Here is a 69,113-nt window from a genome sequence, read left to right on the forward strand (position 1 = left end):
AATACAGATGATGATTCAGATGATGATTCTGTGAAAAGGAGACCATGCAGCCTCTCAGGTCTGTCTCCCCCATTCAATTATATCAGCACGAGTCTGGCTCTTCATTTCATATCTTTGCCTTAGTTCCATATCGCATCATATTCTCAACTTATAAACTCAACAAAACAGTTTTGAAATGTTCTATTGACTTTCAGAATGTTGTGGGAGATAATGTAATTTGTGTGAAAAAATCATCAACATGATTAACATAGCTCTGATTTGAAATTATTCTCCCTTTTCTACGATTATTTTACCACAGGAAATATTTTTTCTCTAACAGTACAATTAGATCTATCCAAAGCGCCTGAATAATATTCATCCTTGAGTCTTCCACGCTCTTGCAAGGACAAGACTAGTCGATGGAAACTACACTCATAATGTAACCCCCAGCTTGGAGCTGAGATAATGCTGGTGAATCTCCGCTAACCTCCTTCAGAAACCCTATCAGAACTAAACACTGTGTTCCAAATGTGGTCTAATGAGAATTCTACACGTTGGAATATAACATGTCTGTGACAAAACCGAACATGCTCTGGTCTTTTTAATTAGGCTTTAATATCCAAGCACTGTCACAGGGTTATGACAGTACCGAGGGTGGCCGTTCAGCCCATTGTATCAGTACCAGTTCACTGAGCATTTCACCAATTGTCATTCTCCTGCACTGTCCCTGTAACCTCCATGTTCTTCTCTTTCAGATCTCAGTCTAATTCCCTTTTGAATGCTTTGATTGAACCTGCCTCCAACACACTCTCAGGCCATACATTTCAGACCCTCACTAATCGATGTGTTAAGGTTTTTTTTCTCACATCACTTCAGCTTCTTTTGCCAATTACTTTAAACCCGCACTGTCTTATTCCTGACCCTTTCCCAAACAGGAACATTGTCCTCTATTTGTTCTGTCTGGATCCCCTGTGAAATTGAAAAGCTCTTAGCCCTTTGTTCTCCAGGGAGAACAACGCCAGCTTCTCCTGTCTATCCTCACAACTGAAATTCCTCAAACCCGGAAGCATTCCAGTAAACCCCTTCCACTCTCTCTCCAAAACAATCACCTCTTTCCTCAAGTATGATGTCCAGAACTAGACACAATACTCCTTTTGAGGTCAAACTTAAGCAAGTTCAGCACAACCTCTTTGCTCTGGTGCTCTATGCCCCTATTAATAAAGCTCAAGCACAGTGTGCTTCATTTACCACTCAACCGGTCTTTGCACCATTAACGACTATGCACATATGCACCATCCAAGTTCACCCACTCCTGTGCCCACTTTAGAGCTGCACCTTTTATTTTATATTGGCTCTTCATGTGCTTCCTGCCATTTTTTTCTGCATTGAACATCATCTGCTATTCCCTTGCTCGTTCCACCAAGTTGTCTACGTCCTTTTGAAAGTTCACACTATGCTGCTTCCACAAAGTGTCTTATCACATACAAATTCTGAAATTGTGCCCTTTATATCAAGGTCTAACTCATTAATTTGGACTGGAAAAAACATGGCTCCCACCTGGAAGCTGTGGAGCTCCATTACAAACCTTCCCCCCAAGTCCAAAGAACATCCATTAGCCATTACATTCTGTTTCCAGTCACTCAGCCAACTCCATATCCACGTCACTGTGCTGCCTTTTATTCCAGGAGCTTTAACATTGTTCACAAGAGTATCATGTGGCATGGTATCAAATGTCTTTTGGAGGTCCACGTAGCCCACACTGACAGCAACCCTCTTGGTTAGCTCTTCAAAAAACTCCTGCAAATTAGTGAAATGTGGTGTTCCTTTATGAGATCCATGCCAGATCTCCTCAAATGATCTGCATTTGTCCATGTGACTATTATGCAATTTTCTACTCCCATCTACAGTGCTTACTGTCACTCACCCCACAGCATCACTCTCAAAAGGGGATAGGGACTCTACTCCTTCATCGATCCCATTTAGTAATGGAATGAGAAACCTGATGCTGTAGGACAGTCCAGCTAGAAGTTATAGCCCGGTCTCAGAATTCATAACTCACTGCCCCATTACTCCCCAAACTCAAAACTATTTCTCAAACAGATTTAAATGCTCTTCCCCCCGCTCCAAATAAAACTTGTGGATTATGCTGATGTTGGGTTTCTAGTCGAGCAAAGCCAATGCTTTGCTTTCAGACCTTCACAATATTGGAGCTGAACAAGTTTGTAACTAGGACCTTGCCTTCGGAGCGTAATCCATTCCACATTCCCATGGTGTAGTCCCTGGCTGAGAGCACAGCTTTAAAACTAAATTGGAAAAGTCACCTGCATGGGAGCCAGATGGAAGTAGGAAACAGAACAAGAGGGTGAAACGCTTTGAGCCTAACTTCACTTCTTTTGTTGTTCGCATGCTAAGTCTTATTCCCAAGAAATCCTCAGATTACAGATAGGACCTAGTTTGAGTTCCCTCTGCAAACTGAGTCTGAAAGCAAGACCTTTAGTCTGATGCCGTAAGTGTTTTCACTGCTATTTCACAGATGTTGCCCGAGAAGGTGTAATGGTGGATGGAAGGAGATCTGAACAATTGATGGCTTGTCATTGTCAACTAAAAGACAAGAGCACACGTCAGTATTTGGTTGTAAGGTCGGAAAAGGAAAACAAAATGTAGCTAAGTGTCTAAATTCTTCTGGAAAAGAAAGTGGATAACATGCCACAGAATACAAAAGGTAAAGAACTAGAGGACTAACATAACATGAAGTTTTTATTAATATAACCAAAACTTCACTGAGAAATCCCTTTGCAGGAACAAATGATGCAACTTTTCCCATGGAATTGAATCAATGCACACAGAAACCATTTCAACAACTAGCCTGAGCAGGTGTTGAAGTGAGTAGAATTTATACTGTTGATATTTTCCAGTTATGTTTCCCTGGTTGGCCAGTACTCAAATCATACAAAAAAGAGATTAAAGCCAGTTCCACACATTTTATTTCCATGTAGTATGACAGTATAAATCAAAGCATTCACCAGAATTGGGTCATTATATGGAACAGTTTGTTCAATAACCCTAGTCAGTTCAGGGTGAGCCTGTCAAACAGGTACTCTCCCAGGCCATTCTCAGGGGCTCCCAGTCTGTTCAGGTTGGTGATGTGATCTCCCAGCTTCTTGATCAGCTTCACTTGCTCATCCAAGTAGTGCCTCTCCAGGAAGTCACACAGCTGGAATATGAAAGTGAGGAGCTTGTTAATGTGAAGGAGAATCTCCATGGAGTAGAATTTAAAAGAGAGACTTCCCTCAACTGTGATTCTGGAAAGCAATGACAGGGATTGATATTTGAAGCCTCACAGCACTGGGATTTACCAAACGACAAGTCACTAATTTCCCAATTAAGATTTACAAAGTACAAGAAAACAAACTGTTCTGAGGCTGCCTACTGTATATTGAAAGCCACTTGCAGGTTTGTATTTGTTACAAGCCTGCAGTAGTGTCCACTGCCACCACAACATCCCCCAATTGACCTCATCTACATCTTAGCATCAATCAATTGCCCTTGGGAAGAGAGGGCAAGACCTGATGGAGGCCAAATTAATGTGTCCTAAAGCCACAGGTTTGCCACCATTGATGCTGGCCTTGGTTTCAGAATGTGCAAGAGGAACAGTTAGATTCTCAAATTAAAAAGTGTTGGCACAGCTGGGAAAATGGGACTTCGAGTTGACTTTGTTCAGGATCAGCAGAAAGAACCGAGCTAAAAGCAACACAAACATTCACCTCACAGCTCAGCAAGTTGGCATTTCCTAATCAACAAGTGTCAAGCCATGAAAACTTGCTTTCAATGGGATCTAAAGTCTAGAGAGATTGTACATTCAGACAAGATAGAGAGCCCATGGTGTTGGGGTAGTACATTAACAGAGAGAAGATAGTCATCTATTATTTCGCCAGGGTGCAGATAAGGGGAACATTCAGAGCATCGTCACTGGCATGTGACCCTGGGGATAGGTGAATAGTGTGAAGGGAAGAGGTCAAGCCTGTACTCGGCATACAAGAAAGGCGACCTCACTAAAACCCAGGATTCTTTTGGGGATATCACAGGGTATATGTGGTATTGGGATTTCTCCTTGAAAGTGAGTGAGCGAGCGTCCAGGACCTGAAGGCATGATCTCAGATCAGAGGTTAGACAGGAAACCCTTGGGAGTGAATCTATGGAATTCTTGGCTTCAGAGGTTGTTGTGGTTGGGTCATTAATATTAAAAAAAACACAAAGGGAATCAAGATTTAGGGGGACAGAGGCTGGAAAATAAAGTTGAGGTTTCAGATCGGCCATGATTGGCAAAGTCAGACCAGATTTGATGGGTTGAGTGGCCTACTTCTTTCTTAGAGAAGTATCGAGAAGGTGAAGCACCATTCTCAGGTAAAAGATTTGGCCTAAAGGTTGAAATGCTCAGTTGGAGATACAATTCTTGTTATTAAGATTCAAACTGAGTAATTTTCATACAACTTCAATCACATGGATAAAGCCAGCAGGAGGAACTCACATGAGGGTCCGTGTGGTCAGAGGAGAGTTTGTGCAGATCCAGCAGACTCTGGTTCACATCCTTCTCCATCTGCAGAGCTCTCTGCATTGCCTCCAGACCATTGCCCCACTCATCCTGCTCTGGCTTCTGGAGGAAGGGAAAAACATGGTGGTCACTTTCTTACAAGTGGTGTCCAATCCAGTAAAATTGGTCACGAGAAAGAGGGGCTAACAAGTATAAACTTGCCATAAACCAACAGGGTTACATTACTTCAAATCCATATGGATGGAAGTTGATTTTAAATGAATTAGATGAGACACTAAATTAATCCAACCTTGACATCCTGCAGGAGGACTCGGCCTCCACGTTTATTCTGGAATGCCATCAGTTTCTCAGCGTGTTCCCGTTCCTCATGGGACTGCTCCTTGAAGAACTCAGCAAAGTGACGCAGGGCAACATCACCCCGGTCAAAGTAAGAGGACTGCAAGTGGAGGAGAGCATCAAACAATTCACATCACATTTAAAATCATAATATGCAATTCTGTTTCAGAAGTTAAGAAAAAAGTTAAAGACTCTTATTTTAAAGTTTGATGGGCAGGTCGCACTTAGACAAGCAAGAGTGTTTACTTTAAGATGTAATTTTAAACTGAAATTATTGTCAGAGTATGCCACCCCTTGTCCTCAGGATGAGGAATTTCTTGCAGCTTCATTGCTGTTCACAGTGGAACTCACTCCAAGAGAACAGACATCGAGGAGACAGTTTACTGTCAGAAACTGACCAGTGTTTCCTCCAGTAGTGGCAGTTGTTACTGATTACTCACATTCTAGTATCATAACTAGAACACGAGAATTACATTAGTCCCTCACATTGCTAATCAATGTGATATCTTCCTGGAGCAAGGCTCACCAGGAATCTCAAAACTGCAGCTAAAAGGTGAAGAATATTAATGAGCACATGTGCAACATTGCACCAGCTATAGTCACCCTATTAGGGACTATTACTTAGATCAACCAGTCAACCTGGTTGTGATGTTGATTACTTACATAGGAAGTAGTTGAGCTAGTCCAGCATTAAACCCCCACAGAAAACAGCTGCTACAAGGAGCAAGCATCGACTCAGTGTTAACTTCAACAAGAAATCCTTCACTACTCAAGTGTTGCTCTCCCAGTAATAGAGTCGAGCTTAAATCCATTCTATTAAACTGGTGAAAACCCAATTTTTCCAAATACAGTGATAAGAAATACAAGCCTCACCATGGAGAGGTAAACATAGGAGGAATAGAGCTCCAGGTTGATCTGCTTGTTAACAGCAGCCTCACAGTCCTTGTGGTAGTTCTGACACACTTGGGAGGCCATCTTCACTATTCCAGCTCACTATCACCTAGACAACTCTAGAACTGAGCCGCTGTCCCACAAGCTTTTGTATTTATCCTCCTGGAACACCCTGCATCCAACCAGGGAGAGGCATCACTGCTGATTGGCTATCGCCCATTGTCAATCAAGAATCACCCATGCATCCAGGCACCCAATGAACAACAGAGAAGGAGCTTAGGGAATGCCAATAACCCAGAGCCTTAGAATTAATCTTGAGGAGGTCATTGTTATTAGACTAATAGATTCTGACCTAACCCTCAACTTATTGCTGGTTTATGGCTGGATAAGGATGAAGTGATTTAAAAATTAAATCATCTGACCTAAACTGGCCGCATGAACAGAAATGTTTTTGGGTGTTGACACTGTCCTAGTCAATGAGGATTTGAGATACAGGGAATGTCCAGTGGCCACAAGAAGCTTTGTTCAAACTGCTGGACATCACATGGCCACCCAGGTAGACAGTACAGAATGATTATAGGCTGTATCCAACGACAGCAAGTAATAGGCAAGGCAGATGGACTGTTGGCAAGTATCCCACAGGGAATGGAGTATAAAAACAGGAGGCCTTGCTATAACTATTACAATAAGGCTGCTTCTCATTGTCTGCTTGAACTACTTGCAAGTAGTATGTTCACCCAACCTAAGAAACAGTGGGACAACACTACTATTATAGGACAAGCCAAACAGAGAACAGCCAGGGAATTCCTAGAGGCATGGCACTCATCCACAGATTCAATCAATAAGCACATCGACCTGGACTCAATATACCGACCACTGCAACGGACAGCTGGAACTGACAACCGGAAGCGGCAGATTCAAACCACTACAAATGCCGGAGGAAACATCACAGAAGCACTTCACAGAAGGCTCCCAAGCACTGAGGATGTCACCTAGACAGGGGACGAAACGTCTGCAACACAAATTCCCAGCTCGGCGAACAGAACCACAACAACGAGCACCCGAGCTACAAATCTTCTCACAAACTTTGATATTGAGCAGTTTATTTACAGTTATTATATTTCATAGTATAGATCAGGTATGGTCTGTTTTTACATGCAGAACATAGAGTCAGTACAGGTCTCCCAGTAATATAAACATGATAAAGCTTGCTCCATCCAGTCAGTCACTCTCCCCCAGGGTGAGCCTGTCAAACAGGTACTCTCCCAGGCCATTCTCAGAGGCTCCCAGTCTCTTCAGGTTGGTGATGTCATCTCCCAGCTTCTTGATCATCTTCACTTGCTCATCCAAGTAGTGCCTCTCCAGGAAGTCACACAGCTGGGGAAAAAAGTATGAGGGAAACAGTAGTTCACTCAAAATAGCATTGATCTTTGTACTTCAATGGTATCAGTGCTGATATACTGACAGTTTCATTTAACCTCAGACAACACCATGATCACCTTCAGCTGAAAATTTATTCCTTGAGGAACTCACATGAGGGTCCGTGTGGCCAGAGGAGAGTTTGTGCAGATCCAGCAGACTCTGGTTCACATCCTTCTCCATCTGCAGAGCTCTCTGCATTGCCTCCAGACCATTGCCCCACTCATCCTGCTCTGTCTTCTGGAGGGGAAAAACAGGTGGTATTTCACTCAATGTATTAAATAGTACACAAGGATGAATAGGTAACTCTTTCCACAAGCTTAATACACATCTCAGTTCCAGTCTAGGAGGATTAAAATACTAAATAAAAACCCAACCTTGACATCCTGCAGGAGGACTCTGCCTCCACGTTTATTCTGGAATGCCATCAGTTTCTCAGCGTGTTCCCGTTCCTCATGGGACTGCTCCTTGAAGAACTCAGCAAAGTGACGCAGGGCAACATCATCCCGGTCAAAGTAAGAGGACTGCAAGTGGAGATAAAGTGGGAAGCAAATCTCAATCAGGACCTAACCCACTCACCATCTTGATTTCACTTCCAAGAAATGGAAATTGACAGAGGGATGATAGCAGAAAGTTGTGGATTATGGCCCAAATAGCAGGCTGTTTTTAAAAGCAACTTACTGCAGATGCTGGAATCTGCAAACAAAAAGAGAAAATGCTGGAAAATTTGACAAAGGGTCAGTTAAACTCAAAACTTCAGCTCTTTTCTCTCCTTACAGATGCTGCCAGACCTGCTGAGATTTTCCAGCAGCTGTTTTTGCTCTCCCAGAAATTAAGATCAAAAACTAACTGCAATCCCTGGCCTGTATCTTAGGGAGACAGTGTGCTAGTGTGACATGGAGTAGTGAAGGTCCCAGTTGGGACAGCCATTAGACATCCCTGCACTGCAGGTTAGAAACACTTGTTCAGTGCCGGAAGCTAGTCAGGTCATTGCCCAACTAAAATAGAGGACATAAACGTGTTGACTAACAGGAGGCAGAAATCTCAGTCAGCTGCTTCATTACCAACCTCACCCACCTGAATAGCCACACTGTCCTACCATACTCTGCACACAACTAACTGGGCTGTTAAGATAATTCACACTTCAAGTGTGAAAATACAACACATTTAGTCACCTTTCCTCACATTCAGTAGCTAATAAACTCACTCCTCAGGAAGGATCACTGAGCCCAGAATGTGAAATGATTTCTCTGCATAGACACTGCCAGACCAGTGGAAGTTTAACAGCTTCTCATTTCCAGCATTTAGGTTTTTTTTCCCAAAATTTTTTTTTTTAAATATTCACTTGTTCTGATCAGAGGACAACCTGGTTGATTGGGAAACTTATGCAAAAAAAAAGGGACATCTGGATTGGGGAATGTTTCATCATGCAACAGATTTAAAAACCTCAAGACTACCAGTAATAAAACAAAAAGGAGCTGAATTCAGCTCACTCCCTGCAGTCAGTTCAGTCACTCTCCCCCAGGGTGAGCCTGTCAAACAGGTACTCCCCCAGGCCATTCTCAGGGGCTCCCAGTCTCTTCAGGTTGGTGATGCGATCTCCCAGCTTCTTGATCAGCTTCACTTGCTCATCCAAGTAGTGCCTCTCCAGGAAGTCATACAGCTGGAAAGCAAGGAGGGGAACTGATTATATCCAACATCAAATGCAGTTTCCTCAGGCACTTGAATTCCCATCAGTATGTGGAGTGGACAGTTAGGTGATGTCATTGACATTACTAAAAACCCTCCAGAAAGTGCTCAGACCTTGGGAACACCAGGACCTTGGCCCACCCCAATTCAACACCTTCCACAATTTAGAAAGAGATCTTGAGGCTAAAGGGCCAGATGTCTTAACCTTTTCTTTTAAGCCAAAACCCAGATTTAAATACACCAAGAACTGACATGAGGGTCTGTGTGGTCAGAGGAATTACATCCATGTTATTTCCTTTTGCACATTGAGTGAATTCAATGCCCCTATCTACAGGATTTAGTGGGGCAAAGTTCCACAGATATGCCAATCTGGCCACTTTCTTAACTTCGTTCATTTTGGAATGTTGTTGAGAAATTTAGAACCTGTTTCAAATAGTGAAAGCTATAATCAGAGTTTAGAATTGAACCGTGGAACTTCCAATACTGGTCCTCACTGACTGTGTGCAAGGTTAGACATCCTGATGCAGTAATTGTGGAATGGAGAGAGGACCTAGGTCTATCAGCTGTTGCAGGGACTATGACACATTATGTGGATTCTTCAAGCTCTCAGACTGGCACTTTCCTGTAGTTATTGAATTAAATCATGTGTAAGGCTATAAAATGGCACCAGAAATGTCCAACCTTTTAGGTTGGATCCTGATATGACAAGTCAGTATCCTCAACCCTTCAGGCACAGTTTAATGAGTGTGTGTAGATAAGCCTTTATCTTTGCATTCAAAAAGAAAAGCCAGTCAGAGTTTAATACTATCTCTAATCAAACCATGGTTCTCCAAATCCTGTCTCTCAGAATCCTCTCCAATAATTTGCCCACCACAGACGTAAGACTGACTGGTCTGTAATTCCCAGGATTATCCCTATTCCCTTTCTTGAACAAGGGAATAACATTTGCCACCCTCCATCATCTGGTACAACTCCACTGGACAGTGGGGACCCAAAGCTCATCACCAAGGGTGCATTAATCTTTTTCCTTGCTTCCTCTAGCAACCTTGGGTATATCCTGTTTTGTGCAGGGAGCTTATCTATCCTTATGTTTTTCAAACTTTTCAGCACATCCGCCTTCGCAACATCAACCTGTTCTCGCATATCAGTCTGTTTCACGATGTCCTCCGCAACATCAAATTCCCACTCAGTTTTAAATACTGAAACAATGTATTCATTAAGGACATCCCCTACTTCCACTGACTCCAAGTGCAAGTTCCCTCTGCTATCTGATCAGCCTTACCCTCACACTGGCTATCCTCTTGTTCCTCAAGTGTCGAATGCCTTAGGGCTTTTCCTTAATCCTACCCACGAAAGCTTTCTCTTTGCCCCTCCTAGCTCTTCCTTCAGCTCTTTCCTGGCATCCTTGTAGCCCACTAAAACCCTGTCTGATCCTTGCCTCCTCAAACATAAGCTTCCTTCTTCCTCTTGATAAGATGGGGTGGCCCAATGGCTCAGTGGTCAGCACTGCTGCCGCACAGCACCAGGGCTTGATTCCTGCGTGGAGTTTGCATATTCCCTCAGTGTCTGCGTTGGTTTCCTCCCACAGTCCAAAGATGTGCAGGTAGGTGAATTGGTTATGCTAAATTACCCATGGAGTTATATGCATTAGTCAGGAGTAAATTGGGGGAAATAGGTCTGGGTTACTCTTTAGAAGGTTGGTGTGAACTAGTTGGGCTGAAGGGCCTGTTTCCACACTGTAGGGAACTTAGTCTAATCTATTGTCACTAGAGTTTCATTCAATCTACTAAGTGTGAAGTGATTCACTTTGGAAGGTCAAAATTGAATGCAGAATATAGGGTTAAATGCAGGATTCTTGGCAATGTGGAGGGATCAATCAGGTTCATGTCCAAAGATCCCTCAAATTTGCAACCCAAGTCAATAGGGTTATTAAGGCAGCATATGGTATGTTGGCTTTCATGAACAGAGGATTACAGAGGATTGAGTTGAAGAACTTCTTCACTCAGCGAGTCGTTAGTTCATGGAATGCCCTGCCAGTAACAGTGGTGGACTCTCCCTCTTTATGGGCATTTAAGAGGGCATTGGATAGGTATATGGAGGATAGTGGGTTAGTGTAGTTTAGGTGGGCTTGGATCGGCGCAACATCGAGGGCCCAAGGGCCTGTACTGCGCTGTATTCTTCTATGTTCTATGTTCTAACTGTGAGGTTGTGCTGCAACTCTATAGAGCACTGGTTAGACCACACTTGGAATATTGCGTTCAGTTCTGATCTCATTATCAGAAGGCTGTAGAAGCTTTAGAGAGGGTGCAGAGGAGATTTACCAAGATACTGCCTGGACTGGAGGCAGTGAGGGAAGCTAGGGCTTTTCTCAGAGAAAAAGGATGAGAAGTGACTTTATAGAGATGTACAAGATTTAGAGGCACAGACCCCCCCCCAGGTGGAAATGGCTATTGCAGGCTGGATAACATTAAAGGTGTTTGGAAGAAGGATTGGGGTGTTCTTTGTAGGGTGGTAGGTGTATGGAATGCACTGCTATCAGTGATAATATCTCTGATGCTACTAGGAAATTTAATGGAGTCTTGGATAGGCACATAGAAGTTAGTAGAATGAAAGGCCAGCACAACATTGAGGGCTAAATGGCCTGTATGGTTCTATGTTCTAATATTGTGATGTCAGAGCAGAACATTCGTGTGAAGGCTTGCTCTCATTTAGTGATGCAGGGAGTTGAGAAGCTAGTTTTGAATTTGAAGAACCACACCAGCTGATATTTGATCGGTGAGAGCTGGACATGTAGGAAAGCTATTAGAGAACAATGCCACTGGTACGTCCACCTAGGACTACATTTAATCTTTCCCTTGAAGGAAAAGCTTTTGGTAGCTAAGTGTTCAGGTTGTCCAAATGCCTGTACTGCATTATACTGGAGAAAATTTACTTCATAAGCCTAGGTCAGTGTACATAGCATGTGATGTGGGCAGAAGAGTTTGCTGCCAGGGGAAGTAATGGGACCAGATTTAACTAGTGATCTAGATCACTAATGACAGGCATTTCACAACACAGACTAACTCAATCCAAGTGGTTTATTTACAGTTGGTAAATTTCATGATCAATCCAGAACAATTAACTGCTTCCACAACAGTGCTTCACTCTAGATCACATACAAAAAACCAAAATTTTCTCCCTGCAGTCAGTTCAGTCACTCTCCCCCAGGGTGAGCCTGTCAAACAGGTACTCTCCCAGGCCATTCTCAGGGGCTCCCAGTCTCTTCAGGTTGGTGATGTGATCTCCCAGCTTCTTGATCATCTTCACTTGCTCACCCAAGTAGTGCCTCTCCAGGAAGTCACACAGCTGGATGAGAAAAAAATAAGACAGGGTATTGAGGAACTTGTGCACTCCATTTGAAATTAAGTTGGTGCCATCATGTAAAATTTCTACATGAATTGCAGCTTCATGTGCTTCCTAATACATGGATCCATATTCTGACCCCCACCCTCCTGTTAGACAGGTACATTAGTTGTCAGCTTAATTAGATTTGAGCCAGTTTTCCAAAATGTTATTGAAATCAGAGGAACTCACATGAGGGTCAGTGTGACCAGAGGAGAGTTTGTGCAGATCCAGCAGACTCTGGTTCACATCCTTCTCCATCTGCAGAGCTCTCTGCATTGCCTCCAGACCATTGCCCCACTCATCTTGCTCTGGCTTCTGGAAGAGTGAAAGAGACAGATGCTTCTATGAACTAGCATGTCAATAGTTACAGCATTGAACCAATGGAATCAATGGTTTCAAACATTTGTTGCCACAAGATCCAGTGAAGCTGTTTAGAGGTATAACTAAACCCAACCTGGACATCCTGCAGGAGGACTCGGCCTCCACGTTTATTCTGGAATGCCATCAGTTTCTCAGCGTGTTCCCGTTCCTCATGGGCCTGTTCCTTGAAGAACTCAGCAAAGTGACGCAGGGCAACATCATCCCGGTCAAAGTAAGAGGACTGGGGGAAGGGAACAAAACAGGATTCATTATTTCAAATTTCAAGATACAGTTAAAAGATTCAATGCAGTGGAGGCTTTTCCAGAACCCAATATACTTGTTGCTTGAACAGGGAACAGCACCAATTGTTAGGTTCAGTCAGCAAGTTAGTTAACTTAAAATTTCACATCAGAAATAAAATTAGAAAGCAGTGTCTTTAGCACATCCTTAAGCTACATGCTCCTATCCATTTCTCAGGATTATTTTCAGAAGGTAGGTTCCACCATTTTAATTCCAGGTTCTCTACAGTGTAGCCCTAAATATTGATACAGCAGTGAACAGGACCTCAAGCAACAGATCAATCCTTCACCTGCAGTGAGAAGTTACAAGTGACTTGTTAGAAACCCGACTTTTCTTCCTGGAATTTTAGAAAAGGGTTATGAACTAGGTTACTTTTTAGTCTATCAGGCAACAACTGAAGGTAAACAGATCAGACAAGTTTATTCAGGAAGCCAGACTTGAAAGTTTAGGGATGGGTGGTTCTGGTCAAAGTCCTGCAGACATGTACTTGGTGATCACATTGGTTCACTTCTGCAACCTGTTGTAAACAATGACACCAGTACCTAGAAATTGGTTCCAGCAAGTCTGGAAAGACCCATGGTCAAATGCTCATCTTGGTAACTAGGATCTCATGGAAAGGAGCCTGTCAAGGAGGGGGCCGGAGTCAGAATTGGTTTGATAGAAAAGTTTCCTCGAAAAAAAGGTTGCAGCAAAGATTTGAAAACTCCCTGTCTAACTTCCCATGAGCAGTTTTTGGGACACTCAGTATAGAGCAACCAAAGTTACAAGTATTACTGCTTTCAAGTGAATGGAAGCAGATCAAGAAACTATTTAGGCCTATAAACAAATAATCTGGTCAGTTTTGTTACTTTTGTTTTCTTATTGGAAAGTGGTAATTAGGTCTAGAATCAAAAAAACATTTTTGGATGTGATATAGATTAATTTAAATACACTAGTTTTTAGTCTGCTAAAGTTACCTGTACTGTTAGGTAAACTAAGTCTTTGGAGATTAGACTGTCTGGGAACTGCTATTCAAAACATCTGGTTATAAACCACTAGAGTCAATTGAGGGTCTTGCTATGTAACAAATTCCAAGGCAGAAAAGCTGATAAATGAACTAAGTTAGTCTCCAAGGTCATTACAACACCAACATTGTCAGAAGCAAAGCTCAGTCACAACCAGGTTGGGCTTCATCAGCTTTAGTTAGTTCAAAAGGTACTAAATCCAACCAGCCATTCAGAAATGTTATCACATCTCCAGAGCAGATAAGCTTTATACCTTTGAGCCAGAAGGTTTGTATATATTAACACACCTCAACAGCCCTTGTTATTTTAAGCAACCACATGTCCTGGCAGAGTGTGATATTTCAGCCAAGACCTTCTATTCCAGAGGAACAAGCACAACCACTACATCACAAGACTTCCTGCCCAGCTGGTTTGAGATCTCCTAGTCAACTAGTTCATAGGTGACAACAACAAATCCTCTGAAGGATATGGGACATGAACAATTTGAAACCTCCAGTCAGCTGTTACAATATATGCCACTCACTCAACAATTAAGCAGCACTGGAACTGACTAACACTCCATAGGAAAGCCACCTATTCCCAGGATAGAAAACCAATCTAATTTCAGGCCACATCATTAAACTCACAAAGAGCTAACTTTTTTAAAATCAATTCTCAGGAACACTAAACTCACCATGGAGAGGTAAACATAGGAAGAATAGAGCTCCAGGTTGATCTGCTTGTTAACAGCATCCTCACAGTCCTTATGGTAGTTCTGACACACTTGGGATGCCATCTTCACTATTCCTACTCACTATCACCTAGACAACTCTAGAACTGAGCCACTCTCCCACAAGCTCTTGTATTTATCCTCCTGGGTCACCCTGCACCCAACCAGAGAATGACATCACCAATTATGATTGACATTCCCTGATAGCCAATTGAGAATCACCTTTCAATCCAGGCACCAATGACAAGGGAGATGGGGCTATGGGACCGGTGAAGAGACCCAGGGCCAATCAGAGATTGGAATACAGAGAGGTTTGGGAAATTAGTCTTGATGATGCAATTGCTTTTGGAGTGATAAATCCTCAACACACTGCAAACTAAGTAGCTGTTTGGAGTTGGATATATGTGTAGTGGTACTATCTATGCCTATAAGATTAGAAAATGTTGTGTTTGAGTCTTAATGTTCCTAGAACTGGCTGCTCAGTAATATCTGTAGTGGGACAAGAATTGATTGATTTAAAAATGATAACTTTAGTGAAGCACTTTTTCAGCACCTGACACAATCTGGTTCTTTTTGCCTCTGCTGTTTCTCTAATATTCCAAGTGTTCACAACTAGTTTCATTGTAGAAGATTGAAAAGGGACCTAAAGGGCAGTTTTTTCACACAGAGGTGCTGCGAGCATGGAATGAGCTGCCAGAGGAAGTGGTAGAGGTGGATATAATTACAGCATTTAAAAGACATTTGGAGAGGTACATGAATATGAAACGTTTACAAGGTGTGACAATACTATGGCTTTAAAAGGTGTATTTTGGCCTTTTTTTTAAGTGAAGAAAGGTTGAGACAGAGGTGCCAAGCAGTCTACCAGAACCATTAAAATAAGCAGCTTTTTTTTTGATGTTGGAACAATAGAAACAGCCTGAACGAGTTGGGTCAAGCACTCACAGAATCAGAATTTTTAGATTTAATTTTCAGCGGTTGCTGTGGTCTTGAAGCTGAAGGTGGAAATCCGTTTCTTCTCTCTCTGTTACAGTTAAAAGCTACGGTTCTCTTTCTGCTGCTAAAATTGTGTATGAGGCAATCTATTTTACTGAACTTGCCTTTGCTTATTTTGTTTATATTTTAATTGTTGTGTAAAAATCAAGTGTGTTTTACTTAAATGCGGTCATTTGAATTGTATCTAAAATGCAATGCCTTACACTTACACTTAAAATTAACAAAAAATAGGGTCCAGATTACCTCATTAATATATAATATGGTCCATGACAAGGGTTATGGGCCAAATGCAGGAAAATGGGACTAGTTCAGTTTGAGATACCTTGTTGGCATGGATGAGTTGGATCGAAGCATCTGTTTCCGTGCTGTATGACTTTATGTGGTTCAGTCCTGGATTAGGTGATGAGATGTGTTCCCCTGGATTAAACTCTGGGTTAGTTGGGCCAGATTGGGGGTGGGGGTAAGCCTGTGATTGGCAGCAGGAACCACCATCTAGGCACACCCTCCTGGGACACCAATGGGCACGGCTGACCCGCACAAACAGAACATGTATCAGAGATTGACACATGTCCTTGTCAAAATGGATCTGAGATACAGGGAATATCGCAATGGACTTTATCCAAACTGATGGACATCACGCGGTCGCTGAATGCACACCAGAGACTTTGATGAATGACTGTGGTGACTGGCTCTGTGGGAATAGATGCTGTTCCTGGTTTACTCCGTGGCTGTCCATCTAACATAAACCATAGAGAGTCCCCTGTTCTTCTTGAGTCAGATATCTGAAGTTTATTTACAACACTAAACATTTATAACGATACACTGCTATAATATCATGATACAACATTGAAGGCGAGGTTGAGATAATCTTTCTGCCATGTGTCTCTGCAGATAACTCCTGATTGGTGGCAAATATCAGAACATATGGGCAGAAAAAGTTAAAGAAACTGAGAAACCTTTGTAAGTCATTTCTATCTTGTGATGTAGGCATCTTTTGTACATCTTTTATTTTGGCAGGATGAGGTCTAATACCAGCTCAGTAGATTCAACCAACTAAATTGATTTGGCTGAAATTAATTTGACAGTTTGTACTGTTCAAAACAAGGCCATAATTCCTTGCTACTGTCGTGAGTTGATGAAGGTTTGTGTTTTGCTAAAGTCTAGTTCTTCCAAGAATAGTATCTACAAGACATATATCATGACAGGTTCTAAATGATGCGGTCCTTCTATTGGCTGTCCTGGCTGACAAACTGTTCTGGACTTCATTAGCATGGTTTCTTGCTTTGCCCTTCACACACAGTTGGGTTACAACTTGGACTTCTCAGATTTGAGCTCAATCTGCTCACGTAGAACACAACTTGCACATATCTTTTAAAGGATGGGCACTGCTTTGGTGGGTGAGACAAGCCACATCTGATTCAAAGTTTGGTGGAGTTGTTCTACTAGCAGATGTTACTGGCTTGTCAGAATAGCTTTGAACTTGCTACCTTCACCTAGCTGTGCATTAATGGTACATTCTTAATGTTCGCCTAGAAGTGTTCGAAAAGGAGTCGATAGATGTATGGATAATGGCAAATTCCAAAACTCTTGCAACTAAATCAGCTTCAGTGAAATCACTTCTTATAGCTCTCCTTCAAGCTCGAACTACAAACTGGCCCATCAATGCCCCTGGCCAGTGGCAGTATATATCAGAAATGCCAGAGGATGTTATCCTTCCCAACCCTGCAGTACCCAAAGCCAGAACAGGTTTTACTGCATACTATTGTCAGTTAACCACTGATCCAAAATGTAAGATTGATTTTTTCTTATTCCAACAAACTCTGACAGAACGTCAATGGTGTGCCAATCCTTGGTTTATATTGTTGCTTTCCATCCTTTTGATCTTTAGATGGCAGCATATTTTGCTTTCCTGTATTTTTGTTGGCTTTGTTAGGTTTTGCTGCTGATGGCATCTATACCAAAAGTATGATTATATGGTAACAGCTCCTGTTTGCTGTCCCTTCCTTTGTTCTTTGAGAAAGAATGACTATTCTAAAGAGTAAGTGTTTGACTCCACCACAAGCTTGTTTGAATAAGTCTCCTGCTGCTCTGAGTTCCCTCTAAGGCAGAGGAGGGGTATTATATAGCAGACAGACCCTCTGGTCTAACTCATCCATGCTGAGCAGATGTCCCAAGTTAACCTAGTCCCATTTGCCAGTATTTGGCCCATATCCCTTTGGACAATTCCTGCTCATACCAACCCAGCTGCCTTTTAAATGTGGTGATTAACCCAACCTCCACCACTTCCTCTGGCAGCTCATTCCACCCTCTGACAAAGCTGCCCTTAGGTCCCTTTTAGTCTTCCCCCCCACCTTAAACTGATGCTCTAGTTTTGGGCTCTACTACCCTGGGAAATAAGTGACTTGACTATTCATCTTAACCATGCCCTTCATGATTTTGAGAAGAAGGTCACCCCACAGCCTCTGCTCTGGGACATAACTTCAGCCTATTCAGGCTCTCCCTACCATTCAAAACCCTGACAACATTTGTAAAATCTTCTGAACCTCTTAAAGTTTAAAAACACAGTATCTTTCCAACAGCAGGGAGACTAGAATTAAATTATACCACTTTTGGAATACTGCTGTGTCATATCCAACTGCACAGCCCGACTCCTCTGCTCAATGTACTGAGCAATGAAAAGAGGCAATCATCTTCACTGTCTGACTCTTTCAAGGAAGAAACAGCAACTTGCACCCTCTAGGTCTGACTAGATTCTCCAGGGCCCTACCATTAGGTGATACAACTATTGGATTTGTCCAGTTTAATCTCACCCAGATTTAACATTTGCTCTCACCTAAAATGCACACCAATAGCTGGCCTACTTGAATAGGCTTTGCAGCGCACACAGTCATAGCAATCCTATCTCTGGGCTGGGTTCAAGTTCCACCTCCTAGAGCAGGTGGAATAATATCTGCACAAGCTGGTTTGGAAATCAAAAGTGAAAAGCAAAATTTCCAATCCAAAATTCATACTCCAATTCCTGGATTTGGGGACCCAGTTACTTGAATTTTTCCCAGCTTTCCCCAATACCTCAGGTTTCACTGACTTACAATCCCCCCAACTCAATTGGTCCTTTTGAGAATATTTGGTCCACAAGCCATTCCTAACCCTTCACTGAAAAATGTTCCTTCCTTTAGGGCATTGTGGGTCCATCCAAGGTAGATGGTAGAATCCAGCAGCTCACCACCATCCCAAGGGCAACTAGGGACCAGCAATTGTCAGGATGAACAGTGAAACCCACATCCCAGTGTGGCAATGTCTTAGAACAGAATGATCACAAGCTGCTGCACAGCTTCTAGCTAGTGGTAATCCAGAAAATAAGACAAAACCTAGTCCAATATGGAGCAGTTTATTCACACTTAGTACAGGACAGTGAGTTGCTTCTACAGAGCTCCTATTTTATACATATCACAAACAGCTCACTCCCTGCAGTCAGTTCAGTCACTCTCCCCCAGGGTGAGCCTGTCAAACAGGTACTCTCCCAGGCCATTCTCAGGGGCTCCCAGTCTCTTCAGGTTGGTGATGTGATCTCCCAGCTTCTTGATCATCTTCACTTGCTCATCCAAGTAGTGCCTCTCCAGGAAGTCGCACAGCTGAGGAAAAAAGGGAAAGGAGGTTTTTGATAACAGTTTGAGTTATCACTCACTTGGAACAAGAACAGCTTGATATGGATGCTGGTCTAGTGCAGGTGTTATACAATCAGACTGAATCCCAACAGGAATAATTAATTGTTGGTGTTTAGTCAGCCACAACAGCCCTCAAGGGGATGGCTGTCAGATCAAAGCAAGACCTTTCATCAAAAGGCTATTGATGAGCCTCAAGCTGCCACACCAACGTCACCAAAAGCCCACACTGTCAACTCACATGAGGGTCTGTGTGGCCAGAGGAGAGTTTGTGCAGATCCAGCAGACTCTGGTTCACATCCTTCTCCATCTGCAGAGCTCTCTGCATTGCCTCCAGACCATTGCCCCACTCATCCTGCTCTGGCTTCTGGAGGGAAAGGATTGAAACAACATGTAAAGAAACAGGCACAAGGCAATAAAGCCATGTCATCAGGAACCATACAGATTTTAGAATCAAGAACAGGCCAATCAGCCCATTGACCTGGCTGCAGTGGATAGCAGAGCAATCAAGTGGAGCTTAATTCAATTGTAGAACATCCAATAAATAATGGTTCATGGCTTAGTTTCTGAAAAGTAGTAATCAACACAGTATTAAATCTGGTGCTGTTTGGGAGGACTTTCACAGGATCCTGGCCCTCATGTCTTCCTCTGCTCAATCTGAGGGAAGGTTTTAGAAAAAGTAATCTATTTTTAGTCCCTCCCATCAGGGAGGGACACCCTTTCAAATTTTAATCCAGTTAAGTGCACTCATGAACTGAGTAAATACAGTTAACTCAAGTGCTTAGAAAAGACTGGACTCAAACCACACATTCCATCAAACCCAACCTTAACATCCTGCAGGAGGACTCTGCCTCCACGTTTATTCTGGAATGCCATCAGTTTCTCAGCGTGTTCCCGTTCCTCATGGGACTGTTCCTTGAAGAACTCAGCAAAGTGACGCAGGGCAACATCATCCCGGTCAAAGTAAGAGAACTACAGATGGGTGAAAAAGGAAAGAAAGTGAGGTCAGTCATCATCTATTGAGAATTTGATGACAATACTAGTGGGTAACTTAACTATAAATATAGTTTGTTTCCAATTAAGAATGTGTTTTTGCCAAGTAATTGATTCTTTGTCATGTTGGCAATTCTGAAGTACTCAAGCAACCTACAGGATTCAGCTAGGTGGTGAAATGGTAGCCATACTTTAAGTTCAAATGTTTGAAGATTGAGAACATCACTTCAACAGGGAGGCTTGTGTCCTATGGTAAGGTTGGGACCTTTCTCCAATTGGAGTGAAGGAGGTGGGGTGACAGTGCTGGGTGACCTGAGAGGCCAATCAACTCAGTGCAGATAATGGGAATAGTGGCTGTCTTTTCTCATGCCAGTGGAGTCTAAAACAGAGGGCACAAGTTCAAGGTGAGGGGAATGATTTACTAGGGACCTGAGAAGGTAGTGTGTATGTAGAATGAGCTGCCAGTTGAAGCTACATTTAAGAAATTTGGGTAGTTAGATGAATAGGAAAGGTTTACAGGGAAATGGGCAAAATTCAGGCAAATGGGGCTAGTTCAGTTTGGGAAACTGTTGGCATAAACAATTTGGCACATGATCATTGTTTAGATAGAATCTTGTAAAAAGAGCCAAGAACAATCTTATGCTCAACATTAACTGGTTAGCTCATAGCGAGAACAAGACAGGACTTTAAGCATTATTCAGTTAGAAGTGATAAAACCAATCAGAACCAATATCAGTTACAACATTAAAATTGGATTCCTTTCCAGTTGGCTAAGTTTATGACTTGTACTACTTCGGTTATTGGAAGTGTGCTTAGAGGTCAGTTCCTGGGAATTTCTATAAACACCAAGCAGGAATAATATTTAATAATTCCCTGAAAAGTGTTATGGCAATTACCTGAAACCAATTCCTTGACCTAGAGAAAGCCTATTATTTCAACATGGTGTTGCCCATTTATACATTGAAATATTGGGACTGTTCTTCATGGAGATTAGGTAGATTTTCAAAACAAAATCTAGTATGTGCTGGATAGATTAGTGTAGAAGCTGCTCCACTCAAGTGGGCATTAGTTTAAAAGTAATATTCAAAAGAAATAAGGGTTAAGTACAGAAAACCTTAGGTTGTTATGAAATGTACTACCTGCAGGGGTTGGGGGCACGTTCAGGAGGGCATCAGATTATTATTTGGATTAAAAAATCTTGTGCAAGGTGGGTAGGGGGAAAGCAAGAGGTGGAGCTAGGAAATGCTGCTCTGTACTTTAACAGTACAGAAAGGCTCATCAGCCCATGATATTGTGCTCTGAGATTCAATTTCAATGACATTTGCAATTTCCTGTTTCTAGGTACATTTAATGTCAGGAAGCAGGGATATGGTGCTATTCTTTCATAAATAGCATAGACAAGTGGAAGACTGATAGCCCTGCACAGATCCCAGGGTGGGGAAAACATGGGACAAACTCTTTCTGCGAGGTAAGAGTGTACACATTCTTAGATGGGCAGCAAGTCTCAATCTGGAGGAACCTCTGGTGTTGTTGGAATCGGATGATCCACTACATTATGAAAGTGTCATGATGGGCTTGGAGCTTACAAGTGAAAGCAACAAGGGTCAGGTTTGAGTCTGTGGTGTCCAATGATAACAAGCCACAGAGTTGGGAGATTAAAGTGGAAGGTTTTACATCTTCAGTGTAAGCAAACAGTAGAAAAACAGAACTCAAAATTGGCAGCTCACTATACAATCCAATATCCTGCCTTTAAAAGATAATTGATTAGTCTAATGAAGGTGGAGTGCACCAAAAATCTCCTTCCTAAAACACCTTAGCAGGTGAGTAAGTGGCAGAAGAAGAAAACAATGACTTTTGTACTAACAAACTCATTCAGCATTCAATTTACAGCTAACTATCTTTTCCTTAGAGTTAATTAGTGGCAGATGAAGAGTCTCCCAAGTAACTTGGAGTTATCACATCATCGAATGCCTTTTTATATCAGGAAATTTCAGTAGATTTACTACTGGAGTAGGGAATCGGGGGGGGGGGGGGGGGGGGGAGAAGAACATAACAGGAAGTGCATTAAGCTTAAGAAAAACAAAAGCAAAATGGGATCATTCACACTGAAGGCATTGAACTCAACAAGGCAACCATTCAGTGCCTAGTCTGGAGAGGAGGGTAATTCACTGGAGCAGTGCAGGACACTGGTGCTAAAGTGGTTACCTACAGGAAGGTCAAGGGGTTATGCTTGCACACAGACTAAAGAGTCATTGAGTTTCAAAACAAGAGTTTACTCTCCCTCCACAGATACTGCCTGACCCACTGATTTCCAGTACTGATTCTAACATTTGCAATAGTTTGCTCCTCCTTCCAGGGAATGGTTGAACAGGTTTACACATTTAAAAATAACTAGGATGTTAAAAACCTCAACCTAGTTTGAAACTTAAACACTTGAGAACATAGCAATTACAGAGTAGGGGTCTGACTTATCATTTTCACTGTACAGGTTATTCTGCTACACACATTATCAAGTTCACTGTAACAATTCAATTGAGGACACTTTAAGAGTGTTTAGAAAAAAAAATGGCATTTGCATAAGTTACATCATAAACACTAAGCACTGTTTCTAAAAAGCAAGTTTTTAATACAACAGGGTTGCACAAGAATACAACCATCATAGGGGAATAACTTGCATCTAGTCACTACCAAAGGCCACAGAAGCGCACCCTCAACCAAACCATTGGTATAAAGACACTATCTGCTCAGATTAAGGAGTAATCTTCATTTTAAAGTAAAATCCAAACATGCAAGCCTCACCATGGAGAGGTAAACATAGGAGGAAAAGAGCTCCAGGTTGATCTGCTTGTTAACAGCATCCTCACAGTCCTTGTGGTAGTTCTGACACACTTGGGAGGCCATCTTCACTATTCCTACTCACTATCACCTAGACAACTCTAAAACTGAATCGTTCCCCCACAAGCTCTTGTATTTATCCTCCTGGGACATCCTGCACCCAATCAGGGAGAGATATCACCAATGATTGATAATCCCTGATAGCCAATCAGGAATCTCCCATCAATCCAAGCACTAATTTAAGATAGGGAGTATGTAACAGCCTGAGCCAATCAGAGCAGTGAAAAACAAGTAGCCTCCCATAATTTGGACCACAGAAACAGGAAGAGGCCATTCAACCCCTCAAGTCTATTTCACCATTCAATTCGATCTTGGTTGGTTTGTATTTTAACTCTGTGTAACCAATCTTTCTTCCAAATCCCGTTACTCCCTTACTTAACAAATGGTCACCAATGTCAGTTTGAAGTGTTCAATTAAGATTTTGAGAGAGTGATGTCCAGATTCATGGTATTCTGTGTGTGAAGAAGGAAAGGAAACCCCTGTGCTCTACTCCTTCACTAATGTCATTTCTAAACATGACTGTCAGGCCCTTGTACAGATCCTGGGAAAGATTGATATAGTTTTGCTATTTGAAGAGATAGCCATTAGTTCTCCTCTATCTCCTACACCTTGACCAATTCCAAACCATTTCTGAAGGTTTCCTCCAATCCCACATGCTTCACTTTCTTAGAATGAAGTTATGGACTGTGAGAAGTGATTTTGGTTTGAACTTTAAGATGTGCCTGAACCACAGAAAAGACAAAGCTTGTGTTTCCTTTAGAAACCACAGAAAAGACAAAGCTTGTGTTTCCTTTAGAACATTTTATATACTCAAAAGTAGATGTGCAAAGCTTGTGTTTCCTTTAGAACATTTTAACATTTTATATATTTAAAAGTAGAATAGTGTCTAACAATTCAAGCTGCAAAGTAAGAACAAACAGGCCCTTGATTGATGAACACAGACAGGGAAGAATGAGACCTTGGCTGATAAGACTGAGGATAGCGAAACGACTCGAGAAGACATCAGTTACAAATTAATGCAGAAAACATCTGCTGATAAGACCCTAGACAGACAAAGAAGAATAGGTCTTTGACTAATGAGACTACGGGGTGAGAAAAACAACAACTCTAGAGACTCTGAAGACATTTGTTGCGGACTTTGAGATAAGGGTGAAAATTGGAGTATCGTGACAGATTAGGAATGTGAACCTTATAGCTCATTAGAGCCAGGGAGGGGAGGGTCTGGAGACATTTGTTACAGACTTTAAAATAATGATTTCTTTTAAAATGTGAACCTCGTGGCTCTTTGGAGCTATAGAGGGGAGGAGCTTATACTGTATTTAAACGAGAACTTTGTAAGCCTCTGCGCGCCTTTTCTTTAAGGGTGCCCGACTCTGCAGACTTGACTTGTTAATAAAACTTTGTTTTCCTGAATTTGTCTAGAGCGATTATTGAGAAGCGATTTTCGTTTCTAACAACTTGGGGGCTCGTCCGGGATCAACACTCCGGCCGCAAGGGGAGTTGAGGAAGGATATCGGAGAAGGTGCACCCTGCTGAGTTCAGCAGTCCCTGATTCCTTGCTTGTCGCCCCGCGCGGCTTGAGCGAGTGATATCCGGGAGGCTCAGGAAAACAAAGGAGGGGTGTACCCGAGGCAGTGGGGACGGTTAACGATCGAGTAATTTCGGTGCACCGAACCCAGGTAAGACAAAACTTGCGGGGACCGTGTTTCCGGAGGACTGGGTACCTACGGGGTGCCTGTGGATTTTTTTTTCTACAGAGACGTGGGACTCAGGAATCTGGAGACCGGGGCTCGCCTGTGAGGGATTTTGCAGAGACCGTGTTTGAGGAGGAACGTGTACCTACGGGGTGCCTGTGATTTGTGTCACAGAGACGTAGGACACAGGAATCCAAAGACCGGGGGTGCCTGCAAAGGAACCTGGGCGATCACGGGACTGAAGGTCCGGGAATTGGCTACATTGTGATAGATTATCACGGGAAAAATACGAAGTCCTCGGAAATGGGAAATAAGGGATCTAAGGTGATTAAGGGAAAGGTAGGCTTAAACAGGGACAATGACACATACCCCGGGGTACCTGACGATAGTCCGTTAGGGAGAATGCTAAATAATTGGGATCAGGCTGGAAGAAAGGGAAAATCTAAAAGGAAGATGGTAAAATACTGTCAAAAGTGGTCCCAGAAACCTATTCAGGGCGACTCAGTGTGGTGGCCTAGATTCGGTACTGACGAAGACTGGGTCCGGCAAGCCCTCATTTTATATGTCAATTCAAAACCTGATGTTAATCTGGAAGAAAGTGATTATGCCCTTTGTTGGCTGCCGGTTACGATATCTTGTCAAATGCAGGTAACTAATAAAGACTCGAAAGGGCAGAAAGAATGGGACCCTTTAGATCACTTACCGCCGCCCTACGTGACCCCGTCTGCCCCACAGAATGTTCCTTCGGGTGACGACGATTCAGGGGAAGGGGAAGAAGATGGGGAGGAATCACAAACTACCTCAGGGGTACAGACCAGATCTCAAGCTGAAAAGGGTCACAGACAAAACCCTGTCTCGATTGCAAGAATGAATCCACTCCGGGAAGTGCCCATGGGGGGCGAGGAAGGAAGGACGGGATATGTGAACGTTCCCTTGACGAGTACTGAAGTACGGAATTTCAGGAGGGAGATGAAGGGTCTACTAGAGGACCCCATGGGACTTGCTGAACAATTGGATCAGTTCCTGGGTCCGAATACTTACACGTGGGAAGAGATGTGTTCCATCATGAAAACATTGTTCTCTAGCCAGGAGCGTCAGATGATACGACAAGCTGCGCTCTTGGTCTGGGAGAGAGAGGGGGGAGAAGGAGGGGAGCAGAAGTTTCCCCTCACCGACCCCGAGTGGGATAAGAACACGGAGGGAGGACGGCGCAACATGAGAGACATGCGGGAATATTGGATAAAAGGAATAAGACACGCAGCCCCAAAGGGGCACAATTTTACCAAGGCCTTTGGTAATCATCAAAATCCGGAGGAAACCCCTACGGACTTCCTAGACAGGATTAGGAAGAATGTGCAGCAGTTTGCTGGGGTGGACCCTGAGACGGACGTGGGGCAACAACTCATACGGGTAGAGTTTGTATCAAAGGCCTGGCCGGACATACGAAAGAAGTTAGAGAAAATGGATGATTGGGATAGTAAATCTTTAAGTGAATTACTACGAGAGGCGCAAAAGGTGTTTGTGAGAAGGGACGATGAGAAGCAAAGGAAGGCGACAAAGATAATGATGCAAACGGTGCAACAAATGACAGCTGGAAGAAAGGAAATGGGAGAGCCGTGGCAGAAACAGGAAAGGGGAGAGTCGTGGCAAGAGCAGAGGAAAAGAGAACCATGGCCGGAACAAAGGAAGAGTGGAGGAACGCGAGACCGCGACAGGGAAACGAAGAGGACACTCAGATGTTACTATTGTAATGAAGAGGGACATTTTAAACGAGAGTGCTCCCGCTACAAGCGGGAGGTGAGGTCGTACGCCCTGATGGAGGAAGATTAGGGAGGTCAGGGGTTCCTACTCTTGGGGCAAAAGGACTATCGACAGGAACCCCTGGTAAACTTGAAAGTAGGGCCCCAAGGATCGGAGATCACATTTATGGTGGACTCGGGAGCCGAAAGATCAAGTATAATCCAAATACCCCCCGGCACCCGAGCAGGAGGAAAAGTTATGGGGGTATCTGGAATTGGAGGACAGAAATTACAAGTCCCAGTGGTAGAGGACGTGGAAATTGGATATGAAAACAGAACTACTAAACGAGACCTCCTTCTACTGCCATCGGCGGGATTTAATTTGTTAGGAAGAGACTTGCAGGTCAAACTAGGGATCGGAACGGTACCAAGTAACGGGGAAATGGTGGTAAGGTTGTTCGCCCTCACCGAAGAAGATGATCAACAAATAGACCCGGAAGTTTGGTACCGAGAGGGGAATAGAGGGGGTCTAAACATCAAACCTCTCCAAATCACCATGTTACCAGGAAGAGGCCCGGTAAGAAGGAAACAATACCCGATTGCTATGGAAGGACGGGAGGGGTTACAACCTGTGATAGAAAGATTAATCACAGATGGACTACTGGAGGAATGCATGTCCCCTTTCAATACTCCAATACTCCCTGTGAGGAAGCCGGACGGGACATATAGGTTGGTGCAAGACCTGCGGGGGTTGAATGAAGTAGTTCAGGCTAGATACCCGGTGGTACCTAATCCCTACACGTTAAGGAGTAAAATTCCCCCCGAACATGAATGGTTCAGCGTAATAGATCTGAAGGATGCTTTTTGGAGTTGCCCCCTTGACGAAGAAAGTCGGAACCTTTTTGCCTTTGAATGGGAGAATCCCTTCACAGGACGAAAGCGACAGTTAAGATGGACGGTCTTGCCGCAGGGATTCACGGAGTCACCCAATTTGTTTGGACAAATACTGGAGCAGATCTTAGAAGGATTTCAGTGTAACGCGGAGAATCAATTGCTCCAATATGTCGATGATCTCTTACTCTCAGGACCAAGAGACGAGGAGGTACGAGCAGACACCGTTGCCCTGTTGAACTTCCTGGGGAAACGGGGTCTACGCGTCTCCAGGACAAAACTCCAGTTTGTGGAGCGAGAAGTAAGATATCTGGGCCATCAAGTCAGTAAGGGGCACCGCCGTATCACGCCAGAACGAATATCAGGAATTACGGGTATGCCAATACCCAGGACGAAGAAGGAAGTCAGACAATTCCTGGGACTAGTAGGGTATTGCCGGATATGGATTGAAAGTTACACCACTTTAGTAAAATTTTTGTATGACAAACTGGGACAAGAAGGACAAAAGGTGGACTGGTCAGATGAGGAGGAGCAGCGATTTAATATTATTAAAAATAAACTGATTCGAGCTCCGGTATTGGCTTTACCCACCCTGAAGGAACCGTTCCAGTTATATGTTAATAGCGCCGGCGGAATTGCCCAGGGTGTGCTCACTCAGCTGCGGGCAGGGAAACGTCAGCCGGTTGCATTTTTGTCAAAAATGTTAGACCCTGTGTCACGTGGATGGCCGACCTGTATACAGGCAGTGGCAGCTACGGCAATGTTAGTAGAAGAGGCCCGAAAACTTACCTTTGGAGGAAGGATCACAGTATACTCCCCACATTCGGTTAGTGCCATACTGGCTCAGAAGGCTCACCGCTGGTTAACAGACTCTCGCATCCTAAAGTATGAGACAATTTTGATGACCGGGAACGATCTCAATTTTGCAAAAGATCTCAGTTGCAACCCAGCCCAGTTTCTGTACGGACGTCCTGCAGACGGGGAACAGGAGCATGATTGTGTGGAATTTGTGGACTTGCAGACCAAAAGCCGAGAGGACCTGCAAGAAGCCCCGCTGGGTGAGGGACAGGAACTGTATATCGACGGGTCCTCCCGGTGCATCAGTGGAGTACGATACAGTGGCTATGCTGTTATAGATGGTGCAACGAAACGGACGATTGAGTCTGGACGACTGCCCGGGAAGTGGTCAGCCCAATCCTGTGAGTTGTACGCCCTCCAGAGGGCCCTGAAGCTGTTGGAAGGGAAAGTGGGGACCATATATACTGACTCAAAGTATGCATACGGAGTCGTTCATACTTTCGGGAAAATCTGGAAAGAGCGAGGATTGATAACTTCCCGGGGAAAGGAATTAGCTCACGAACAAATGATCAGCCTAACGTTGGAAGCCCTGGCGTTACCTACGGAACTTGCAGTAGTCCATGTACCCGGTCACCAGAAGGGGTCGACACCGGAAGCGGTGGGAAACCGGCTGGCAGACGAGGAAGCCAAGCGGGCAGCGATCGAAAAATCCGTCCAATTGTTAACGTTAATACCGTTGAGGGAGGGCCTCGCTAAACAACCCGTCTTCACCCAGGGGGAGATTGATAAAATGGATCAATTGGGTGCCCGGCTAGAAACTAACGGGAGGTGGACGGTTCCTGATGGGAGACAAGTACTGAACAAACAGATCACCCGGGGTATTCTGCACCGATTACACCATCAGACCCACTGGGGGGTGCAAGCCATGTGTGACACAATCCTGAGAGACTATGTATGCAGGGGGATATACACATTAGCCCAACAAGAGGTAGTCGGATGCCCCACTTGCCGGCGTATTAATCAGAAAACCATGCGTTCTATGCCAGCTGGTGGTCAGCCCCTAGCGATTAGGCCATTTCAGAGGATCCAAGTTGACTTTACAGAATTACCCCCAGTACAGAGATGGAAATATCTGCTAGTAATAGTAGACCATTTCACTCACTGGGTAGAGGCTTTCCCAACTGCCAAAGACGATGCACCAACCGTGGCCCGACTGTTGTTAGAGAACATAATCCCGAGATATGGCATAATGGAATCTATTGACTCCGATTGCGGGACGCATTTTATTTCTAAGCTACACCATTTGATCTGTAATGCCCTGGGCATCCAATGGAAATTCCACACACCCTGGCATCCTCAGAGTTCGGGTCGAGTTGAGAGAATGAATGGCACGCTCAAGACCCAATTGACTAAGCTGATGTTAGAAACTAAGTTACCCTGGCCAAAGTGCCTGCCCATTGCCCTAATGAGGATACGTACGGCACCTCGCCGAGATGTCGGGGTTTCCCCCTATGAAATGCTCTTCGGATTACTGTATTGGAGTAAGGTTGATGGATGTCCCACTCTACAAGGGGGGGATGTATTTATCCGAACCTATTTACTGGCCTTATCCCGTTCTTTTGCAGAACTCCGAAGGAAAGGTCTCCTGGCTCAGACTCCGCCGCTCGACTTCCTCCTGCATAAGGTAGAGCCCGGAGATTGGATACTTGTTAAGACCTGGAAGGCCGAAAAGCTCCAGCCGCGGTGGGAAGGACCGTTCCTGGTTCTGTTAACAACTGAGGCAGCTGTTCGAACGAAAGAAAAAGGGTGGGTCCACGCATCAAGGATAAAGGGGCCCGTTCCGCCTGAAGAAGAAAGCACCTGGACATGCGAGCAAGGGGACAAGCCGTTGTCGGTAAAACTGAAAAGACAGCAATAATGAACTCTACTTGGACTGTATTGGTGGGATGGTCTCCTAGGTGGTAGCTGGTGGCGCACGGCGTTGCTGGTGGTTGGGGGAGGCATGATTCTTCTTCTCGTATTACCCTGCCTAACTCCCTGTATTCAGTTTTTAATTCAGAAAAATATTTCCCGACTCCAGGCAGTGGTGGTTCCACAACATGGGACGCGGGAACTTAGTGATGTTACTGCGAAAGACCTAGGATTTCCCAGGCCCTTGAAAAGGGGGGTTTATCTTGGTCAGGCACATCTTAAAGAAAGAAAAGGGTGGAATTGTGAGAAGTGATTTTGGTTTGAACTTTAAGATGTGCCTGAACCACAGAAAAGACAAAGCTTGTGTTTCCTTTAGAAACCACAGAAAAGACAAAGCTTGTGTTTCCTTTAGAACATTTTATATACTCAAAAGTAGATGTGCAAAGCTTGTGTTTCCTTTAGAACATTTTAACATTTTATATATTTAAAAGTAGAATAGTGTCTAACAATTCAAGCTGCAAAGTAAGAACAAACAGGCCCTTGATTGATGAACACAGACAGGGAAGAATGAGACCTTGGCTGATAAGACTGAGGATAGCGAAACGACTCGAGAAGACATCAGTTACAAATTAATGCAGAAAACATCTGCTGATAAGACCCTAGACAGACAAAGAAGAATAGATCTTTGACTAATGAGACTACGGGGTGAGAAAAACAACAACTCTAGAGACTCTGAAGACATTTGTTGCGGACTTTGAGATAAGGGTGAAAATTGGAGTATCGTGACAGTTTAGGAATGTGAACCTTATAGCTCATTAGAGCCAGGGAGGGGAGGGTCTGGAGACATTTGTTACAGACTTTAAAATAATGATTTCTTTTAAAATGTGAACCTCGTGGCTCTTTGGAGCTATAGAGGGGAGGAGCTTATACTGTATTTAAACGAGAACTTTGTAAGCCTCTGCGCGCCTTTTCTTTAAGGGTGCCCGACTCTGCAGACTTGACTTGTTAATAAAACTTTGTTTTCCTGAATTTGTCTAGAGCGATTATTGAGAAGCGATTTTCGTTTCTAACATGGACTCTTGTCTGCAATGGCATTTAGTTGCTGTGACTTTCCCCAAGTTGAGACTAATAGAATTCTCTAAATCAGAGTTTCCCAATATATCTCAAGAAATTCAATCCTGGAGACAATGTGGAGTACAATTGCATTAGTGTTCTCCCATCTCTAGATAAACTGATACATCTCTCATCAGATCCAGAAGAGGTCAGTGCAAATGTTGAGATTATTTTGAAGACAAGATTTAACACTTGAAAGTTGGAGAGTCTCAGGATGTAACCTGACTCTTTCTGCATTTATTCATCCTGGCCCTTGGAGAGAACAGGTGCAGGTAATAGTGCTCCACATTTGGTAACTCTTGTGAGGGACATCTTAACGTGATCAATGCTTGGCCACATAAACAGGTCAAAACAAAACATTTTGTGAGCAGACGAAAGAACAGGAGACAGTCAGCCATTTGACCACTGCAACTGGCTTCACCGTGCGACAAGACCACATCTAATGTGGTTACAACTACGATAGTATTTGTAAATTACCGAGAGGGAGAAAAAGGTAGAGATCTCAAGTGGGGCCATGAGTTGAAATTGAGGGAATTGCAAGTTCCAAGGCAGCAATGGAATTGGTGGTGTAACAGCTGTATCCCTGCTCTGAGACAATTTAAACCTCAAAACAAAGGTGATGACAGGGAAGAGCTTGGGAAGCATTGGAGGGAGGAAATAACTGGAGGATTTCCATCCAGCACCTACATTCAACTCCTGCACAAGAGTATGTCAGCCCACCAAGCACATGGAGAACTGCATTTTCAATAATCCAGTAGAATTGTGGAATGATTGTTAAGTTTCTGGTTCCTGTGAACTCAAAACACTGACCTCAGCCCACCTACTTCTGTTGACCTTTCACCTCTGCTATGAAGAGTCTACCTCAATCATTTGACACTTTCAATTCCTCAAGCGGCAAAAAAAAAAAGAGTTTGATGAGGATAGCATAGAGGGATCATTACATTCAATCTAACCCTGTTCTGGGAGAGGCTGATAGGGATAGAACTAAGTGTTTTCTTACCAAGAAAAAAAAAAGCAAAGCACAAGTGACTTTCACTTCAATAAAGGCAACTCTACTTTTATCCAGCATTATGCTGGACCTGTCCTGGGAATGTTTGGTAGAAAGTGTCCCAGCAGCTTTTTCTTAGCAGGAGTAGAGGGAGCTCCATCCTCTATCTAACCCCACACTTAGCTCAGTGACATGTTTCATAACATTGTATGTTAACCCAAGCCGATTTAGACCATGATCCTAAAAACATCCCATTGCAATATAAAAAACACACTTTGATGCTGCAAAATTTGAGATCAACAAATGCAGAATTGGTAATTTTTCCTTAAACCCACCCCCCCCGCTTGAGTTTAGTTCAGAACAGCCACTAACACAATCACAGGAAACAAAGTGTTAGGTCAGGAAGGCCAAAAGCTGTTAAAGATTCCATGAATGCAATTTATACAGCTAGCAATCCTGGATCTGGATCCATTGCCAGGTACTGAACTACACAGCCATAAGTGTTTCAGATATTTATTTCCATATCCAGCAAGACAAAGCAGAACAGTTTACACTTCAACTTTGTGTTCAGTACTAGGTGTTCCAAGTCCCACTCAGCTCAGGGTGAGCCTGTCAAACAGGTACTCTCCCAGGCCATTCTCAGGGGCTCCCAGTCTCTTCAGGTTGGTGATGTGATCTCCCAACTTCTTGATCATCTTCACTTGCTCATCCAAGAAGTGCCTCTCCAGGAAGTCACACAGCTGGAAGGAGGAGGGAGAGAGAGTGTATTTATTTCAGACAGACTTGATTGAATTAATTAGTTTTAATTTTAGTTTCTGCTGGTTATGGGTACAACAGCTGGCTATCTACAAGAACAGGCTAAAACTGCCTCCTTAGCTATGCTAAAGGCAGAGCAAACTAAACTTGCAAGTGTCAAGCTAATTCTAACTAGGAATAAATCCCATAGTTATTTACAACACAAACTCAAAATACCAACATGAATCAGATGATTGTTAACAGTTAACAAATGGCATTTACTCCAAAACAAGTCTACACAGCCCTCGACCAACATGGACTGCAGGGCAGATTCCAATATCGCTTTCAACACCACTGAAAATTCATCCATCAAGAACTCACATGAGGGTCAGTGTGGCCAGAGGAGAGTTTGTGCAGATCCAGCAGACTCTGGTTCACATCCTTCTCCATCTGCAGAGCTCTCTGCATTGCCTCCAGACCATTGCCCCACTCATCCTGCTCTGGCTTCTGGAGCAAGAGAAGAGAAGGCAGATGCTTCACTCAATGTGAAAAGGGAACCGAAGTGCAATGGAAATAAGTGAAAGGTAGTGAGTGTGCCATGTAGCATTACGCCAAAGGAATTTATGCTTCAAACATGTTAGTACTGTTTGTGGTGATGTAGGATGATAGACCAACCTTGACATCCTGCAAGAGGACGCGGCCTCCACGTTTATTCTGGAATTCCATCAGTTTCTCAGCATGTTCCCGTTCCTCATGGGACTGCTCCTTGAAGAACTCAGCAAAGTGACGCAGGGCAACATCATCCCGGTCAAAGTAAGAGGACTGAGGTGGGGGGGGGGGGGGGGAAAGAGAACAGAAGAGGGTAGAGTCAGGGAAGCTCCAGATCTCACCCATTGAGAACCTCACTAAGACCAGTGTGGTTTGTTTTCAGCTTAAAAAAAAAGAATGAAGTATATAAATGGTACAGATGAGACAGGAACATATTGAGGAAGGTAGAGTGTTCAGAACTAGAGATCTGAGTTTAGGAACATAAAAGGTGGTCTTTTTCAAGAGACTAAAATGAGAAGCTTAGATTGAGATGCAAAATTAGAAGGTGGGAGTTTGTCATTGACTATTTAAAAAAAAAAGGAAGATTATTCAGCAGAGTTACTGGTTATCCAGAGAAAACTTATAGAATACAAACCAAGTGAACATGTCTTATTAAAGTCAGTCATATTTTCAGGGGCCATGACCTTGTCATCAATTCACATAAGCAAAGGAGATCATTTATCCTTATAAAATAAAAAAAGGTCTCCAACTGTGAGCCCTATTTTGATATGGGGAAAATGGGCAAGCCCTCAGCACCGAGTGCACTAGGAATGGGAACTAACCTGTTGCAGCTTGTACCCATCACCTCAATAGCCATTCCTTCCTCAGAGGGAAAAGTAAAATCCCAACCCCCATTTCAGGAAGCCCTGATTTAACAGGGAGCCTAAAATCAGGATACTCAACCCAAGTCACAAATCATTAGAGACTCTTTCACCAAAACAGTCGGTCGGTCAGTCAAAGAGAAAGATCTTGTCACATTGAAGTAATAATGCAAGATATTGTCATGGAAGCCAGTATGAAGACCAACACAAGAGGATTTTATTCCTTTAGAAACAGAAAGAGGGCTCAAATAGTTAGTATTTGACTAATTAATCACCCAATTGATTGGAGTCAAAAGTTGAATAAAAAAAAAGAAAAGTGATTAGGTTTACACATCATGAAAAGCCATCATCCAAGAGGCTGGAGTGAACCTTGGATTTAATTCCAATATAAAAACTTCAGAATAAAACCACATTTAGAATATAGACCAGTCAATTAACAAGGCAACCAAAAACACTTAGCATTAATCACTTGAGTGGATAAATGATTAGTAGAGGGAAAAGGATATTCAAAAGTCAAACACTTTTGATTGAAAGAAGTTCTACCAATCCAAAATTAAATTTAAAAAAAATTGATTACTGCCATATTGCCCATTCCCAGTTGCTTGTGGCAGGGTGGGGAAGAAAGAATGGACCACCAAGCCCACAAGCCTCACCATGGAGAGGTAAAAATAGGAAGAATAGAGCTCCAGGTTGATCTGCTTATTAACAGCATCCTCACAATCCTTGTGGTAGTTCTGACACACTTGGGAGGCCATCTTCACTACTCCTGCTCACTATCACCTAGACAACTTTAAAACTGAGCCTTTCTCCGATTAGCTCATGTATTTATCCTCCTGGGACACCCTGCACTCAACCAGGGAGTGGCAGCACCAATGATGATTGACAATCCCTGACACAATCAGGAATCCCAATGATCCAGGGACCAATGAAGGGCATAGGGAGGAGTGAGATACCCAGAGCCAATCAGAGCTTTGAAATGGAAGCAGATTTGGATCATTCAGTGATTGTAACTGAGGAACAGGGGGAGGATGTTCAGCCCTGTTATGCTGTGCTGCCATTTAATGATATCATGGCTGGTCTGTTGCTTCCTGCCACTGTCCACATTGGCCCTGCATTCCCTTCACACCATTAACCAACAAGCATCTAACTATCTCAGATCTGAACAGTTTATTTGCTCCCAATGTTTCTGGGAAAGAGAGTCCAGATTTCTGATTCCTTTTCATGGAGAGATGATTCCGAGCAACTGCTCTGAATGGCCACATGATAATTACAGCATTCTACTCCTTGGTCATGGCGCAATAATGTCTCTCCATCTGACTCCTCAAACCCATTCGGTATTTTCCAAACCTCGAGTATAGCCACCCGTTAATCTTCAATACTCAAGTCCACTGTTTGCAAAGTGTCCTCACAATTTAAGCCTTTCAGTCCTGGTATCATTCCGGTGAATCTACACTGTAGGGGGACAATGGTATTGTCACTGAGCCAGTCACTGAGAGGCTCAGATTAACACCATGAGGAAATGAGTTCAAATCCCACCATGGCAGCTGGATAGAATTTGACTTCAATTAATTAATCTGGAATACAAAGCAAGTCTCAGTGATGGTGCTCACGAGAACAATTGTTATTTGTCATAGAAATTCATCTGGTTCAGTGATATCCTTTAGGGAAAGAAATCTGCTCTGGCCTATTTGTGACTACAGACCCACTGCAATGTTGTTCATTCTTGACTTGCCTCTGAGATGGTTAGAAACCTTTTAGTTAGCAGGGATTAGCCTTCCAAGTGACATACTCTTACATGAAATAAATTTTAAAAGCATGCTCCAAGGTCAATGTATCAATATTGAATACAATTCTCCAAATGAGGTTTGCCCAGCACCTTCCACAACTATAACACAACCTTCATGGGTGATACTGTGGCTCAATGGTTAGCACTGCTGTCTCACAGGGACCAGGTTCGATTCGACCCTCGGGCAACAGTGTGTGAGGTTTGCACATTCTCCACGTGTCTGCGTGGGTCCCCTCCAGGTGCCCTGGTTTCCTCCCACAGTCCAAAGATGTGCGCGTTAGGTGGATTGGTTGAGGATGCGTTTAGGGCGAGGATAGTTAAGGGCGGCACGGTGGCACAAAGGGTGACACTGTCTGTGTGGAGTTTGCACATTCTCCCTGTGTCTGCGTGGGTTTCCTTCCACAGTCCAAAAACGTGCAGGTTAGGTGAATTGGCCATGGGAAATTGCCCATAGTGTTGGGTGCATTAGTCAGAGGGAAACAGGTCTGGGTAGGTTACTCTTCGGAGGGTTGGTGTGGACTTGTTGGGCCGAAGAGCCTGTTTCCACACTGTAAGTAATCTAATCATGCTCTTCAGAGGATTGGTGTGGACATGATGGGCTGAATGGCCTGCTTCTATGCTGCCTTGTGATGAAGACTGTAATGCAATTAGCATTTTAAAATCATCTCTTTTGCTCTCTGCAAGTTTTAATAATTTCTGCACATAGGTCCCCAACTCTCTCTGTGCCTGTTTCTCACCTAGCTCCTCCATTTCAAAACCACTCTGATTTCTCCGTCTTGGTCTTCCTCACATTAAATTCTATTGATCAATATTGTCCACTCGCTATATTAGTGACGTCTGCTTCTGTGTGGCAGAGGCAGGTTGAACAGAAGTGTTCAAGAGAGCACTGGGCAATTAAACAGGAACAACAGGCCAGGTGGCAGGGAAAGGGCAGGAGAAGGTAAAATGCTCAGAGAGCTGGTGCAAATGTGATGGGCAGAATGGTCTTCTTCTGCATCATGACAATTCTGTCAATGATATTTACTAGCTCACCTCATTGGGAAACATGGATATGTATCTCTATTTCTTCATTGTTGTCATTTAGAAATACAGTATAATGAAAGGCTGAGATTCCTGGAGGAGAGATGACTAATCCCCTCCTGCCCATTGGAGTACACAACCTACTCCCAGTCTCCCATCTCTGAACCAATTCCTAATAATCTTGTGTAACAGCCTTACTCATTATGTAAGGTGTGTTGGTTTCCTTGGACTTTCTTTAGAGCTTCCTGATCTTCAGCTTTTCTGACTTACCTCCTTCTGAAATCATCACATTGGGTGGGGTTTATTGCAACCCAACTTTAACCCTTTCAGAACCAGTACCTTGCCAACATCAAGCAGAGTTCGACTCCAGTTAACAATAGACAATCCGATCCCCTCTCAGTCTCCTAAACTCAAGGGTATACAAGCCCAGTCGCTCCAGTCTTTCAGCGTAAGGTAGTCCTGCCATTCCAGGAATTGACCTCGTGAACCTACGCTGCACTCCCTCAATAGCAGAATATCATTCCTCAAATTTGGAGACCAGAACTGCATACAATACTCCAGGTGTGGTCTCACCAGGGCCCTGTACAGCTGCAGAAGAACCTCTTTGCTTCTATACTCACTCCCTCTTGTTATGAAGGCCAGCATGCTATTAGCCTTCTTCACTACCTGCTGTACCTGCATACTTACCTTCATTGACTGGTATACAAGAACACCCAGATCTCTTTGTACTGTCCCTTTACCTAAATTGATTCCATTTAACCAAGAAACTCTTCAGCATTCCTAAACCAGCCCCAATAACAGCATTCATACATTGATCCCAAACCTAAAGGGACTGACTGTCTTTCAGAAAGTCTGCAGTGAATGTGTAACCAGCAATACATTGTAAGGTAAGATGTTATATGTGGATGTGTGCATGCTTTGGCTAATTACAAATATTTCTGCATTTCCTCTTCAAATTTAAGTCAAGACCTTGGTGACTAGATTTACTGTTTATTGCATGTCAGCCTGTCCAAAGTAAAAAGTGCTTATGTAAATACAGCACTCCCCAAAATGGGACCCTTTAAGACAATCTTAATAAATTGCACACATTGCATCCCCTTTGTCCCGACAGAGGAGTCTGAAGTAGATCCTCACAGAATAAGGAGAAACAGGATTATAGAAGTATCAGTCTCCCTTTTCCCAATTTCTGATACACCATTAGATTCCCTACAGTGTGGAAACAGGCACTTTGGCCCAACAAGTCCACACTGACCCTCCGAGGAGTATCCCATCCAAACCCATTACTTGGCATTTCCCCTGACTAATACATCTAACCTACACAGCCCTGACAGTATTGGCAATTTAGCATTAGCCAACTCACCTTAACCTGCACATCTTTGGATTGTGGGAGAAAGCCCACACAGACAGCTTACTTCAGACTGCATATGCTAAAACCCCTGTAGGGGTAGGGTAGGCCATTTAAGCTTGCTCCACCACTACTCAAAAGTTGCAATCTCAATTTCCCCAATCAGGCCCTCACCCTCTTATCCCTTAAAAAGGTGTAAAAGAATGATAGATGCAAAGGAAGTCACTGCCACTATCAAAAACAGGATTGGTTGACAAACTGTCCCACTATGACATTTTCTGAGGGGCTGTCTTACCTCAATGACTTGGCTTGGGTTAGTCAACACACATGAAACAACCTTTCAGAAATCTACACTATTAAAAGTTCTATTCAGAAACATCCTTCTAGACCATTTCACCCTCTAAACTTGATTTTATACAAGCCTGGCCTTTCAAAAACAAAAAACTATTACTTTCAGCAAATCAGAGATAGAAACTAATGGCCCTCTAACATGAAGTTGTAACAAGAGGTATTTACTGCAAAAATCAAAGTGGACAGCACTCCAATTGTAGAGCATCTAGCTGAGGCCCTGATCAACTGCAGTGACATGTCATAGTCAATCACTTGGTTTGACATGGATACCAAACAGTACCATTGAGCTTAAGCACATGCACTAGACCTGCAGACAATACGTGGCATCAGAAAGCCCATCTCTGCTACAGAGATAAGGTCTGCAGTTTCCTTTTATTGAAAAAAAATAATCTGTTCTTCCTGACAGCACTTCAAAACAACTAACTCACCTACATACTGAGCTAGAGGTTTGTCCACTCATTTACCCTGACTGGAGTTTGTTCTTCCCTCCCTCTTGACATTCCTATCCATCTGTTCCAAGGAATTTGGCTACCATAAAGGGTTCACTCCTTACATCCAACTTGTGGACACGGACAAACAGTAACCAATCCTTGGAGACATTGGACAGAACAGCCATGGTGTCAGGTCAGTTAGGCAAATCAATTCATTCAGTTCAAAGTTTTGGCTATGGTTAGAAAACTAGAAATATTGATTAAATAATAAATTGTTTATTTCTATATCCAGTAGAGAGAAGCAGTATTGGATTTTATTTAGAGAAAAAATATTCCAGAGTCCCACTCAGCTCAGGGTGAGCCTGTCAAACAGGTACTCTCCCAGGCCATGCTCAGGGGCTCCCAGTCTCTTCAGGTTGGTGATGTGATCTCCCAACTTCTTGATCATCTTCACTTGCTCATCCAAATAGTGCCTCTCCAGGAAGTCACACAGCTGGAAAGGAAAACAAGGGAGCATACTTTATTCAAAACAGCATAGATCCCTGCACGATGTCAGTGCAAATAGTTACATTTAACCTTAAGGACCAACTCCATATCACCTTCAGCTGATAATACATTACATGAGAAACTCACATGAGGGTCCGTGTGGCCAGAGGAGAGTTTGTGCAGATCCAGCAGACTCTGGTTCACATCCTTCTCCATCTGCAGAGCTCTCTGCATTGCCTCCAGACCATTGCCCCACTCATCCTGCTCTGGCTTCTGGAGAGAGAAACAACAGGCAAATGTTTCACTCAGTTGGATTGAAGTTAAAAACAAGCTCGGCATTAAAAAGGAACCGCTCATAAAAATGAAATTGCTGCATTACACTTTGTCCAAAAAAAGTTATTTAATAAGACCAAAGGGACCACTCATTGCATTAGACCCAACCTTGACATCCTGCAGGAGGACTTGGCCTCCACGTTTATTCTGGAATTCCATCAGTTTCTCAGCGTGTTCCCGTTCCTCATGGGACTGCTCCTTGAAGAACTCAGCAAAGTGACGCAGGGCAACATCATCCCGGTCAAAGTAAGAGGCCTGGGGGGGGGGGGGGGGGGGGGGGGGGGGGGGGGGGTGGTGGTGGTAGAATGAGGGGAGAATCAAGTTAGAACAGACACCAGAACCCAAAACGCTAAGCATATTACCCATTCTCTGCCTAAAATTAAGTTAACCAAAATTTTAAAAACCACTTCATTTTTTGGTAAAGCTACTGGCTTATGAACTGCTTTAAAAAAGTTTGAATATATTGCAAAGGCCTTCCCTGCAATTGCCTGGTCAGGTTAGAAAGTGGTATCTGTTAAAAATCCAGAAACAATTTAAGCTCTTATTACATTCCCTACAGCATGGGAACAGGCCCTTCAACCCAACAAATCCACATTGATCCTCTAGAGGGGGACTCACCCTGACCCAGTCCCCTACCCTATATTTACCTCTGACTCAGACCTAACACAATGGGCAATGTAGCATGGCCAATTCACCTGACCTGCATATCTTAGCATTGTGGGAGGAAACCCACACAGACACAGGGAGAATGTGTAAACTCCCCACAGACACCCAGGATGGGACTCAAGCCCAGGTCCCTGGCACTGTAAGGCAGCAGTACTAACCACTGAGCCACCATACCACCCTAGATTTGTTGTAACCTTTCAGCTTACAGTCTATTTAGTAATCAGGAGGTCTTCCTTCCTTACTACAGGAAAACAGAAGAGACAGTTAATCATAAAGAGCAATTTAACTCTTAGAATTACCTCTTCATGCAAGAATTTAGATTTCAGCATACTCATTTAGGAAGGGGAAATTAAAACAGCTTTCCCCAGTGGACACAATTACATTCAGTTTTACCATTTAAAAAAAAGTTAGTTGACCAGTTATATGCATTAAGATAGTGGTGCTTAATGCACGAGGTAGGAGTTTAAAGACATTTCAGAGGAGTCATGATTCAGAGATATCGGTGTAGGACTGGGGTGTACAAAGTTAAAAATCACACCAGGTTATAGTCAACAGGTTTAATTGGAAGCACACTCGCTTTTGGAGTGACAATCACCTGATGAAGGAGCATCACTCCAAAAGCGAGTGTGCTTCCAATTAAACTTGTTGGACTATAACCTGGTGTGATGTGATTTTTAACCTAATTTCAGAGGAGGATAGTGTCATTGCAGAGCAGAGATCAGACTGCTAGTTCAGCTGATTTATTCTGCAGAGGGTTACAGAAATACATCCTAGACTACAGGTCACCAATCAAGCAACTAACTGCTCAGAATGCAGTGAAATAGATTAGATTCCCTACAGTGTAGAAACCAACCCTTCAGCCCAACCAGTCCACACCCAGACCCCTTTCCCTTTGACTAAGGCACTTAAAACTATGGTCAATTTAGCATGGCCAATTCACCTCACCTGCACATCTTTGGATTGTGGGAGGAAACCTGAGCACCCAGAGGAAACCCACACAGACAGACAGTCACCCAAGGCTAGAATCAAACCTGGGACCCTAGTGCTATGAGGCAGCAATGCTAACCACTGAGCCACCATGCCACCCATTATAGTAATCATTTTCAAAATAGGATCCAACAGATAAAAGCCTCACCATGGAGAGGTAAACATAGGAGGAATAGAGCTCTAGGTTGATCTGTTTGTTAACAGCATCCTCACAGTCCTTGTGGTAGTTCTGACACACTTGGGAGGCCATCTTCACACCTACTAACAGAAGGTAAACTCAAACAACAAGCTAACAGCAGCTGCTAGGAGCCTAGTATTTATACCAATGGGAATCCTGCATTCCAGCAGGAAATGTTATCAGCAATAATGATTGGCTATTGGGGATTACCATTCAGGAATCTCCTGTGAATCCAGGTACTAATAAGAGAGAGGTATTGGGGGGAGCTATGTACAAACCAGAGCCAATCAGAGCAGTGTTAAACTAAGCAGGTTTTTTTAAACAATTTAGGACCACGGGAACAGGAAAAAGCCCTCTAATCCCTCTGGCCTGTTTCACTGTTTAACCACACCTTGGTTAGTTTCCATTTCAATTCCATATAAACCACCCTCTTCCAGATCGCAGAATCATAGAATTCCAACACAAATTCACCAAAGATCCTCAGACAAAACCATCCAAATCCACAACCATCTAGAAGGACAAGGGCAACAGATTCATGGGAAAACCATTCACAGGTTTCCCTCTGGGCCACCCACCACCTTGGCTTGGAAATATATGCTGTCCCTTCAGTGTCACTGGGTCAAAATCCTGGAATTCCCTCCCTAAGGGCATTGTGGGTCAACCTACAGCACATGGACTGCAGCGGTTCAAGAAGGCAGCTCACCCCCACCTTCTCAAGGGGGTGAATAGGGACGGGCAATACATGCTGGGCCAGCCCACTGACACCCAGGTCCCACAAGTGAACATAAAGAAATTTCAGTGCCAAAGGAGGCCTTTCGGCCGAATGTGCTAATCTCTTGCCTTTTCTCCATATCCCTGCACACTGCTACTGTCCCAATGCTCTCTTGAATGTTTCAATTGAACCTGCCTCCACCATATTTCCAGGAAGCACGTTCCATACCCAACTACTTTCTGCGTAAAAATGTTTTTCTCATGTCACTCTTGCTCTGTTTCTACATTACTTTAACTATCCCTTCACCCATTTACTTAACAACAGCCAACAATCTCCGACTGAAATGTTCAATTGATTCCCAAGGAGTTGGGAAAGCAAGGTTTACATTTTCAGTATTGTGTCTGAGGAAGTGTTTCTGAACACCACCCCTAATGAATGGGCTCTAACCTTTAGGTTATACTGGAGGTTTAGTGGGGATTTGAGGAAAACATCTGTTACCCAGAGGGTGGGTGGGCTGCCAGGAAGGGGCGTAGAGGGGGAAACCCCACAACCTTTAAAAAGTACATGAAGGAACACGAAGTGTAATTATGTTCAAGTCCACTGGCTAATTGCTGGAAAGTGGGACTAGCGTAGATAGATTAGCACAGACCCGATGGAACGAAGGGCCTCTTCTGTGTTGAGAGATTGTGTGACTCGAACATCTAGCTCTTTGTATTCCAGGCTTTTCCATTAGATTTTGTAATTTCTCTGGATCCATCCCACCACCTCTTCAGTTCCTCTCATGTCACAGTTTAACTGATTTCTCTTTCTTGTTCCAAAGCGGAAAGCTTCACTCTTCCTCACGTTGAGTCCTGTCTGTTAGTGTTTGCTCATTCATTTTAACAATGTCTTGTTGCAAACTTTCAGCTCCCAGCCACGTGGACATACATCACTCTATTCCCCATCATCTAAATCGATCTATCAATATGAAACTGAAGCCCATGCAGAGATCGCTGGGAGGGAGACACAAATTTTGTCAAAGTTAGCGGCTATACTCTCTATCCCCACCTTTCCTGATTCCCAACCATGTCCAAAAGGTACCTTCCTAACATTCTTCCTAATTATCACATCAGCAACAGAATTGATTTTAGTTACTTTGACTTTTCTCAAACTGATAGCATCAGTCATCCAGATCAGAACTCCCCAGTTCATCAGTGTTTGACAAGTTTGTCAATGGATATTTCTCCCTGCACGTAATGTTGAATACAATGACATCTGAACTGGTTCACCTGCTGTCAGATCCAGAAGAGGGCAAGGTTACTGATATTGATCACAGCTGTTGAAGGATATGGATCTGTACTGGATCCACTGATTGGTTTACAGATTGTGCAGTCACATTATAGAGATGGACAGTACAGTGATGAGATGTTTCTATTTAAAGAATGTTATTTCCATTGTTGTGTTTCATGTGGAACTTGATCCTGACAATCTCAGGATCTCTACTATCCATCCCTTCTCCTTCTGTAATGAGAAGTCTATTATATTTGAGGTAAGATATTAAAAATATGAAAACATGCACCATTTCAGGACAGCAGTCCATTCTTTCTACATCCAGGAGGGTATCATCCTTGGACAGTAGAGTGCAGGAAATTGACCCAAAAAAACCCAATGTAAATCTGCACTTACATCCAGGGCTGCACTGCTGTGACTCAGGAGTTATTTAGGCCAGACAAGGTAAGGACAGCAGATTACATTCCTGATGGTACTGTCTTAATGAAAGAGATGACTCTTTCATATTTGTAGACAAATATCTGAAGCTGTCAAATATTAAAAACCCCATAAGACTGCTGTTGTATGTTGCTGAAAACTTCAATAAGCTGAAAACATGGAGGAAGATTAACCAAACTAAGTCCAAGAAGGGCAAGAAATTTAAGCATGTTTAAACAGGCTCTTATGGTGCTGTTGTAGTGTCCCTTCCCTGGGCTAGGATGTCCAGGTACAAGCACCACCTGCTTCAGGTGTGGAAAAAACCCTGAACAGGGTGATTAGGAAAAGCAAGTTAAAAAAGGTTTCACGTGTCATGCAGCTAAGAACCATAGATATGAATGTAATTAATAACTGAATTATACAAAGGTGATTTATCATGATAGGTTTTATTTGCAATTCAATGTGAATTCACAATTTAGTACCATACATGGTAAAACTGCAATGTGAAGCGATTCCAGAATCCCACTCAGCTCAGGGTGAGCCTGTCAAACAGGTACTCTCCCAGGCCATTCTCAGGAGCTCCCAGTCTCTTCAGGTTGGTGATGTGATCTCCCAGCTTCTTGATCATCTTCACTTGCTCATCCAAGTAGTGCCTCTCCAGGAAGTCACACAGCTGGGAAAAGAGAGGGAACAGTAGTTCACTCAAAACAGGGATCTTAGTACTGGAGATCAGTGGCAATATGCAAATTCTGAGGACCAACTCCATATCACCTTCAGCTGAAAATGCATTACATGAGAAACTCACATGAGGGTCCGTGTGGTCAGAGGAGAGTTTGTGCAGATCCAGCAGACTCTGGTTCACATCCTTCTCCATCTGCAGAGCTCTCTGCATTGCCTCCAGACCATTGCCCCACTCATCCTGCTCTGGCTTCTGGGAGGGAGAAACAACAGGCAAGTGTTTCACTCAATTGGATCGAAGTTAAAAACAAGCTCGGCATTTACAAAAAGGAACCGCTCATAAAAATGAGATTGCTGCATTACACTTAGTCAAAAAACAAAACAAATTATTTAAATAAGTCTGAAGGGAATCCAGGCCAGGGGCCACTCATTCATTAGACCCAACCTTGACATCCTGCAGGAGGACTCGGCCTCCACGTTTATTCTGGAATGCCATCAGTTTCTCAGCGTGTTCCCGTTCCTCATGGGACTGCTCCTTGAAGAACTCAGCAAAGTGACGCAGGGCAACATCATCCCGGTCAAAGTAAGAGGACTGGGGGGGGGGGGGGGTGCGGCAGCGAAGAAAGACGTAGAGAGAAAAAAAAAGCACATTAGCACAGACCCAGACTTAGCACAGGAATTCAAAAGGGGCAAACATCTCATTGCTCAAAGTTAGAGACACTTCATACTTTGAAGGTATTGGCCTACAAGCTTCAAGAAAAAAGTGAATGCCTGATCAGATTAGGAAATGGTATGGGTTAGAAATCCAGAGACAGCAATAATGTTTGCTGTAACCTATTCAGCATACAATCCCATTCTAGAAAACCCTTCCCTTTTTGATGTGACCCTGATAGAGTGAAGTGAATAATCTGTTAAACAGTAGTAACTTAACAGATGAAATTACTACTTCCTTGCAAAAAGCAGTCTCAGTATTTCCATTTGAATTTCCCCCTTCCAAGGATGGTAAGCCATCTAATTACATTCAGTTTTAGCATTAAGACCAGGAAGTGGACTACACACACACACTTTCATTAATATTATTCATGTTCCCCACTTTCATGAGTAGAAATTTCAGATGGAAGTATTGCAGAGCACAGAGCATAACCTGGTGTTCTGTGATTTTTAAACAGGGCATAACAGTAGGGATAAGACTATTCGGTTGTTTTGTTTTTGCTAAGGAGGATAACAGAAATACACCCTAAATACAGGTCACTGACCAAGCAACTATCTGCTACAATGGAATAGTAATCACTTTAAAAATAGGACTTAAAAGATACAAGCCTCACCATGGAGAGATAAACATAGGAGGAATAGAGCTCCAGGTTGATCTGCTTGTTAACAGCATCCTCACAGTCCTTGTGGTAGTTCTGACACACTTGGGAGGCCATCTTCACAATTACTAACAGAAGGTAAACACAAGCTAACTCCACCTGCGAGGAGCCTAGCATTTATACCGGTGGGAATCCTGCATTCCAACAAGAAAGTTATCAGCAATAATGATTGGCTATTGGGGATTACCAATCAGGAATCTCTTGTGAATCCAGGTACTAATTAGAGAGAGGTATTGGGAGGAGCTATGTACAATCCAGAGCCAATCAGCAGTGTTAAACTAAGCAGGTTTTTATTAACAATTTAGGACCATGGGAATAGGAGGAAGCCCTCTAATCCCTCTGACCTGTTTCACTGTTTAACCACACCTTGGTTAGTTTCCATTTCAATTCCATGTCACCCACCCTCTTCCAGATTGCAGTATCATAGAATTCCAACACAAATTCACCAAAGGTCCTTAGATAGCACCATCCAAGGTAATGACCACTTCCATCTAGAAGGACAAGAGCAATAGATACATGGGAATACCATCCACAAGTTCCCCTCCGAGCTACTCACCATCCTTGGCTTGGAAATATACTGCTGTCCCTTCAGTGTCACTGGGTCAAAATCCTGGAATTTCCTCCCTAATGGCATTGTGGGTCAACCTGCAGCACATGGACTGCAGCGGTTCAAGAAGGCAGCTCACCCCCATCTTCTCAAGAGGGCAACTAGGGACGGGCAATACATGCTGGGCCAGCCCACTGACACCCAGGTCCCACAACTGAGTATAAAAACATTATAGTGCCAAAGGAGGCCATTTGGCCCATGGTGCCTGCACCAGCTCCATTGTGCTAATCTCTTGCCTTTTCTCCATATCCCTGCGCACTGCTACTGTCCCAGAAGAAAACCCAATGTCTTCAACATTTCAATTGAACCTGCCTCCCCCACAATTCCAGGAAGCACTTTCCATACTCTAACTACTTTATGTGTAAAAATGTTTTTTCTCACATCACTCTTGCTCTGTTTCCACGTTGTTTTAACTATCCCTTCACCCATTTACTTAACAACAGCCAACAATCTCCAACTGAAATGTTCAATTGATTCCCACGATGTTGGGAAAGCAAGGCTTACATTTTCAGTTTTGTGTGTGTGTGTGTAAGTGTTTCTGAACACCATCCCTCATGGGTGGGCTCTCACCTTCAGGATCTGCTGCTCCCCTGACAGTCCCCTCAAGTCTGGAAATATCCCACTCGAGGAAACTATTTTTCTCCATTGACCCGATCAAATCAATGAATCACCTTCAAATCTTAAATATAATTATTTGCTTTTTTTGTACTCATGGAAACACAACAATTTTTGAAAACTCTGTCATTGGCTTCACTGGCTGGGTCAGCATTTATTGCCCATCCCTCACCTTGAGAAGGTGAGGGTGAGCTGCCTTCTTGAACCGCTGCAGTCCGTGGTGTGTGAGGACACCCATTATGCTGTTAGGGAGGGAATTCCAGGACTTTGTCCCAGCAACACTGCGGAATGGTCAGATATTTCCAAGTCAAGATGGTGAACGGCTTGGAGCAAGTCTTGTAGGTGGTGTTCCAATGTATCTGCTGTCCTTGTCCTTCCAGATGGAAGGTGCTGTCTAAGGATCTGAATTGTATCTTCAATGCAAATGGCCCTCATTTTTAGCCCTGTTGTCACCCCAGTGAATCGGTGCTGCATTCCCTCAGAGATGAATAGATCAGGACTGAATACAATATTGTAGATGTGCACTCACTGACATTTAATAAAACTGTAACAGAACTGTCAGATGCATAACCTGAGGGGGCATCATTTAAAGGTGAAAGGCAGGACAGGTCGAAGAAAGCATTTGTCACCCAGAGGGTGGGTGGGCTGCCAGTCAGGGGCGTAAAAAGTACACGGAGGAACACTTGAAGTGACATTATATTAAGTTCATGGACTAAGTGCTGGAAAGTGGGACTAATGTAGACAGGTCAGCACAGACCCAATGGAAGGAAGGGCCTTTTCTGTGCTGAGAGACTGTGTGACTCGAACATCTAGCTCTTTGTATTTCAGGCATTTTTGAGTCTATCCATTTGTTATGGACTAAGCCGGACCACTCAAACCATTCTTAAGCAGGTATCCCAGACCATAACTTTACAATTTGTTTCGGTAAGTGTCCAGGGAAGATTACCCGGATTAAGTTAGCGAGGTTGACTACCAGGTTTAAAACAGACAAAAGATTTATTCACAAAATTACACAATGAAACATGAAGAACAGAATAAAGAACCTCTACAGAACTCAGTCTATCCAAACTAGACTTAATTATGCTGTTCCAAATATACACAACAGTCCCAATAAGCAAACCCACTTTAACACACAGTACAAAAAAGGGTCAGATGCTGACAGGTTGAAAGGCAGAAGGGCAGAAGAGAGAGTTTGCACACAGCTCACTGTTAACTCCTAAACAGTTCTGGACTGAACTAAACTGCTCAGCTCGAGAGCTGACCACTCCCCTTTCATTCTACAGGTCACTTCTAAAACATGACCACTTTGGCCTAAAGGCTCATCTGTTTATATATAAACAAAAGGCCTCTCAATACCCTTTAATCTCTGTACCAAACCAGTCTAATTGACACTGAGAGCAGTGTATTACCACTCTAAAACAAAAACCAAGGACACATAATATCCTTGAGAAAAGGAACAGCTTTTAGAAAAAAGAAACCAGCTTTATCCATCTAAACAGTCTGGCATTTTTGTCCTTAAATTTTTCCATAAATGTCAGTGGGATATAATCAGTGAATACGATTGACTCAGATGCATTGCTGGTACTATAGACACTGAAATATTGTAATGCCAACACCAAGCTTAAAGTCTCTTGCTCCACTGTTGAATATTTCTGTTGATGAATGTCCAACTTGCTGGAAAAATACCTACTGGGTCTTTCTATTGCCTCGTCATCTTCCTGCAGGAGCATCGCACCGATACCCACATCATTGACATCAATAACCACTTTGAAAAGCTTTGTGTAATCCGCTGTGGCTAATACTGGGGCAGTGGTTAACACAGTGTTTAGGCTGTCAGTCCGCTGTCCACTGAAATTTCTTGCTCTTTTTTTAACAATTCAGCTTGTGGAGCAGCCACACTGCTAAAATTCAGCACAAACTTTCGGTAAAATCCACTCAACCCCAGGAACGGTAGTACAGCTTTTTTCGTCAACGGTGTGGGAAATTCCCCAACTACTTTTGTTTTCACATCCCATGGGGCCATTTGACCATGTCCAATAACATGGCCCAGGAAGGTGACTTGGACTTTGGCAAATTCACTTTTAGCCTGGTTTACCACCTTCCGAAGTCAACCGACCAAGTCCGATAAATGTTCCTTCCAGAAGTGACTGAAAATCACCAGGTCATCAATATACACCACACAGTTGGTTCATCTGGCAATGACCTTATTAGTCAGTCTCTGAAATGTGGCTGGAACATTTTTCATACTAAATGGCATGACTTTGAACTGATATTGTCCATCTGGCGTTACAAAAGCCAAAATTGTCTTTGCTCTCTCTGACAGAGGTACTTGCAGGTAGCCTCTGAGCAAGTCCTACTTAGAAATGTAAGTTGCTTGCTCCACTTTTTTGACACAGTCCTCCAACGGTGGATATGCGTCAATCTCTGTAACAGCGTTGATTTTGTGATAGTCCACACATAACCATTGGGTATTATCTGGCTTTGTCACCATGACTATGGGTGAGCTGCAGTCACTCTAACTCACTTTGATTATGCCATCTTGGAGCATGCGCCCTAGCTCCCTCTGAACCTGTGCCAACTTTAGATTGTTATGCCCATAAGGATGTTGCTTAATCAGAACAACATCTCCTATATCTACATCATGCACAGTTAGGTTAGGACTTCCCAACAGAAAGCCTCACTCTTCCTCACATTGAGTCCTGTCTGTTAGTGTTTACTCATTCATTTTTACAATGTCTTGTTGCAAACTTTCAGCTCCCAGCCACACCACTTACTTTATCACCCAGAAACGTGGACATACATCTCTCTATTCCCCTTCATCTAGATCGATCTATAAATGTGAAACTGAAGCCCATGCAAAGATTGCTGGGAGGGAGAGACAAATTTTGTCAAAGTTAGCAGCCACACTCCCTGCCTCCTTCTCCCTTCCCCAATCCCAACCACATCCAAAAGGTATCTTTCTATTCCATGTACACACATTTCATCCCCCCACTCCCCGCCTCCATTATCTCATCAGCAATGGAATTTATTTTTGTTGCTTTGATTTTCCGCAAACTGATAGCATCAGTTGTCCAGAATCAGAGCTCCCCAATTCATCTCAGTGTTTGACAAGTTTGTCAAAGGATATTTCTCCCTGTACACAGTGTTAAATACAATGACACCTGAAGAATTGGTTCACCTCGGCTAAGGGTCACTGATATTGATCACAGCAGTTGAAGGATATTAATCTGTACTAGATCCACTACACAATCTATAAACCAATCATGTTGTGGAGAGGGACAGTAGAGTGGTGGGATGCTTCTATTCGATGAATGTTATTTCTATTGTTGTGGTGTTTCATGTGGATCTTGATCCTGACAAGCTCAGGATCTCTACTATCCATCCTTTCCCCTTCTATAATGGAGACATCTATTTTATTTGAGGTAAGATATTAAAAATATGAACACATGCATTATTTCAGGATAGCAGTTCATTCTCTCGGCTTTTCCAAATGCTAGAAAGGAATCATCCTTGGACAGTAGAGTACAGGAAATTGTTTAACAATAAATGTAAACCTGCATTTACATCGAAACCCACAGATTTCATTCTCATTGATATGGTATTGGGGAAACGGAGAGGTATTTAATAGTTGACAGCTTCAGCTATTTGTCTGCAATGATTAAAAACCCCATGAGACTGCTGTTGTATGTTGCTGCAATTTTCATTAAGGTGACACTTGGCAGGATGATTAACCAAAGTCTAAAGGAGGACAAGAAATTTCAGAAGAATGTTGAAACAGGCTCTTATGGTGCAGTGGTAGTGTCCCTTCCCTGGTACAAGGCCTACCTGCTCCACATATGTAACAACATCTGAACAGGGTGATTAAGAAAAAATAGTTCAAAACAAGTTAAAGGTCTCACATGTCATGCAACTAAGAACCATAGATATGAATGCAATCATTGGAATTTTTTTTTAAAAAAGGTGTTTTGTCATTCACAGATTTTAATTTCCAAATTCAATGAGAGTTCACAATTTAGTAACATACATTGTGAAACTGCAAATATGCAATTATTCCAGAACCCCACTCAGCTCAGGGTGAGCCTGTCAAACAGGTACTCTCCCAGGCCATTCTCAGGGGCTCCCAGTCTCTTCAGGTTGGTGATGTGATCTCCCAGCTTCTTGATCATCTTCACTTGCTCATCCAAGTAGTGCCTCTCCAGGAAGTCACACAGCTGAGAAGAACAAAGGGGAACCAATTATGTCAAGATCAAATACACCTTTTTCTCCCTCAAGAATTAAATTCCAATTAATACAGGGAGCAGGCAATTAAGTGATGTCACAGATTGCTGAAAAGCCTCCAGAAAGTGCTCAGATTTTGGCAACACCAGTATGTCAGTCCACCCCTGCACAACACCCTCTGCGATGGAGGGAGAGATTGAGGCTAAAGAGCCAAGTGTCTTATCCATTTAAAAAGAAGCTAGAAGCACAGAAACACCAAGAACTCACATGAGGGTCCGTGTGGCCAGAGGAGAGTTTGTGCAGATCCAGCAGACTCTGGTTCACATCCTTCTCCATCTGCAGAGCTCTCTGCATTGCCTCCAGACCATTGCCCCACTCATCCTGCTCTGGCTTCTGGGAGGAGAGAGAAAGGATAAGGGCTTCACATTCTACAGTTGCATTTGAGACACTAAATTTAGAGAACCGTGGTATCAGAGAGTTACTGTAATAAACCATAGATACAGATCTGAAGCATTTTAATTCTCAGAATGACTATCTACAATAAACACCAAACCCAACCTGGACATCCTGCAGGAGGACCCTGCCTCCACGTTTATTCTGGAATGCCATCAGTTTCTCAGCGTGTTCCCGTTCCTCATGGGACTGCTCCTTGAAGAACTCAGCAAAGTGACGCAGGGCAACATCATCCCGGTCAAAGTAAGAGGACTGGGGGAAGATGGATGGAGAAAGAAAAGACCAAGTTAGGACAGACCCATATCTGGCTCAAATTCAAGAGGGGCAAACATCTCGTTGCTCATTTTGTACCTGCCTGCAAAATTAGAGATATTTCACAGTTAGACAGTACTGGCCTAGCAGCATCTTTAAGCAAGAAAGTTTGAACATATTGGAAAGGCCATCCCTGTGAGTGCCTGATCAGGTTAGGAAATGGTATAGGTTAGAAATCCAGAGACAGCAATAATGTTTGCTGTAACCTATTCAGCATACAATCCCATTCCAGAGAACTCTTCCCTCATTATCAGGGTCACATCAAAAAGGAGAGTGAAGAATCTGTTAAACCGTAGTTTAACAAATGGAATTACTGTTTCCTTAAAAAAAAACACAAACAAACAGTCTCAGCATTTACATTTGATTTCCCCCCATCCTAACAAGGTGTAAGCCATCTAATTACATTCTCTTTTACCATTAAGACTAGGAAGTTGACTACATGTATTCATTCAGATCATCTGTGTTCTCCACTGGAATGAGTAGAAGTTTCAGATTTAAGCATTTCTGAACAAAGCATAATAGTTGCAGAGTAGGGGTAAGACTGTTCTCAGTTATTTTCAATACATTTACTCAAGGGAGGGGGACAGAGCTACACCCTAAACTACAGGTCACTGACCAAGCAACTACCTGCTGCAATGGAATAATAATCACTTAAAAATAGGACCTAAAAGATACAAGCCTCACCATGGAGAGATAAACATAGGAGGAATAGAGCTCCAGGTTGATCTGCTTGTTAACAGCATCTTCACAGTCCTTGTGGTAGTTCTGACACACTTGGGAGGCCATCTTCACTATTCCTGCTCACTATCACCTGGACAACTCCAGAACTGAGCCACTCGCTCACAAGCTCTTGTATTTATCCTCCTGGGACATCCCACACCTAACCAGGGAATGACTCACCAATGATGATTGACAATCATAACAGTCAATCAGGAATCATCCATAAATCCAGACACCAATGAAGGGCATGGGGTGGAGTCAGATACCCAGAGCCAATCAGAGGTTTGAAATGGCAGCATGGTGGCTCAGTAGTTCATACTGCGGTCTCACAGTGCAAGGGACCCGGGTTCAATTCCAGCCTGGGGCGACAGTCTGTGTGGGTTTCCTCTGGGTGCACCAGTTTCCTCCCACAGGCACAAAGATGTGCAAATCAGGTGAATTGGCCATGCTAAATTGCCAATAGTGTTAGATGTATTAGTTAGAGGGAAATGGGTTATTCTGCAGAGGGTCAGTGTGGTCTTGTTGGGCCAAAGGGCCTGTTTCCACACTGTAGGGAATCTAATCTAATCTAACCTGTGATTGCACTTAATTACAGAAGGAAGCCTAAAGGTGACCGTAGGCCTACAGCAGTGTGTGGACTTAGAGCTTGCTTCTGAGATGGTGTCAAGTCACTCAGTCCAAGGGCAATTAGGGATGGTCAGCACTGGTTGGCATCAACAGCAACAGCTCCATTCCATGGATTGATTAAAAAGTCATACTCATTCCAGGGCCATAATATGAATACAGAATACAATCCTCCAGATGTGTGTACTCTGAACTTTATACGAATGTGACACAACCTGTACATTCCAGTCGCCTCTCCCCACCAGATGAAGACTAAAATGATGTAAGCCTTTGAAATTCAGTTTTGTTACTGACCGTGCTGTTTTAGTAGTTTCTGCATGTGGTCTCCTAACTTTCTGCTTCTCTTCAGTTCTTGGCTCTTCGTTATATTGAAATAAATCTGATTTCTCTAGGTCCAAAGTGCACTCTTCCTCATATCGAACTGTTGGCTAGTCTTGTCCGCTCATTATATCAGTGTTCCCCACAATATTCTGCCTGTTTATGGTGCCATCGAACTGAATGTAATCAGGAAGCGTGATATAGCTCTCTATTCTTTCAACAGTGTTGCCTGGAAACATATTGAAGTCTGAGAGGCCTGTGGGGAAGACACAGGAACATCAAAACCAAGATAAAAGGGAGGAGGGCATTCAGCCCCTTGAGCCTACTCTGCCATTTTAAATGATCATGGTGGATCCCATCAAACCCAATACACCCTGTTCTTGCTTCCTCGCATATTAGTCAATCCCTTTTGCCCCAAATGCACGATCTAACTCCTCGGAGTCAACATTCTGACCTTGACTGTATTCCGTGGTTGCAGGTCCCACAGGCTCACCACTCTCTGGGTGATGAAATGTATCAGCACGTCCACGACACCAAGTTGCAGATAAATTGCCGATCGAGGGGGAGATTCCGATCTGTTTCAGAGAGTCTGCAGTCAGTGTGCATTGGTTTGCTACTTGGGGTGTTAAGTATTTTGACTAATTAACATTGATAATGTATTCCTGCATTTACTGGAGATTCATGAAGGTTAAAAGCAGCAAGGAATCAGATGTCAACCTGGTCAGAGACTTTTCCCAGTTAGTGTCTGCAAAAGAATTAGAACTTTTGGCAATCCAGGAAGGTTTGTGACAATCTTCTGTAGAAACACCTGAATTACACACTGTCCCCTAGGCCCTTGCAGAGGGGAGACTGAAACAGCTTTGTCCCAGATACTGAAAGCAGTAACCAGTCCCTTCCTGATATTTCACTGCTTCATGACATTACAGCTGAGTGACACAGTCCCTGTACAACAGGAATTGAGAGATTACATTTGTAGGGGAAAGAGAAAACACAGATGGGTTCGGAAGGGTCACAACTTGAAATGCTTATTGAGTTTCTCTCTCCATAGATGCTGCCAGACCTGTTGAGTTTCTCCAGTAATCTGTTTTGCTTCAGATTGCCAGCATCTGCAATTCTTTATTTAAAGAGACTCACACTATATGGATAACTGAGCAAAATATCCGAAAGGGTCTCAATAAAGATCATGGTATCAAGCTAATGGCATTATCACTAGGCTATTAATGCAGAAACCCAGGCATGAATTCAACGACAGCAGCATGTGATTTTAATTTACTTAAAGTCTCAATTTAGTCTAACAACAAACAAAACCACTATCAGAAAAAATACCCCACATTATTCTCAATGCCTTTGGTGAAGGAAAAGTATCCATTTTGATCAGTAGAACAAGGAGGTTACTTGTGGGCAAAATAGACAGAAGGCTTCACTACATAGAACATAGAACATAGAACAATACAGCGCAGTACAGGCCCTTTGGCCCTCGATGTTGCGCCGATCCAAGCCCACCTAACCTATACTAACCCACTATCCTCCATATACCTATCCAATGCCCGCTTAAATGCCCATAAAGAGGGAGAGTCCACCACTGCTGCTGGCAGGGCATTCCATGAACTTACGACTCGCTGAGTGAAGAACCTACCCCTAACTTCAGTCCTATATCTACCCCCCCTTAATTTAAAGCTATGCCCCCTTGTAATACCCGACTCCATACGCGGGAAAAGGTTCACACTGTCAACCCTATCTAACCCCCTAATCATCTTGTACACCTCAATCAAGTCACCCCTAAACCTTCTTTTCTCTAATGAAAACAGCCCCAAGTGTCTCAGTCTATCCTCATACGATCTTCCTTCCATACCAGGCAACATCCTGGTAAACCTCCTCTGCACCCGTTCCAGTGCCTCCACATCCTTCCTATAGTATGGCGACCAAAACTGCACACAATATTCCAGATGCGGCCGCACCAGAGTTTTATACAACTGCATCATGACCTCAGGACTCCGGAACTCAATTCCTCTACCAATAAAAGCCAGTACGCCATATGCCTTCCTCACCGCACTATTTACCTGGGTGGCAACTTTCAGAGATCTGTGTACATGGACACCAAGATCCCTCTGCTCATCCACACTACCAAGTATCCGACCATTAGCCCAGTACCCCATCTTTTTGTTATTCTTCCCAAAGTGAATCACCTCACATTTAGCTACATTGAATTCCATTTGCCACCTTTCTGCCCAGCTCTGCAGCTTCTCTATATCCTGCTGTATCCTGCCACATCCTTCCTCACTGTCAACAACTCCTCCGACTTTCGTATCATCCGCAAACTTGCTCACCCAACCTTCTAACCCCTCTTCCAGGTCATTTATAAAAATGACAAACAGCAATGGTCCCAAAACAGATCCTTGCGGAACACCGCTAGTGACGGCACTCCATGAAGAAACTTTGCCATCAACTACTACCCTCTGTCTTCTTCCATCCAGCCAATTCCTAATCCAAACCTCCAACTCACCCTCAATGCCATATCTCCGTGGTGGGCTCCCCTTTTTTTTTTTTTCTCTCTCTTCACAGAAAGAGCGGGAGCACCAGGGGGAAGTGACGACGACCAGAGGGGCAGCCGGGAAGGAAAGCGGTGAGTATTTATACTCACCCTTCGAAGCCGTCGGTCATTTCCAGTGCGAGCAGCAGCGAAGGTAAGACCGTTTGGTTTTAAAAGTGCTTACCGGTAGCGGGCAGCGGTGTTTTTTTTCTCTCTCTTCACAGAAAGAGCGGGAGCACCAGGGGGAAGTGACGACGACCAGAGGGGCAGCCGAGACGCGGAAGCAGTTAGTGTAAGCTTACCTGGGTAGGTTTTTTCCCCCTTTAAAAGCGCGAAGGAGAGGAACCCGAGGCACTACACGGGTAGTGCCTCCCACCCGCCCTCCTCCTCTAACCTAATAATAACACCTGTTGTGGTAAGTAGGTAAGTGCTGAATTTTGCTTGTTGTATTCTTTAGACCCAGTTTTTTTTAAAATAAAAGTTAGCTTTAGAGGGATGGCAGTGAAGGCAGTGCAATGTTCCTCCTGCAACATGTATGAGGTGAGGGATGCCATCGACGTCCCTGCCGATTACACTTGCAGGAAGTGCACCCATCTCCAGCTCCTCCAAGACCGTGTTAGGGAACTGGAGCTGGAGTTGGATGAACTTCGGATCATTCGGGAGGCAGAGGGGGTCATAGATCAGAGTTATAGGGAAGTAGTAACTCCAAAGATGGCAGATAGATGGGTGACAGTGAGGGGGACTGGGAGGAAGCAGCCAGTGCAGGGTCCCCCTGCGACCATTCCCCTCAAGAACAAGTATACCGTTTTGGATACTTGTGGGGGGGATGACTTACCAGGGGTAAGTAACGGGGCTCAGGTCTCTGGCACGGAGCCTGTCCCCGTTACTCAGAAGGGAAGGGTGAAGAAGAGCAGAGCAGTAGTAATTGGGGACTCGATAGTTAGGGGCACAGATAGGCGGTTTTGTGGGAACGAGAGAGACTCACGATTGGTATGTTGCCTCCCAGGTGCAAGGGTACGTGATGTCTCTGATCGTGTTTTCCGGGTCCTGGAGGGGGAGGGGGAGCAGCCCGAAGTCGTGGTCCATATTGGCACCAACGACATAGGTAGGAGGAGTGCCGAGGATGTTAGACAGACTTTCAGGGAGCTAGGTTGGAAGCTCAGAGTTAGAACGAACAGAGTTGTTGTCTCTGGTTTGTTACCCGTGCCACGTGATAGAGATTCGAGGAATAGGGAAAGAGAACACTTAAATGCGTGGCTACAGGGATGGTGCAGGAGGGAGGGATTCCGGTTTTTGGATAACTGGGGTTCTTTCTGGGGACGGTGGGACCTCTATAAACAGGATGGTCTACACCTGAACCTGAGGGGCACCAGTATCCTTGGGGGGAGGTTTGCTAGTGCTCTTGGGGGGGGTTTAAACTAACTCTGCAGGGGCATGGGAACCCAGATTGTAGCTTCAGGGTGCAGGGCCTGGAGTGTAGGGAGGTTAGGAACATGGCATCAATTTCCAAGGAGGGTGTCTGTAAACAGGAAAGTGGCTTGAAGTGTGTATACTTCAATGCAAGAAGTATACGAAATAAGGTAGGTGAACTTGCAGCGTGGGTTGGTACCTGGGACTTCGATGTTGTGGCTATTACGGAGACATGGCTAGAACAGGGACAGGATTGGCTGTTGCAGGTTCCAGGATTTAAATGTTTTAGTAGGGTCAGAGGTGGGGGTAAAAGAGGGGGAGGTGTGGCATTGCTTGTCAAAGATAGTATTACAGTGGTGGAAAGGACGATGGATGAGGACTTGCCATCTGAGGTAGTTTGGGCTGAGGTTCGGAATAGGAAAGGTGAGGTCACCCTGTTAGGAGTCTTTTACAGGCCTCCCAATAGTCCTAGAAACGTAGAAGAAAGGATAGGGAAGGTGATTCAGGAGATGAGTGACAGTAATAGGGTGGTGGTTATGGGGGACTTTAACTTTCCTGATATTGATTGGGAAAGCTATAGCTCAAGTTCGTTAGATGGGTCAGTGTTTGTTCAATGTGTGCAGGAGAGTTTCCTGACACAATATGTAGACAGGCCAACAAGAGGTGAGGCCATACTGGATTTGGTTCTGGGTAACGAACCAGGCCAGGTGTTAGAATTAGAGGTAGGTGAGCACTTTGGGGATAGTGACCATAATTCGGTGATTTTTACTCTCGTGATGGAGAGGGATAAGTGTGTACTACAGGGCAAGAGTTATAGCTGGGGTCAGGGAAATTATGATGCGGTGAGGCATGACTTAGGATGTGTGGCTTGGAAAAGTAGACTCCAAGGCAAGAGTGTAAATGATATGTGGAGCTTGTTCAAGGAGCAACTATTGAGTGTCCTTGATAATTATGTACCTGTCAGGCAGGGAGGAAAGGGTCGTGCGAGGGAGCCGTGGTTTAATAAGGAATTGGAATCCCTTGTTAAATGGAAGAGGGCGGCCTATCTCAAGATGAGACGTGAAGGTTCAATTGGGGCGATTGAGAGTTATAGGGTAGCCAGGAAGGACCTGAAGAGAGAGCTAAGAGCAGCAAGGAGGGGACATGAAAGGTCCTTAGTCGGTAGGATTAGGGAAAACCCTAAGGCTTTCTATAGGTATGTTAGGAATAAAAGAATGACTAGGGTAGGAATAGGTCCAGTCAAGGATAGTAGTGGGAAGTTGCGTGTGGAGGCGGAAGAGATTGGGGAGACACTGAATGAATACTTTTCTTCAGTATTTACTCAGGAACAGGGCATTGTCGTCGATGTGAATACGGAGTCACAAATAAGTAGAATGGATGGCTTTGAGGTATGTAGAGAAGAGGTGTTGGAAATCCTGGAAAAGGTGAAAATAGATAAGTCCCCTGGGCCTGATGGCATTTATCCTAGGATTCTCTGGGAAGCAAGGGAGGAGATTGCAGAGCCATTGGCCTTGATTTTTATGTCCTCTTTGTCTACAGGAGTAGTGCCAGAAGACTGGAGGATAGCAAATGTGGTTCCCTTGTTCAAAAAGGGGAGTAGGGATAACCCTAGTAACTATAGGCCGGTGAGTCTCACTTCTGTTGTGGGCAAAGTCTTAGAGAGAATTGTAAGGGATAGGATTTATGCACATCTGGATAGGAATAATGTGATCAAGGATAGTCAGCATGGTTTTGTGAAGGGCAGGTCGTGCCCCTCAAACCTTATTGAATTCTTTGAAAAGGTGACGAAGGAGGTTGATGAGGGGAAAGCGGTAGATGTGGTATATATGGATTTTAGTAAGGCGTTTGATAAGGTTCCCCATGGTAGGCTACAGAGGGAGCCCACGGCACAAATTGTGGAAAGTTATTAAAACAAATGGACCTTTGTTACTATCACCAAAGAAGTGGTGCTGCAATTGTACAGGGTGTTGGTAGGAGAGCAGCAGGAATATCACTCCATGCTCCGAGGGGAAATAGAGGTACTTTAAGAGGAAGATTAGCAACAGTTCACTAAATTAGTGATTAGTAAGAAAAGCCTTTCATCACTGTCTTCTATCGTACCTCACATTTGCCAGCAATGTTAGAAGGATGAGGGGCAATTTAATCGTTGCATGATGCTAAGGGGATTGGGTGGTTAGATGCAGCTGATATTTAGTCTTGCTGCTAAATCTAGGGTGAAGTCTTACTCCTCAGATGCAGCCTAAGCTCCTGTGGTATTTCCCCTAATGCCATCCTTGATTGGCTGATTTCTGCAGTTCTCACTGTCTCAGTTTTAAGGCAGGGTAGCTGATTTAAAAAAATATGGATGAGGAGGGATTACTTCCCATAAAGAGTCATGCACTAGCCTGGATTGCAGTGAATTTAAAGGAAGAGGCAGATATTTAGTAATGATTGACAAGTTTATGAAGAGGGCTGGTAGGCCACCAGGATTGTACCAGACTGAGGGGCTGAATTGCCACCTCCTACATACTGTCCTTACCTGGATAGACCTATACGCAGAGCACAGCAATGTGCTTGACTCTAGTTAGAATGGAGCAGGATGTGGTTTGGCCAATGACACCCATACAACAAGTGATAAACATCCTGGGGAGGGAATACTGAACCAAGACTGGCCAAGGGACATGGAAGGCAGATATTGGAGTCACATTCTAGGAATCAACTACTGAATGATAGAAGAGACACGAGATCAGTGAATATTTTATTTCCACATTCAACAATAGAGAAATCAATTCTGTTTTCACATACAGGACTCCAGAATCCCACTCAGCTCAGGGTGAGCCTGTCAAACAGGTACTCTCCCAGGCCATTCTCAGGGGCTCCCAGTCTCTTCAGGTTGGTGATGTGATCTCCCAGCTTCTTGATCATCTTCACTTGCTCATCCAAGTAGTGCCTCTCCAGGAAGTCACACAGCTGGAACAAGTAGCCAGAGAGAGTGAAGTTAGCTTCATCAGCATTACTAGTCTAGTCTAAATATTACTATCCTAGTGGAAAGACCAGAATTGGCCTCAAACTACACATCAGTTCCATGAAACACCTCAGGCTTAGAATCCAGATACCCTCCACTTGCACACTGCTTTCAAGATTAAGTCAAAAATGACCTTCTGGAATTTTTACTAGAAGGACAGGATAGATAGTAATATCACCTTTAGCTGAAAATGCATTAAATGAGGAACTTACATGAGGGTCAGTGTGGCCAGAGGAGAGTTTGTGCAGATCCAGCAGACTCTGGTTCACATCCTTCTCCATCTGCAGAGCTCTCTGCATTGCCTCCAGACCATTGCCCCACTCATCCTGCTCTGGCTTCTGAAATTAAGGAGAGGTCAAGTTCAGATGTAGAGTGCCCAAAATGTTCAGATTTGGGCTTAGGCCATATGCCTCAGTAACCCCACACAATAATCCAACATGCTAAAATTACCAGGAATGACATTGAACAGTGGGTGGTCAGGCCATTTTAAACCATGGAAGACCTGTTAGTTTGAAAAACAGGGTTAGTCAGTGCACCTCAAGCCATGTGGCTGGCATTGAGGATTTTGGGAATCAAGTCTTGATTGTGATCCAAGAGGAACTCCATGCTCAGTTACATTAGTTGACTCCTAGACATTTATGGTTCGATCAGCAGCCCAGGTTTAAGCATGCACCAGTATGGGTTTTGGCTAAAAACTCTACCTTAATACATGAGCATTTGTTGGTTGGATCATCTGATCCAAGGCAGAAAGCAGAGGTCACCACAACCAAATCCTACACTTGCCCTCGGTTTACACAAGGCTCTAATTTAGCTGTTAAATTCTCCAGCCACTGGGGTTAAGTTTTAATAGGATAAGTAACAAACCTTTGTAAAAAAATTTCAATTTCAAACAAAACCCAACCTTGATATCCTGCAGGAGGACTCGGCCTCCACGTTTATTCTGGAATGCCATCAGTTTCTCAGCGTGTTCCCGTTCCTCATGGGACTGCTCCTTGAAGAACTCAGCAAAGTGACGCAGGGCAACATCATCCCGGTCAAAGTAAGAGGCCTGGGGGGAAAAGTAGAACAATTCAAACTGCAGACGTTGAAGATCTGAAAGTGAAAAGTTGCTGGGAAACTCAGGCTGAGCATTTGCCCAGTGTTAAATTTTCTAAAGGGTCATCGCTTTCAGCATTAACTGAAGACGTCAGGGTGCCTGAAGAACTGTTTATTAACTGGAATTTAATTCAGTTTAGCTGATATTACATCATAGGATTTGTGACAAACTCTCATTATTGAAGTGTCATTTGTATTTCAAATGAAACTGACTTCGGACAGGATAGCTACATCACAGTCACAAAGCTTCCCTACAGCTCCATTTCCAATGGAGAGGCATTTGCTCCATTGTCTGAGAGAACATTCAACTTGCACAAGAATTAGGCCCCAAATATCTCACCTGGGTGAGCTCACTGCTGGACGCAAGTAGTGTCCTACCTTACAACGGTCACTGCATTTTCAGAGAGTTCTTCAGCAACCACAAGGCATTTTGCCAAATAGAGACACCACAAAATCTAAGAAGTTGGTTAGAGCTTAATCCACTTATTTTAGATTTATGGTTAAGTAGAAGCAAAGAGCTTTCAGTGAACAAGGTATCACCTTCAAAAGTCATGACAAGGAAACCCAGGAGAACCTCAAGAGATCACATGAACAACAATCCAATTTTTGTTCAGCATCAGACTGGTTTCTGCTCCATTACCAACCCATGGCAATTCAGTTCAGGTGTTTTCTGATGTAAAAACAGTAGAGATGCGATGACACATGCCTGAGACAATTAGGATTTGAGGCCAGACAACTTGGTCTAGGAGGTTGGAATATTGCTAGTGCATTAAGAACCCTTAAAATTATCCCTTGATGGGTCTCACTATGGCCTACAGACCTTGATTTAGATAACTGCAAGTTAACCTGTTCAGTAGTGTTATGACACCATCTCTGGAGCAGGTAACATTTGCACCCAGACCTCCTGGCTCAGAGGTAGTAACACTACCACAGGAGTTTAACCAGGTAGTCACCCTAAGGCTGTCTCAAAACTGAACCTTGCCAAACAGACTGACCAACATTTCAGCATAGAGAAAGACTATTCACAAGCGATTATCATCAGCTTATTTAAACGTCATTTCTGGGATGAGAGGATTCAAATGGAGGCCAGCAAGCCCATATGTAGGGACAGTACTATTACACTACAAGAGACATTTTCTAATCAAACTGGAATTTTCCCCCAGGCCTCACAGCTCAGACACAGACACTATCACTGCACCACAAGGGCTCTCCCTTAAGTTAGTTCTACCATAAATCTTAAATGAATTGTTACTACAGGGAACAAGTCAGCATATAATTAACCTGCAGTCTGAAGTACCTCACTAATTATCACCCCCCAAAATAACAAGAAACAGCTTAAAGGAACTTCAAATTGGAGAAAAATCAAACCTATTAAGAACACAGCCAATGAACACAAGTCTCACCATGGAGAGGTAAACATAGGAGGAGCAGAGCTCCAGGTTGATCTGCTTGTTAACAGCATCCTCACAGTCCTTGTGATAGTTCTGACACACTTGGGAGACCATCTTCACTATTCCTACTCACTATCACCTAGACAACTCTAGAACTGAGCCTCTCTCCCACAAGCTCTTGTATTTATCCTCCAGGGCCACCCTGCACCCAACCAGGGAATGATGTTAATGATGATGATTGACAATCCCTGATAGCCAATCAGGAATCTTCATCTATCCGGACACCAATGAACAGAGGAGAGAGGTCTGTGGGGGTGGAACCGAGACCCCAAGCCAATCAGAGATTGAGAAAATAGAAAGCGTTTGATGGAATAGGCTTGATGATTTTGATCCCATTGACACTCTTCAAGTCTGAAAATCTCTGGAAGTTTAATACTCTCAAAATATTTCTTACTTTCTTCTGAACAGCTTTTCAGAACCTGGTCAGGTTTGTTACTCGAGAGGAGCTGTGAAGCTGATACAGTACCCTAAACAAATTCAATTACCTGGAGGGAATTTATAGACCAGCCATTGGACAGAGAAATGGACATGTGAGACTGAGAGGGAGTGACCGTGACTGTACCCAGTGCCACCCACAGACTGGTCCCCCATTGGCTGCAGTGGGGTCGGGGACAGGCTCGATGGAGCAGCTGGTCTTTTCCTGCCCATCTGTGCTGTTTGTTCAATGATCCTTTTCTGGTCGACTTTCAGTCTGGGTGAGGACTATTTGAATCTGTATGAAGTGTTGTGACTCAGATGTTTTCCACCTCTTTGATTCAGACACAATGGGGGACCATTTAGCCTATTTTGTTTTTGCTAGCGTTTTCAAATTAGTCCCACTCCTATTGGTTTTTCCAATAACGCTGCCATTTACTTCCTGTCATTCTGTCTCCAAATCCCTCTTTAACGTTTTCAAGGCATCTGCTTCCATTATCCTGTCTTGACAGTGCATTCCCAATTGTAACAACTCACTACCTAAAAATAACTTTAGTCTCTCTCTCTGGCCTTGCATTGGTATTATAGCACGGTGGCTCAGTAGTCAGTGCTGCTGCCTCACCGCACCAGGCACCCAGGTTCAATTTCACTCTTGGGTGACTCTTTGTGGGAGTTTGCATATTCTCCCTGTGTCTGTGTGGGTTTCCTCCAGGTGCTCCAGTTTCTTCCCACAGTCCAAAGATGTGCAGGATAGGGTGGATTGGCCATGGGTAATTGTCCAAGGATATGCAGGCGAGGTGGATTAGCCATGGCAAATTAGGAGAGTTACAGAGACGGGGTCGGGGGTCCAGTTGGGATGCTGTTTGGAGAGTTGTACAGACCAGACTAGTCGAATGGCTTCTTTCTGCACTGTAGGAATTCTACCTTTCTCTAAGATCCCAAGTGTTGATGTCTGGGTTTATGAGAGGAGTGGTTCTTGCCTGGGGCAGCACGGTAGCTCTGTGGTTAGCACTGCTGTCTCACAACACCAGGGACCCAGGTTTGATTCTAGCCTCAGGCAACTGTCTGTGTGATGTTTCCACATTTTCACCGTATCTGCATGGGTTTCCTCCATGTGCTCTGGTTTCCTCCCAAAATTCAAAGATGTGCAGGTTAGGGTGGATTGGCCAAGCTAAATTGCCCATAGCATATAGGCTAAATGCATTAGTCAGTGGATTTGTTCAGCCGAAAGGCCTGTTTCCATGTGGTAGGGATTTTATGATTCTAGATGAATATGTGGTTTCCATGGAGTAAACTCTGGTTTAGATGGAAAGATAAGGCTAAGATTCAAATCGGAAACAACTGCTAATGTTGCAGATACAACTTTCTTAGGAGAGATGCCACTAATGGGCACAGTTGACCCACCTGAATAGACAGCGTATCTGGGTATGGACAACTATCTTTGTTGAAAAGACGCAGGGAGTGTCGAGTGGTCATAAAGGGCTTTGTCCAAGTGCATGGACATCACATGGTTACTCAAAAGCCTCTGCAGTGGACATCAAAGACTTTGATCATGGTCTGTTTGGACTTTTCATAGGTACACCAAATTCAGCACCTGCCTTTAGGGAGCAGGAGTGGTTTTGGGTTGAAAAATGTTCATCATTTTTTCTATTTGAGGGTCATGAGATGCAAAGATTATGACTCAAATGATTGAAGATTAATTTTCTTTTTGTAACAGCCAGATCTCAACTAAGTTCCCCAAGTTCACTACTAAATATCAGAAATTCAGTCAGAGCAAAGAAAGGTTACATCATTGAGAAGGCGATTACTAGTGATCCATCAGGATTGAAATGGATGTTTCATTTGCATTTTACACCGAACAAATTTATGTAGGAGTTGCTGCTATTAAGTTTTATAAACTGATGGAACCAGCCTGTCAAATGAACTACTCCATTCAATTGACACGAAGTCATTTACTTTTAGTGGGCCCACATCAATTCCAATCCTGGGGAGGGAGAGAGAGAGGCGCTCAACTGTTTGATCACTTTAAAGCTCAGATATGCAGAGCCAACCCCAATAAAAGTACACTCCACATTGCCTTCCATATGGAAAGAGCTGCCACGAGAGCGTGCTCAGTAAAACATGGAGGTCACAGAATATTCCAGAATTTGAGACTGCTTGTCATTTAAACTTTGCTCAAATGCTACCAGAATTCTAAGAGGAGTGTAAAGGGTTTAAGTGAGCACAACCAGGCTAGTTGATTTTTAAAGCCATTGGAATTTAAGTAAAACATTAAAAATATTTTGCAATGTAACAGTTTGGGCCAAAATGGTGTTCACAAACATTTGTTGAACTTTAAATCAAGTTCACAGGAGCTGTTTTGTCTGGCAGTGCTGTTGGAAAAGACGAGATAGTCAATTTTTCTTAACACTGGATGCTAGAAATCTGAAAATGAAAGAGTTGGAAAACCCAATAAGTCAACTGACTCAAATCCTTTGACTTTGTCCCTTATTTTACAGACAGTAGCCATTTGTATGTATTAAGGCCTCCTCTTGCACCCTGATGTATCCCTGCTTCAAAAGCAGGAGGCCCTGAACAACTCTGTCCTGAGGAGTGCACCTTTACACAGATTGATTTCTAAACTTCATTGGAGTTTATTGATTTTCCTTAAAACACACTTCTGACTGAAGTTAGGCACATGGCCCCACTGTCAAACTTTAGTTGGGCAAAAAAAGGTACAATATGATAATACAAGCTGTTACAGTACCTCCAACTATTGACAGTGCAATGCACAAAAGATCATGCAAATATTGAGTTTGTCCATGTTATTTGTGGGAATGACAATCACTCAAAACATTTGGCTGGTCTGGTGCAATAGACAGGATTCCAGAACTAATACATTTACAAAACCATGAGAGTCCACTCAAACTGTTTATTGTCTGCTAGTAACTGACAAACAGAACCTCAACTAGTGACAAGTATGCTAGTTGTACTAGTACAAAAACACCACAAACTCATTCACTGCAGTCAGTTCAGTCACTCTCCCCCAGGGAGAGCCTGTCAAACAGGTACTGTCCCAGGCCATTCTCAGGGGCTCCCAGTCTCTTCAGGTTGGTGATGTGATCTCCCAGCTTCTTGATCATCTTCACTTGCTCATCCAAGTAGTGCCTCTCCAGGAAGTCACACAACTGGAAGGCAAAATACAGCAATGACAAAATTATTAAGAATGCTAGACCTCAGTCACAACACCTGTTCTATGTAACCCCCACAAAAGGAGAGTCATTAGCTGCAGGAATCCCAAGGCACTAAGTCATTGCAACTTCCCCAATTAGAAGGAACTCACATGAGGGTCAGTGTGGCCAGAGGAGAGTTTGTGCAGATCCAGCAGACTCTGGTTCACATCCTTCTCTATCTGCAGAGCTCTCTGCATTGCCTCCAGACCATTGCCCCACTCATCCTGCTCTGGCTTCTGGAGGGAAAGGAAAGTATTTAAAGTCAGTCATGAAATATCAACAGTGGGGTGGTGTCAAAGCAATGATCTGTGCAAAGTAGGAGGTAGTATAGTGGGAGGCGAATAACAATTCAAGGCAATTATACCAGTCTTCCAGCCAACTCTGACCAGATTAAAGATGGAACCTCATTGGGGACAACAGGTTTCAAAACACATGGAATAGATAACTGATTTCTAGAAGAGTTTTATAAAATAGCTTTGTTCTCAAACTCAATCCCATTTCTTTTTGGCTTCAGCCACCATTAATAGAAGCTCATTCCTTAGAAAGGCATGAAAAGGTACCTTGACATCCTGCAGGAGGACTCTGCCTCCACGTTTATTCTGGAATTCCATCAGTTTCTCAGCGTGTTCCCGTTCCTCATGGGACTGCTCCTTGAAGAACTCAGCAAAGTGACGCAGGGCAACACCATCCCGGTCAAAGTAAGGGGACTGGGGATAATTTCAAATTAATTAGTGCCAGATTTCCTTCTCACTTAGGAAGTCGAATCTTGACTAAGAAGGCTTCTTTTTTTAAAAAGAGTGTAAAATTCACACTTTACCCCTCCATTAGTTGGGCTTTGGAACCCTCATTTCACATCAGCGACTTCTATATCAATCAAAGATCAACAAACTTATTAGGGAGGAAAAGTTTTTAAAGAATAGAAACCCTGCTGTATTCTGGAGATTTAGCAAGTTATTTTTTTAAAAAATGGTCAAAACAGATTGATCTGGCTATGTCCTTGCTGCACATGCATTGGCATTTTGGGATCCTATGTATTAGAGAACAGTAAGAAAACAAGTTATTGCTTTTTTGAAAAAAAGTCTTAGGATGAGGACATCACTGGCTAGATGATTTATTACCCATTTCTAATTATCCAGAAGACAATTTAGGAGTCAACCACATGGCTGTGGGTCTGAAGTCACATGGTAGGCCAGACCAGGTAAGGATGGCAGTTTCCTTCCTTAAAAGGGACAGTTAACAAAGTGGACCTTAATAATAGATTCATGATCATTGGATCCTTAATTCTAGATTTTAATTAAATTCAAACACCACCATCTGCCATGGTATAAGTTGAAACCAAACCCCAAGAACATTGGAGTCTCTTGATTAATAGAAGACCATTAGGCCACCATCTCACTTGCCATGTGCATGAAGACACCTGAAGGGACATAAATTTAGTCTTAAACCAATTAGACAGGAAGAGAGATCTTGAATCAACAGCATTTTTGGATTTTTTTAAGCCATGGATTTTGTCACAGACAAGTTTACCAGAACCTTACACTTCTAGTCAGTCAGCCCACCAAGTGAACTTGCCACAATGATTTGACCAGGTCCATACTCAGGATCTGCAAACTCAGGGAGTTAGTGTTCATTTTAGATACTTTGCTAGTCAGCTTTA

The 69,113-nt window shown here is 43.5% G+C and overlaps 7 protein-coding genes and 1 pseudogene across 7 annotated transcripts; all 8 read right to left on the reverse strand.

Annotated features, from left to right (window-relative positions):
• Positions 1-3,046: 3,046 nt before the first annotated feature.
• LOC122542156 (uncharacterized) lies at positions 3,047-9,261 on the reverse strand. The gene is made up of 9 exons (XM_087978013.1): positions 9,148-9,261; positions 8,719-8,840; positions 8,277-8,301; positions 7,859-7,873; positions 7,555-7,701; positions 7,292-7,417; positions 4,821-4,967; positions 4,508-4,633; positions 3,047-3,193 (listed from the first exon to the last, which is right to left on the reverse strand). Exons 1-9 carry the CDS (start codon positions 9,259-9,261, stop codon positions 3,047-3,049), a joined length of 969 nt encoding a protein of 322 aa, XP_087834139.1.
• A 2,794-nt stretch (positions 9,262-12,055) lies between these two features.
• On the reverse strand, positions 12,056-14,689 carry LOC122542145 (ferritin heavy chain A-like). Its single transcript, XM_043679559.2, has 4 exons — positions 14,588-14,689; positions 12,705-12,851; positions 12,440-12,565; positions 12,056-12,211 (listed from the first exon to the last, which is right to left on the reverse strand). Exons 1-4 carry the CDS (start codon positions 14,687-14,689, stop codon positions 12,056-12,058), a joined length of 531 nt encoding a protein of 176 aa, XP_043535494.2.
• A 4,403-nt stretch (positions 14,690-19,092) lies between these two features.
• Positions 19,093-23,172, reverse strand: LOC122542141 (ferritin heavy chain A-like). The gene is made up of 4 exons (XM_043679549.2): positions 23,071-23,172; positions 20,104-20,250; positions 19,520-19,645; positions 19,093-19,248 (listed from the first exon to the last, which is right to left on the reverse strand). The coding sequence occupies exons 1-4, from the start codon at positions 23,170-23,172 to the stop codon at positions 19,093-19,095; spliced, it is 531 nt and encodes a 176-aa protein (XP_043535484.2).
• A 9,721-nt stretch (positions 23,173-32,893) lies between these two features.
• Positions 32,894-35,199, reverse strand: LOC122542147 (ferritin, heavy subunit-like). Its single transcript, XM_043679564.2, has 4 exons — positions 35,098-35,199; positions 33,711-33,857; positions 33,417-33,542; positions 32,894-33,040 (listed from the first exon to the last, which is right to left on the reverse strand). The coding sequence occupies exons 1-4, from the start codon at positions 35,197-35,199 to the stop codon at positions 32,894-32,896; spliced, it is 522 nt and encodes a 173-aa protein (XP_043535499.2).
• A 4,524-nt stretch (positions 35,200-39,723) lies between these two features.
• On the reverse strand, positions 39,724-46,530 carry LOC122546440 (ferritin heavy chain, oocyte isoform-like). The gene is made up of 4 exons (XM_087978014.1): positions 46,429-46,530; positions 45,549-45,695; positions 40,011-40,136; positions 39,724-39,870 (listed from the first exon to the last, which is right to left on the reverse strand). The coding sequence occupies exons 1-4, from the start codon at positions 46,528-46,530 to the stop codon at positions 39,724-39,726; spliced, it is 522 nt and encodes a 173-aa protein (XP_087834140.1).
• Positions 46,531-51,759: 5,229 nt separating this feature from the next.
• LOC148141192 (ferritin heavy chain, oocyte isoform-like) lies at positions 51,760-53,464 on the reverse strand. Its single transcript, XM_087978077.1, has 4 exons — positions 53,363-53,464; positions 52,472-52,618; positions 52,181-52,306; positions 51,760-51,906 (listed from the first exon to the last, which is right to left on the reverse strand). Exons 1-4 carry the CDS (start codon positions 53,462-53,464, stop codon positions 51,760-51,762), a joined length of 522 nt encoding a protein of 173 aa, XP_087834203.1.
• A 7,618-nt stretch (positions 53,465-61,082) lies between these two features.
• Positions 61,083-63,884, reverse strand: LOC148141193 (ferritin, heavy subunit-like). Its single transcript, XM_087978078.1, has 4 exons — positions 63,783-63,884; positions 62,186-62,332; positions 61,497-61,622; positions 61,083-61,229 (listed from the first exon to the last, which is right to left on the reverse strand). Exons 1-4 carry the CDS (start codon positions 63,882-63,884, stop codon positions 61,083-61,085), a joined length of 522 nt encoding a protein of 173 aa, XP_087834204.1.
• Positions 63,885-67,255: 3,371 nt separating this feature from the next.
• The window catches only part of LOC148141194 (ferritin heavy chain, oocyte isoform-like), a 2,197-nt pseudogene continuing 339 nt past the window's right edge, over positions 67,256-69,113 (reverse strand).

Source organism: Chiloscyllium plagiosum, unplaced genomic scaffold (assembly GCF_037043375.1).
Source record: "Chiloscyllium plagiosum isolate Xiang-an unplaced genomic scaffold, Cpla_swu_hap1 HiC_scaffold_33, whole genome shotgun sequence".
NCBI classification, from domain to species: domain Eukaryota; kingdom Metazoa; phylum Chordata; class Chondrichthyes; order Orectolobiformes; family Hemiscylliidae; genus Chiloscyllium; species Chiloscyllium plagiosum.

What these genes read in the sequence shown, in the direction of transcription:
- LOC122542156 (XM_087978013.1), bottom strand. Translation starts at nt 9,261, where the DNA reads ATGAACGAAGTTAAGAAAGTGGCCAGATTGGCATATCTGTGGAACTTT. An exon ending in AATGGCCTGGGGGAGTACCT is followed by an intron (nt 8,302 to 8,718) that starts GTTTGACAGGCT and finishes TTATCTTAACAG; the next exon opens with CCCAGTTAGTTGTGTGCAGA. An exon ending in TCCTCCTGCAGGATGTCAAG is followed by an intron (nt 7,418 to 7,554) that starts GTTGGGTTTTTA and finishes TTTCCCCTCCAG; the next exon opens with AAGACAGAGCAGGATGAGTG.
- LOC122542145 (XM_043679559.2), bottom strand. Translation starts at nt 14,689, where the DNA reads ATGGCATCCCAAGTGTGTCAGAACTACCATAAGGACTGTGAGGATGCT. An exon ending in CCTATGTTTACCTCTCCATG is followed by an intron (nt 12,852 to 14,587) that starts GTGAGTTTAGTG and finishes CCCTTCCCCCAG; the next exon opens with TCCTCTTACTTTGACCGGGA. An exon ending in CTGGTCACACTGACCCTCAT is followed by an intron (nt 12,212 to 12,439) that starts GTGAGTTCCTCT and finishes TTTCTCATCCAG; the next exon opens with CTGTGTGACTTCCTGGAGAG.
- LOC122542141 (XM_043679549.2), bottom strand. Translation starts at nt 23,172, where the DNA reads ATGGCCTCCCAAGTGTGTCAGAACTACCACAAGGACTGTGAGGATGCT. An exon ending in CCTATGTTTACCTCTCCATG is followed by an intron (nt 20,251 to 23,070) that starts GTGAGGCTTGCA and finishes ACCCATCTGTAG; the next exon opens with TTCTCTTACTTTGACCGGGA. An exon ending in TCCTCCTGCAGGATGTTAAG is followed by an intron (nt 19,646 to 20,103) that starts GTTGGGTTTGAT and finishes CTTTCCCTCCAG; the next exon opens with AAGCCAGAGCAGGATGAGTG.
- LOC122542147 (XM_043679564.2), bottom strand. Translation starts at nt 35,199, where the DNA reads ATGGCCTCCCAAGTGTGTCAGAACTACCACAAGGATTGTGAGGATGCT. An exon ending in CCTATTTTTACCTCTCCATG is followed by an intron (nt 33,858 to 35,097) that starts GTGAGGCTTGTG and finishes CCCCCACCTCAG; the next exon opens with TCCTCTTACTTTGACCGGGA. An exon ending in TCCTCTTGCAGGATGTCAAG is followed by an intron (nt 33,543 to 33,710) that starts GTTGGTCTATCA and finishes CTCTTGCTCCAG; the next exon opens with AAGCCAGAGCAGGATGAGTG.
- LOC122546440 (XM_087978014.1), bottom strand. Translation starts at nt 46,530, where the DNA reads ATGGCCTCCCAAGTGTGTCAGAACTACCACAAGGACTGTGAGGATGCT. An exon ending in TCCTCCTGCAGGATGTCAAG is followed by an intron (nt 40,137 to 45,548) that starts GTTGGGTCTAAT and finishes TTCTCTCTCCAG; the next exon opens with AAGCCAGAGCAGGATGAGTG. An exon ending in CTGGCCACACGGACCCTCAT is followed by an intron (nt 39,871 to 40,010) that starts GTGAGTTTCTCA and finishes TTTCCTTTCCAG; the next exon opens with CTGTGTGACTTCCTGGAGAG.
- LOC148141192 (XM_087978077.1), bottom strand. Translation starts at nt 53,464, where the DNA reads ATGGCCTCCCAAGTGTGTCAGAACTACCACAAGGACTGTGAAGATGCT. An exon ending in CCTATGTTTATCTCTCCATG is followed by an intron (nt 52,619 to 53,362) that starts GTGAGGCTTGTA and finishes ATCTTCCCCCAG; the next exon opens with TCCTCTTACTTTGACCGGGA. An exon ending in TCCTCCTGCAGGATGTCCAG is followed by an intron (nt 52,307 to 52,471) that starts GTTGGGTTTGGT and finishes CTCTCCTCCCAG; the next exon opens with AAGCCAGAGCAGGATGAGTG.
- LOC148141193 (XM_087978078.1), bottom strand. Translation starts at nt 63,884, where the DNA reads ATGGTCTCCCAAGTGTGTCAGAACTATCACAAGGACTGTGAGGATGCT. An exon ending in CCTATGTTTACCTCTCCATG is followed by an intron (nt 62,333 to 63,782) that starts GTGAGACTTGTG and finishes TTTTCCCCCCAG; the next exon opens with GCCTCTTACTTTGACCGGGA. An exon ending in CTGGCCACACTGACCCTCAT is followed by an intron (nt 61,230 to 61,496) that starts GTAAGTTCCTCA and finishes TACTTGTTCCAG; the next exon opens with CTGTGTGACTTCCTGGAGAG.